Source organism: Eumetopias jubatus, unplaced genomic scaffold (genome assembly GCF_037043125.1).
Source record: "Eumetopias jubatus isolate StellerSeaLion01/CBP00866 unplaced genomic scaffold, mEumJub1_p1.0 scaffold_10, whole genome shotgun sequence".
Lineage (NCBI taxonomy): Eukaryota > Metazoa > Chordata > Mammalia > Carnivora > Otariidae > Eumetopias > Eumetopias jubatus.
Genome location: NW_028274816.1, coordinates 60,667,117 through 60,739,205, shown reverse-complemented (window position 1 = coordinate 60,739,205; position 72,089 = coordinate 60,667,117). Strand labels below are relative to the sequence as shown.

General features: G+C 43.0%; 1 protein-coding gene and 2 pseudogenes across 1 annotated transcript; 1 reads left to right on the top strand and 2 right to left on the bottom strand.

Annotated features, from left to right (window-relative positions):
- Positions 1–26,628: 26,628 nt before the first annotated feature.
- On the bottom strand, positions 26,629–27,389 carry LOC114201819 (KRAB domain-containing protein 5 pseudogene; annotated as a pseudogene).
- Positions 27,390–32,245: 4,856 nt separating this feature from the next.
- LOC114201818 (nuclear transcription factor Y subunit beta pseudogene) lies at positions 32,246–32,756 on the top strand (annotated as a pseudogene).
- An 8,597-nt stretch (positions 32,757–41,353) lies between these two features.
- On the bottom strand, positions 41,354–65,567 carry LOC114201816 (uncharacterized). Its single transcript, XM_088027020.1, has 4 exons — positions 65,438–65,567; positions 64,381–64,476; positions 42,796–43,680; positions 41,354–42,624 (listed from the first exon to the last, which is right to left on the bottom strand). Exons 1-4 carry the CDS (start codon positions 65,469–65,471, stop codon positions 41,354–41,356), a joined length of 2,286 nt encoding a protein of 761 aa, XP_087883146.1. The 5' UTR covers positions 65,472–65,567.
- Positions 65,568–72,089: the final 6,522 nt, after the last annotated feature.

Genomic DNA, 72,089 nt, shown 5'->3' with positions numbered 1-72,089 from the left:
GACAAAGTGCCAGAATCTGGGGATGGGACCCTGGAGGTGGTAGTTGTAAAATCTACACAGGGGATTCCAGCATGAAGCCAAAGCTGAGAATGATTTTTCTAAACATTGCTTGTCAAAATTTCATGTATATAAAAGGGTGCTTGGCTGGCTCAGTTGGTAAAATATGTGACTGTTGATTGTGGGGCCATGAGTTCGGGCCCCACATTGGGTATAGAGAATCCTGAAATAAGTAAACTTAAAAAAAATTTCATGTGTATACGAATCACTTGAGGTTTACATTAAAAACAGATTCTGGGGCCCCACACTCAGATATCATGACTCCCTAGGTGTGGATGAAGCCCATGAATTTGTATTTTTACAAACATTGTGGTTGCTGTCCCTAGAATTCATTTCCAATAACACTAAGCTAGAGAAAGCAGAAGAGCACACCTGAGTCCCTTGTATGCCACCACCCCTATCTCAACACAAAGACTGCCATTCCCAGGGAAGACTAACAGTTTCTGGAAAGATGACATTCTCTGCTCATCCCCTGTGAGTTGGGAAAGGACTAGATAAGGCAGACTGAGTCTGAACCTCAGTAAAGTGCCAACTTGGGCCACCCAGGAGATGGACCTGCCAGGAACCCTGTTCTCTGAGCTGTTCTGTGAAGGGAGGTGCAGGGACTGGCAGCAGAGCCAGGGAGGGCAACTTTGTGGTGTGAGCTCATTTTTGACAGAAGCTGAATTGAAAATTGTTAGGCTCTGCAAGCCACATTTGGGCAGAAAGGACTATTTTCAGTGGAAATTCTGGGGTACCTGAGCTCTGTGCCCACTGTGTGAGGCCCAAAGTATGAAACAGTAATCCAAGGCATCAGAAGGTCTGCTGGACATGATGGGTATCTTATGTGTTCATATTGCACCGGGTGATCCTCGATGACCTTCTCTAGTCCCCATCTGCTTTGGGGCCCTCTGCATTGTGGCAGGTGCTGGACTCAGGACTTTGAGGGTTTCACCTGCTCTTTGTGAGTATTGTGTGAAGTTTTGGCAAGAGGAAAGGCAGAAACGGGAGAAAACATCAGAAACTCTGGGTGTGATAACACCGTTGGTCAGAGGGAGGACTGATCTGTCCGTGGACTCTGGTTCTAGCTTGCCTGAACTGTGAACTCGTGTGTGAGCTTGGCTTAGATAGGATTCAGGTGTAGTGCTCTGGAGACCTGAGCTGGTGAAGGGAGGAGCACATCACTGCATGTCTTGGCCCTGAGAGGGGTGGTATGCACCATGAGTCCTCTGTGCGCATGTGTAGCACTTGCAGGTGCTATAGGGAGCCATTACCAAGAGAGAAGTCTGGGCAAGTGAAGGCAGAGTGCTGATGGTTTCTTGTGCACATGTGTGAAGCTGAGTGAGGGGAGGCAGGGAAAGATGTCACACTGAGTCCTGAGCCCACATTGCAATCAGGTGAGATATTTCGTTTAGATGAGAAAAGTGCTCAGACTGAAAGGTGGTACTGAGTGGTGGTGCAAGATGAATTGATGTACAAATTTTTAAGAGTTCCTTTGATCAGGGCGCCTGGGTGGCTCAGTTGGTTAAGCGACTGCCTTCGGCTCAGGTCATGATCCTGGAGTCCCGGGATCGAGTCCCTGGATCGAGTCCCGCATCGGGCTCCCTGCTCAGCAGGGAGTCTGCTTCACCCTCTGACCCTCCCCCCTCTCATGTGCTCTCACTCTCTCATTCTCTCAAAATCTTCCTTTGATCAGTTAGTCTATTCAGATGGTTAGGCATGCTCCACCTGTAGGAGATAGCAAGGAGGTTTTTATAGTAGGGGCGCCTGGGTGGCTCAGTCATTAAGTGTCTGCCTTCTGCTCAGGTCATGATCTCAGGGTCCTGGGATCGAGCCCCGCGTCGGGCTCCCTGCTCGGCGGGAAGCCTGCTTCTCCCTCTCCCACTCCCCCTGCCTGTGTTCCCTCTCTCGCTCGCTCTGTCAAATAAATAAAATCTTTAAAAAAAAAATTTTTTTTTTAGATTTATTTATTTATTTGAGAGAGAGAGAATGAGAGATAGAGAGCATGAGAGGGAAGAGGGTCAGAGGGAGAAGCAGACTCCCTGCTGAGCAGGGAGCTCGATATGGGACTCGATCCTGGGACCCTGGGATCATGACCTGAGCCGAAGGCAGTCGCTTAACCAACTGAGCCACCCAGGCGCCCAAAAAAAAATTTTATGGAGAGGATACGGAAGCAAAGCAAGGGGAGTGTTTCACTGGATATACCTTCAGCAGTTGCCTTTTTTGTTCCTAAGTTCATTTTCTTCCATTCCAGTGCATTGGCTGTGAATTAAAATGTGGTTTACTTATAGAGGCTACTGAAACATTAGAGCCATGTCAGTCTATGGCTTCCCGGTTTAATTTCTTTAACAGTGGAAACACACTATTATGTGTTTGATTTTCTTTTAATCAATTTGCAAGTGTAGTTCAGCAATTGTCCACTCATTTTAAGAATGCAGTCATGACGGTACAACAATCTCATGTCCCAGAACCCCCCCAGTTAAGTCACATGTGTACAATCAGATTCACATTTCATAATGTGTGTGATAGCAGGAGACAGGTACATTTAATTTTAAGTGTATAAACAAGGGGGTGTTTCCCCAAGGGTGCTGTATTTACAATTACCATGGGGTACGTTGCATTTTAGGAATGCAGTAGATTCATTACTATTGGTATGAAAACACCTTCATGTAGCATTAGTTAAGGAAAGGGATTTGACTGTATAAGACAATACTTAATCACTGAACAAGGTGCAAAATATTTGTGCCTCTCATATAATTTCAAATGGCACCACACATGCACGTTGAAATTGCACAAAGAGGATACCCTTCAAACTGATGAGCTGTTATGGCTGAAGATGAAACTCTTACTGGGGGCAATTAATGGGTATATTTTATTTTCTAAGTTTGTATCGTATAATTATTTTCCAATTAAAGTTATGCCTATGTGTAGATGTTTTCTATCTCTACTGTAACCTTTTTAGGAGCTAAAAAAGAACACTGCTGTTTATATGCCTGAATCTCAGCAGCCTTTACGGGGATCTACTCCAGTACTGATGTGGTTTTGGAACATAGGTGAGGGTTTGTGGGGTGAGGGCCGGAGCCAACGACCCAGAAAGCATTATTGAGATGTCTTTGGTACAAAAGGTGGTTTTATTAAAATACAGGGACAGGGCCCGTGGGCAGAAAGAGCTGCTGCACCAGGGTTGGGGGGGGGTGGCCAATTACATACTTGGAAGTTGGGGGAGGTAAGGGAAAAGGGAGGTTTTCAAAAGGATTTTCATATGTTAAAGACGACTGGCCAGAAACCGGAGGTTTTGCCAAGTTAAGGTTGTTTTTCCTTCTAGGAAGGCATTAACATTAAGACCATTGGGAGCTTCCTGGAAGATTATCACCATATCCCACCCAGGAATGTGGGGGGCGGGGGGAGAATAGGTTGCAGGGTGTCAGCCTGTGCTTTGTCCTGAAGTAGCCTTCTGCTCCTTCATTTTCCTCCCGAAATCTTTAAGGTTGTTGAAGGTGGAAGGTCTCATCCTCTGTAACGTCTTCCTGCTGAATGGGGCATAGAGATGTCCCTACCTCTGGGTCAATACTGGTCACTTGGGGGAAGATACAGGGAAGTTAGTTAGGAAAGGAGAAGCAGCTGAATCCAACGTGGACAATATACATGAACCTCCTTGAGTAGAAAGGATCATCTGTCAGCTGAAAGTGACGGCAGTGAAGGAATCTTGACAGTAGGCAGGGAGACACCGGAAAGGTCAAAATAAGGTTAATACTGTAATGAGAAAGAAGGCTGAATAAAGGACCTTTTGAATTTAACCTTTGATAAGTCTCCTCCAGTCCAGGAGTTTAAAGCAATTACTAAAGGAAAGAGATCATTTAAACCACCAATTTGAGTATTCATGTCAATTAGAATCCCAGGAATATTTTGTGGTAATCTGGAATGTATACACAGCATTCTATTTTTATGCACAAATTAGAACCTGCACTAACAGTTAAAACATCTGATTTTATTTTGTAAAACTGCTTTACATATTTGTATTACTTTGGTATTTAATAGAGAAATGTTTGAGTATCATTTGGGGCTTTGACCGTGTACTTTTTTTTTTAGCTTTTTCTTTAGTTAAGATTTTGAGAGAGAGAGTGAACAACAGCATGAGAGGGGAGAGGGCCAGAGGGAGAAGCCGGCTGAGCAGGGAACACGATGCAGGACTCGATCCCAGGACTCCAGGATCATGACCTGAGCCGAAGGCAGTTGCTCATCCGAGCCACCCATTAAGAGCATTCATATACCAAACATTCTCCAGTCTCACAGAGGGAACAAAGATGGATGCTAGGTGGTCATACCAATGAGACACAGAACATGTCCATCGTTGTTTTAAATTTGGAAGGTTGGCTGGGTTGGTAACGGTTTTAATAATGTGTCCGTGATTCCGGGCAAAACCCAGAGTACAGCCTATCCAGCCTGGGGGAAGCCATGGCCACAAGTTAGAGTCACATAGCCATTGGGTCCCAGCCAGGAGCCAGCCATTTAATACTGGGCCTCCTTGAAGTGTAGTCAGGATTAACAAGGGCTATTCGGTTTTGAAGGGCCGTCCTTTGAATTTGTGTAATGATTTCAGGCCCATATTTGGGGAGTTATGGCTTGATGATAATCCCCTTTTTCTTCAAATTGCTCCATGGGCATAGAGGACTAGGAAGGCATCTTTAGAGTCAATATAAATATTAAGGCTTTTGCCAGTTGCAAAGCATGAGGGGTGGGCGTTAACTCTGCTTTTGGGGAAACATATTTGCTGACAGGGCTTTGTCCTCAATGGTCTAAGACTGACTATAGCATCCCAGTTTTTTTTTTTACCCTTTTCCATGAAACTGCCATTAGTAAACCAGCTGTTATTTGCATTTTTTTTTAAAGATTTTCTTTCTTTGAGAGAGAGAATGAGGTAGAGAGAACATGAGACGGGGGAGGGTCAGAGGGAGAAGCAGACTCCCTGCTGAGCAGGGAGCCCGATGCGGGACTCGATCCCAGGACTCCAGGATCATGACCTGAGCCGAAGGCAGTCGCTCAACCAGCTGAGCCACCCAGGCGCCCTGTTATTTGCATTTTTAATAGAGGCATCTTTTAAATCTGGTTGACTAAAGTAAACGAGATCAATAACCTCTGAACAGTTATGCTCTATAGAAGTTATGATGGTCAGGTCCGGGCATAAGGGTAGGTGGGTTTAAAGTTTGACAGGTTTACGTATTATTTCAGGCATATCTATAAGCATTACCTGGTGTTTGATAAGTCAGCTTCCCATCATCCTTTGGTAGCTTTTGGCTGTGAAGTCATTCCAGTCAGGGATTGTCCTAGTGAGCTTTGAGACTTCTTTTACCAGGAGGGCTGTTGTATGCTTGGCTAAATGCTTTGTTTGAACCTGTACCTCAATAGAGGTGGCTTCTAAGATAGGACGATGAGGGATGAAACCATTAAGAAGCCCCTTTTTGTTTGGGCACCTGCGTGGCTCAGTTGGTTGAGTGACTGCCTTTGGCTCTGGTCACGATCCTGGAGTCCCGGGATCAAGTCCCGCATCAGGCTCCCTGCTTAGCGAGGAGACTGCTTCTCCCTCTAACTCTCTCGCCTCTCATGTTCTCTCTCTCTCTCTCTCTCATTCTCACTCTAAATAAATCAATCAATCTTAAAAAATAAAAGCTACTTATAAAAAAAACCCTTTTTGTTTGAGGTCCAACCTTAACAATATCCTAATTACAAGGAATCACTGGCAAGTGGAAGAAAACTTGTAAGAGATAAGGGCATACCCAAGTACATTATCCAATCATAAAGTGGGGTCATCCATTATCTCCGTAAGTCCATAGTTAACCCATAGAGTAGGGTATGTGCTGGCTTTTAAGGAGGGATTTTGTCATCCCAGCCACACAAAATTGGTAAAGATGCTGGTTATACAGTTGTTGGGGGATTAATCCCCTTTTCCCATTGTTTAAATACTTATATACCCCTGGGGTCCTGTTGTTATTCCCACAGAATAAAAAGCATGAAGATTATCTATATATGAGCTATGGTGTAGAAATAGAAAAGCTATTTCTCTGAAGTTTACCTCGAGTTGTCTAGCGTAGGCAAACAACATTTAAGGACAATCAAAACTCGGATTTAACATCCATAAAGGTGGGTTATTAAAACTTTTTTTTTCTAAAATAACCCTCATTTCCAGAGGTAGCCAAATCAAGACTAATTTCTTTGCAAAAGCCATCCAGTTTTAACAAACTTGGCCTAATTATTTACATAAGCTCAGTAAGAATAATGATCAGATGGATCTTTTAAAATTTGTTTTGCTGCAAGTTTTTCCAAGGAATCTCTAGGTTGAACTCTCAGTAGCCTCTCCAGGCCAGAAGCCAAGCCCAGTACTTGTCATCAGACATGGCTGAAATACCTGCAGACTTGGGTGACTTCTTCTCGAGGTCCCTCAAAGTATCCTGAGGTTCCTGTACCTGCCAGGAAGTGACATTTCTTTACTCACCTGGTGAGGCTGTTGGGAACTCTCAGCAAGAAAGGCATCAGGCCAACCTTTTCAAGGGGCTTTATGGCTCCAGGTTTCATAAAGTCAACCTTAGTTCTTTAAAGCTCTTTGGTCATATCTGAGTCTATGCATGTCTCTCTCAAATGTGACAGTCCAGGCAAAGCCTTGGTAAAATAACCAACATTTCCATTGGTGTCCATTACAAGGAGAACAGATTCTTATTGAACTTATGCAAATGACTGATTGCCATGGAAGAAAGAATACTTACATACTGAGACCTTTCTTCATTTTGCAAGACAATAAGAACAATTAGAAATGACAAAAACTCAGAATGGACATGGTTAAAGATCTGATGAGAGAAGAGTTTACAATATAGCTGGCAAGGAAATCTGGTTATTTCTGTGACAAATAACACTTCAATAATCAATATCAAGTGATCTTATATTAAAACATTAAAACTTTATGAGTTGCATATCCTCTCTAGAATAATTATAGCATTTTTCCAAATGTAACCTAAGGCTCATCATTTGTTTAACAGTGCTTCCAGAGGAACTTAACATGCCAAATAGAAAGGCCTAATTAGTTAGACTTCCTTTACAATTTAAATCTGGGGAAATTTGCTAAAATCTTAGTTTTAAAGCACATGCCTAAATAGGATTAGGGATCCTCAAAGACCTGATAAAGGCAAAACAAAAACTGTTTTTTTCTGAGCAGACAAAAGAGAAAAAAATTTTTTTTAAAATCAAGAGCAGACTGACAATTCAAGAAACTTTTGTCTTTTGAACGACGAATTTCAATCTTATACCACTGTACTTTTAAAATCCTTTTAATCTCAGTCCATCCTGACCACACCTAAGATTTCTTTCTAAAGATTTCCCTTCACAAACCTTCTGCAACTCTCTTCTGCATTAAGATTTTAACCCAAGCCATTTCTTTCCAAGTAACCATCTTATTTAGGACAATATTTTTTTTAACCTTTGACAAAAATGCATTCCCATTCCTTTTATCTTTCTTACTCATCTACTTTTCTACAGAGTGGCTTCCCTTGTTTCCATCAGTTTTAGTTATACTTAGCAACTTTTGCACTCCTAGAAACCTTAGTCTCTAGTGAAAACTAAGTAGTAAACAGTTGTCAACTGTCATACCAGAATTCTTTAGATGGCAAATTTGCGAATCAATTAAGCACAAAGCATGTTACCAACAGGCTCCGAAATCCTCAGGTTTTTGCAGTAAGCAGTCAAGCACAAACCTACGTCCAGTGCTCAATGCTTTAACACTTTATCCTATTTGGATAAGACCTAGATGTCCAAGGAATTCAATCCCATTTATCATCCAAGCAAAACTCTAAAGTTTCAAGTTACCAAAGACTTTGATGAAAGCTATTTTAACAATTTCGTATGAAAAGTTTGAGACAGACAAAATGAGCCATCATTTTATTTTATTTATTGCTAACAAATGGCAACAGATAACATGAGCTTATTTGACCTTCAGACCTTGATAGAATTTTCATGTTTACTGCTGATAACTTAAAAGGTCTATCTTAATTAAACCAAGAAACTTAACTTAGTTTAAATACTGAATTATGTTCAGTATAGGCCCACCCCATTTTCAATTTTTACCTGAGACTGGTGAGGAAATCTGGAGTGGGAGGTGTTAAGTCCAGGGGGTGCTCTTCTTTGCTCCTTGATGGCCGGATAGGAGGAGCCGCCAATGGTGCAGGAGGCACTGAGGACGGTACGGTAAGCCAGTTATACAGGCTGCACCCAGGGTGGTGCAGAAACAGGAAGAGGGACAGGGGGAGACAGAGGACGCAAAGTGCTGCCAGAAGGCAGAGAAAGGGTTTCCAGTTCTAGAGCTCATCAACTCCTACAATAGAAGAGCAGACTCCATGTTTTCCCACAAGCAAGGGGGGAATAGGCAGTCCATGTCAGGCCAGAGAAGACCGGGAATAACCCCAAAGCAAAGAGTTTCAGCAGCTGCTCAGGAGTATTCCTTAAAGTCCATGTCCCGAGGTAGAGAAACATTTGGCTCCAGTTATAGCCATTAACGCAGGAAATGAGTGAGGGAGAAGCTCCCACGTCTATTAAGAGGAACAGTGAGAGAGAGAGAGTCAGAGTCCCCTTTGTCTGGGACAGCCTGTGTTTCCTCCAACCTAGGTTTACTCAGAGGAGGCCTAGTTAGATAATTATTATCCAGTATGGCAGGAGTTTAGTAGCTGACACATTCTGCAAGAGGCCCTTAGGTTGGGGTCCTGGTGTAGAGCAATGAAGGTCCAGGTATGAGCAATGAAGGTACACTAATTTCATTTGCCCTGTTACAGGAGCTCAGTCCTTTCCTAAACTTTGCAATCAGAATTGTTTCCAGTGGGTTAAAAGGCATCCCAAAGGAGAATCCTTCGGGACTGAATAAGTCCCCTGAGGCCATGCTAGGGAGGTTCCATTACGAAAGAAAATCTCCCCACCCCAGCTTCCGGGTGGTGTCCCACTCACAGGATAGGTCAGAGGTTCCTGGTGTCAAAGCAACCTGAGGCCTCCCCCAGACAAAATCAGTATGATCACAACCGCCATTGAAGACCCCAGTAGGAGGGAGGCCTGCCCTCCCCCCACTTCCGTATTGCATTCTAGACTATTACGGGTGCCGGTGTATGGACCAAAATAAACCGCCATTTTAAACCCATGGAAAACACTAGAAAAGCTTAACAAGGGGAAATTACCCAATTTTATAGCTTACGTAGTTAGTAAAGGACACTGATAGAAAACAGTAAAGATAGAAATCCATCATGGTTCTAAGCAACATTCCAACAAATGTAGTCTTTACAGCCAACTTCCCTAGGAAACGGTCCCTGGTTGGTTTTAATTCCACTGGGGACTGGTGTTGGCTGGCTCCCAGTGGAGGTCCCATGGCTAGAAGTGGCTAGACCAGGGAGGTGAAGGGCATCACATTAGATCAAGAGGAAACCTCACACGGGAGTCTGAAGATTGGCAGCTGTGCTAGTCACTTAGGTGGCTGTCCCATGCCCAAGACAGACAAGTTTGTATAAGGACAGGAATAAAGAGAAGGCACCAAGTTTCTGAGTCTTAGTACCATCCCAGCCAGGGTACTAACTCCTAGCCAGAAGGCAGACTTTCTCCTCCCGATAGAGTAGCTAGAGGATTGCAGCCTGAGCAACCAACATGAGAGTGGTCCAATAAGACCATACTCCCTGAAGGGCCCCTGAAATGAGAGTAAAGGAAGAGGAAAGTACTCAAGTTTGCACCAAAACGGAGTCCAGATCTAGAGCCTCAAAGCCCCACGTTCAGAGCAGGGGGAGTGGGAGAGGGAGAAGCAGGCTTCCCATCTAGCAGTGAGCCTGATGCGGGGCTTGATCCCAGGACCCTGAGATCATGACCAGAGCTGAAGGCAGACACCCAACGACTGAGCCACCCAGGTGCCCCAGAATGGTGGTTTTATTAAAGCACGGAGGTAGGACCCATAGGCAGAAAGAGCTGCTGCCCTGGGTTTGTGAGATGTGGCTGATTTTATACTTGGGTGTTGGGGGAAGTAAGGAGAAAGGGAGGTTTCAAAAGGATTTCTGTACGTTAAGCACGACTCACAGGATACCAGAGGCCTTGCCATTTCAAGTATCTGAAAAGATGAGGGCCAAGTAGGTCCTGGATACAGTGGAATCATGGCTCATTACAATAACAGAGCTGAGAACTGGGAACCGCATAAGAAAGAGGGCAGAGGTAGTTACCACCCATCAATGGGGAATATGAAAAAAAGCAACATCCACATAAAAGATGGAGGAGATGGTGTAAAATCAAACATCGGTGGTCACAAGGACGAAAGGTCTTTGAGTACCTGCCCTGAGCTCAGGTAGAGCTATGGAGGAGATGCTGATCCTGTGAATGCACTTGACCCACTCCTTGTGCCTGGACTGGATGAAAATCAAGGAAATGTTGGTCCAGATCATGAGGCCAAAACATGATTTCAAAGAACAACAACAACACTATATACAGCAAAGACCCCAGTAGGTCTTTGGTTCTGATATCCACAACAGTACCAATACATTTTTCTGCTCATTTCACAGTGACATGCAGAGGAAAAAGAAAAAATGTACATGCAAGCTTTTGCTTTACGAGCCTTCCAACCCTCATCCATAGGGCCAATGTTAATGGTCTAGAAGACACCCAAGATGCACATTGTACCTCAACAGACACATCCCTGGCCACTCTGTAAACATACCAAAGAAGTGTGCATCCAAAATCATGGCAGAAATCTTTTCACCCAAAAGCTGTCAGTGTGGGACTCCTTTAGAGACAACGTCCAATGGGTTGCCTATACTCCTGTTTGGCAATAAAATCTGTAGAACTTAACCTACCTCCAATGAAGTAAAGAAAAACAATAAAAGACCTATCAGGTTGCCATGATTCCAGGTACAACCTGTAACAGGAAGATTATTGCTATTGCCAAGCCCCTGGAAGGAATAAAGGAATAATCATTCCTCTAAGCAGAGAAACCCATGGAAAGCTTATGACATCAAAACTGACATTGCTTGTTTGACCCAGTGTGATTGCTAAACATCACTAGAGGCAGGAAAAGATGGAGACAAATCACAGGAGAACTCTGTTCCAAGACTGTGGTGATGTGCATGCATATAAAGACATGACTTGTGTAAGCACATGAAAGCACAATACATTTTTAGAATACATTTCAATTTGTTAGCCATGTTGGGGGGGGTTTAAAAAGGATTGGAAACCTCAGTCACTTAAGACACCACAAAAACATTGATTTTTGGGGCGCCTGGGTGGCTTGGTCGCTAAGTGTCTGCCTTCGGCTCAGGTCATGATCCCAGGGTCCTGGGATCGAGCCCCACATCGGGCTCCCTGCTCAGCGGGAGGCCTGCTTCTCCCTCTCCCACTCCCCCTGCTTGTGTTCCCTCTCTCGCTGTGTCTCTCTGTCAAATCTTTAAAAAAATGATTTTTAATACATTTCTAATTGAAATTTTAAAGATAATGATGGATTTAGAGAAACACAAGATTCTAACTGTGTGGTCTTGGTATAAGTAAAAACTTCTAAAAGCAATGAAAAACTAACCATGAAGGGTGAAGTGGCAAATTAGTTTACAAGAATATTAAGAACTTCTTTGCATCACAAGCTCAAGAAAAAGAAATAGAAGTAGGGGAGAGGAGACAAAGGACTCAGTATATATAGAACTACAAAGACTCAAAAAGATGTCACAACAGAAAAAAGGGGCACAATAACTAACTAGACACTTTGACAAAGAGATTATCCAAAGGGTAATGACCAACTCCATAGCAGAGAGAGTAACAAAACCAACAACAAAGCAACTAAAACCACAGCTTAGTAACACTGCATATCAACCAGGAGCCCAACATCAAAATCACATAAATTACCAAGTTTTGGATTGTATGTGATAAACTAGAAATCTGATACACTGCTGGCAGTTGTGAAAATTGGTACAAGGTTTTGGGGAAGGGCTTAGTAGTATCTATTATAAGCTGAACATACCTGGGTGGCTCAGGTCATGATCCTAGAGTCCCAGGATCGAGTCCCGCATCGGGCTCCCTGCTCAGCAGGGTGTCTGCTTCTCTGACCCTCTTCCTTCTCATGCTATCACTCTCTCTCTCAATAAATAAATAAAAATCTTTAAAAAAAATAAAGCTGAACATACCTAACCACATTTACCAACAATTCAGTCCCACATATATCGCCAACAGATATGTGTGCATGTTCCACTAAAAGATAAATTATAGATGTTACATGCCAGTACTATTCATGACACTCCTACATGGAGAACCACCCCCGTCCCATTAACAGGAGAATGATGCAATCACTTGATATTCACACAATGGAATCAGATTGATTTTTTTTTTTTTAAGATTTTATTCATTTGACAGGGACAAAGCGAGAGCAGGAACACAAGCAGGGGGAGGGGGAGAGGGAGAAGCAGGCCTCCTGCCGAGCAGGGAGCCCGATGTGGGGCTTGATCCCAGGACCCTGAGATCATGATCTGAGCTGAAGGCAGACGTCCAACAACTGAGCCACCCAGGCGCCCTGGAATGATCTAGTCTAATGAACGATGCACAGTAACATGCAGGAATACACATCATTTCACAAAGAGAAAGAAAGCCAAATACCAAAGAGGCCCCATTGCCTGACTACATTTATATAAAGTACAAAAGTGAGCACGGCAGCTTCTTACGTTACATGGTAAAAGAGTGCTGACAGGGAAAAGTTACTGAGGAGCTCAAGGGGAATTTTATTTTTTTTTAAGATTTTATTTGACAGAGACACAGCGAGAGAGAGAACACAAGCAGGGGAGTGGGAGAGGGAGAAGCAGGCTTCCCGCGGAGCAGGGAGGTCGACTCCAGGACCCTGGGATCATGACCTGAGCCGAAGGCAGACGCTTAACCATCTGAGCCACCCAGGTGCCCCACACTGACTAGATTTTAAAAGCAATCTTTAATTTCTAGCTAAAGCAATATGTTACTGAATGCACAATCATCACAAAGAATAAAACATAGAATTACTTTCTATGAACACAGGAAAGAAAAGATAGTAAAAAAAATAAGGTTGTTAGGAAAAACATTAAAGAACTTGGAAAATCCAAACCCCGATATCTCCATTGGAATATCAAATATAAATAAACCATGTTGCTGATAACATTAAACTTTGCTTGAGGGGCGCTTGGGTGGCTCAGTCAGTTAAGTGTCTGTGTCTCAGGTCATGATCCCCAGATCCTGGGATCAAGCCCCACAACCAGTTCTGGCCTCAGTGGTGAGCCTGCTTCTCCCTCTCCACCCTGCTCATGCTCTCTTTCAAATTAACAAAACAAAACAAAAACATTGCTTGAATATATTTGACTGGAATTATCCTATAGCTATAATTAAAACAGGATAAAATCAACAAAACAAAAGCCCATGTAGTGATAGCCAAATAACCAGCATGACAATACAAATACCATACAGAATAATTTTTAACATGAAAGGAGCTTGTCACTGTTATTAATAGTGTTATTTTTCAATATCAAAAGTTACACTATTTAAATATTCTACTTCATGGATAACATCTGTGCATATATATATACACATGTATAAAGACACACAAATACTTATATACAGGGAAACATTCATTTTTACTCATGCAATATAAATCCATTCATCACAGAGGGATGACATCATCGAGATGGTGAAATAGGTAATTCCCACTTCAGTACTTTGAAAATAAGCTCAGGGGCGCCTGGGTGGCTCAGTCGTTGAGCGTCTGCCTTCAGCTCAGGTCAGGATCCCAGGGTCCTGGGATCGAGCCCCGCATCGGGCTCCCTGCTCGGCGGGAAGCCTGCTTCTCCCTCTCCCACTCCCCTGCTTGTGTTCCCTCTCTCGCTGTCTCTCTCTGTCAAATAAAATCTTAAAAAAAAAAAAAAAAAAAAACTCAGCTAGCAACTATTAACATAAGACATCAACGGGCAAACTCTCAGTATTCAGGGGTGAGGCTGAAGAACCCCCTGGACCGCAGAGACCAAGAAGGACAACATTAGAAGGTTAAGAGGAGCAATTTTACATTGATCACAATGCACCTTCCCAGAGCCAGCACAGTCCCACCATAAAGGACCAAAAGAAACTACAATTGCTCCACCAAGGAAAAAAGAGCCCATGGTGGGCATCCAGCATTCCCCAAATGGCAAGCCACTTCCTGAGTGGCCCATTGAGATCTCACCTCATGAGGATGCCTGGGGCAATCTGTGGTGCTGGACCAGTGGGGATCACACAGACATGGAGAAGGTGGGTAGGGCTTACAAAACCAGTGCTGAAATCTTGAAAGACTGCCAGACAAGACTGTGTTCCACCTTGCAGTGACACCCAATCAGAGATCGCAGTGACTCTGCTCATGTACAGAGTGGAAATGAACCCTTCTGGTTGAGGAGATTTATCAGCAGCTTTGTCTGACTTGGTTCTCCAATCAATAGGTTGAACTAGAAAATTAAGGCCATTCTGTGGCTCTTCATGAGTAGGTACAAAAGTTGGAAGTCACATCCCACTGCTGAGCATAGCCTCTACTCCTGCCCCTCCAGGAAGACTGAACAAAGACCCTAGGCAACCACAGAGCTTCTTATAGGCCTATGGGGAGAGAGCCAACCCAGCAGTGTTGCCGTAGGGTTGAGTATAACATCTGACTCTCTCTGACCAGGGAACTTGAACAGTGAATCCAGGCAGTCTCAGAGCCTAGCCAATGGTACTGCCCAGCAACAGAGAATGTCCTTCAGTCCTGCCAAATGCCAAATCCGAATATCACCTCTGGCCCCAGCTAACCGCGGAGTTGCCAGCATAGGTTTGGAAACACAGGGAACCACAGTGTCAATGGACATGTATCTGGTGGTCTGTAATCTTAGAGAATAAAATTACATCCAAAATGATTGTGGGGCACCTAGGTGGCTCAGTCGTTAGGCATCTGCCTTTGGCTCAGGTCACGATCCCAGGGTCCTGGGATCGAGCCCAGCATCAGGTTCCCTGCTCAGTGGGGAAGTATGCTTCTCCCTCTCCCTCTGCCCCTCCCCAAGCTGATGCTTGTGTGCGCGCTCTCTCTCTCTCTCGTGCTCACTTGCAAATAAAATAAAATCTTTAAAAAAAAATTGTAGGAGGTGCCTGGGTGGCTCAGTCATTAAGCGTCTGCCTTCGGCTCAGGTCATGATCCCAGAGTCCTGGGATCGAGCCCCGAATCGGGCTCCTTGCTCCACGGGAAGCCTGCTTCTCCCTCTCCCACTCCCCCTTCTTCTGTTCTCTCTCTTGCTGTGTCTCTCTCTCTCAAATAAAATCTTTAAAAAAGATTGCAAATATTTTAAACCAGAAGCTGCCATGTCCCTGGGGTAACTGTAGAAGAAATTACAGTTGGCCACCTTCAGATGACAGAATAAAACCTCTCAAACTTGCCTTCATTCCATTTCAGTAAAGGAAGAGGTACAGATACAAGAGTGAGAAATTCAGGGTGCCTGGGTGGCTCAGTTGGTTAAGCGACTGCCTTCGGCTCAGGTCATGATCCTGGAGTCCCAGGATCGAGTCCCGCATCGGGCTCCCCACTCAGCAGGGAGTCTGCTTCTCCCTCTGACCCTCCCCTGTCTCATGCTCTCTATATCATTCCCTCTCTCAAATAAATAAAATCTTTTAAAAAAAAAGTGAGAAATTTTGCAGAAGTCCAATGAAAAATGGACCAGACAGATCATTCCAGTTATCAAATTTTCCAAGGTTCAATATTCACATTCACGTAGAGAGGACTCGGCATGATTGTGGACTCTCTTTTTGTGAAAAATAAAATCCAACATATTCACTAGAGTCTGACATGTTCCTTTGCATAAAATGTACAATGTATGTTCCACAATTATTAATGCTTTATCCACTGTAATGTAGTTAATGTTCTTGATTCAACGTGCTGGTGCTAATACTATTGTCCTTTTATGGACAGAAAAGTTTTAGATAAAAGAGAGTTTAGTGAGCCTCTCAATATTGGTAGAGTCAGTATTTAAATATGGATACCCTAAAAGTCAACACGGGGCAGCCATGTCAAATGCCCTTCCAGAAGGTGACCTGTGTTTAGATTCTCTTTCCTCTTTAAAACTCAGTGATTCACCCAGAAGTCTTCACACAGAACAGATTCCATGAACTAAGACTTCTAACTGAAAATTCCAGGCCACATTACACATAGCCTGAGTGGCTTTCTGGTTGACTACTCTAAACACACAGGAAAGGCCCAGCAATGAGTCCACTTTCACACGTGGAGAACCAAGACTATATACCTGTGTATCTGACTACATTTTGATAAGGCTGATACCTTATGAAGAACACAACTATAAATGTGTCCTCAGATATTGGTTCTCAACATCCGCTCCCTAGACAGGCACCTGAGATTGGGTAAGAAAGGTTAGTTGGGGGGCTGTACCCCAGAACTACTGACATGGTAATGTGGGGATAGGCACAACAATCCAAGATTTACAGATCCTCCAGTTGACTCTGACTCAGGCTAAACTTGACAGCCTCTGCAGGAACTGTGTCACGGTCAATCCTGAGTTATCGAGACAGAACTCACTCTTAGAAACCCTCTAGGCTTGGGGGGGTGCCTGGGTGGCTCAGTCATTAAGCGTCTGCCTTCGGCTCAGGTCATGATCCCAGGGTTCTGGGATCGAGCCCCGCATCGGGCTCCCTGCTCGGCGGGAAGCCTGCTTCTCCTTCTCCCACTCCCCCTGCTTGTGTTCCGTCTCTCGCTGTCTCTGTCAAATAAAATCTTAAAAAAACCCTCTATGCTTGTGGCCATGTTACTGTTGTGGCATACAAACAACATACACAACACACATTTTCTTTATTCATAAATGAATCTAACAAAATCTGTCTTCCTCCTCTTCCTTCTCTCCTCTCTCTCTACCCTCTTTGAGCTCACAGAGATCACCCCAAATACACGTTAGGTCACAATCCTGAATGCAAGCAATCCAAATTTATGTTAATTAGAACAGGGGTGTGTGGGTGGCTCTGTTGGTTAAACAGCTCAAGTCATGATCTCGGGGTCCTGGGGTCAAGCCCTGATCTGGGCTCTCAGCTCAGCCAGTAGTATGCTTCAGGATATTCTCTTTCCCCCTGCCCCTGCACCTACTCACTTGCTCTGCTCTAAAATAAATCTTAAAAAATAAAGTGGGTCTCCTGGGTGCTCTATTGGTTAAGCATCCAACTATAAGTTTCTATTCAGGTCATGATCCAAGGGTTGTGAGTATAATCACAATGCCTGGGGGTGGACAATACCAGAGAATAGAAATAGAAAAATCAGGATACCCTAGGGTGTCTAACCTATTTTATAAGACCCGAGTGTGTACCTGCTCCTTGTGTACATAACAGAAAATATACATTGTCTTTTCTATATTTACACATCAACTTTTTCATTATATAGCTGACCACAAAGGGTACTGAGAAATGAATTCTCTTCAACTGATGCAATGTTAAATATGACTGTAACATGCTAACCAACTTAATTTCATCAGTTTCTACAACTGATGAAATCCTCTTTCCTCTCAGGAGTATAGGGACTGCATGGGCTGTTAAACAACATAGGGACAGCTAGCCCAAAAATTGGGTAGGCTGTTTAGAGCAGAAATGGTCCCTGTGGTGAGAGATGACCTGCTTCTCAACCACTGCCTTGCACATAGAGCACAGGACTAGACTCATCATGGAGCTGAGTGGAAGTGAGGGAGGGCCCTGCCAACCTCAGGTCAGCTTCCTTGGAAGGTCACCCATCCGTACTGGGACAGACCTAAGTTGGGGTTATATTCCTGGGATACCAATGCTTGCTGGTTCTGACTAGTAATGTCCAACAGCGTTCTTCATCTTCAACATCTACTCTGTCATGGGACATCTTCAAGCTATGCACACAATATTTAAATCATCCAATACCCCCCTCTATACATCACTCCATGAATCTGGGCCTGGAAAAGTACAGTTATCTCTGTCATCGAACAGCAACTGGTCCTCAGGAGAACCAGAGAATTAATTAAACCATGAGAAAAGCATCTGACTTCCCAGAAAAGCACAATTCCCAAGAATGCATCTCTGTCACATTTGCTCATCACAAGTAGCTTCCTAAGGCCTTGCAGTGACCAAAGAACTTCCCCACATTTCAAGAGTTCTCCATATTTGGTTTTCGTAGGATTTATCTTCCTCTCGAACTGTGTCGTCATCATGTTTTATCTGTCCTCACAACTCTCAAAGTGCCAAGTACCTAAATTAATCCTGGGGCCCATTGATGGAGTTTGCCTATGCTTCCAATGAAGCGGTGACAATATTGTATTTAAATCTCAATTATGGCCTCAAATGATCCTGTTACCAACCATTTACCATTGAATTTGAAAATTCCAAGCTACTCCTAAGGCTCTACAAGGGCCTATAAGGCTTAGACGGGAGGGGGAGAGCAGTGACAATGGGGTCTCCAAAACACAGGAAGGAAGGTCAGTTTTGATACCTACATCACGGCAGTGGAGATGAAGAGACAGAAGAACTGGAGAGGATTTTGAAAAACAGATAAAATTTATCTTTCTAGATTCAGAGTCAATAGTGTAGCCTTGGACAGGGGTCCTCTCCCCAGTGAAGAATTCATGCCAATGCTTCGGCTTAGACATGTTTCATCTCTTACCTCGTGCTGCATCATCACTCCTAATAGAGTATTGATTTCTTCCTGAGGTATAACATCTACTCAGCAGCAGAATACACATTCTTCTTGAGTATACATGGAACATTCTCCAGAATAGTTTACATACAGGGTCAAAAATTGGGTCTTGAATGGTACAGAAAGTTTGAGATTATTCCATTTTTCAGACCACATTGCTTTAAATTTAAACTCAATCACAAGAGAAAATTTGGAAGGAAAACAAACAAATGGAGGTTAAGGAGAATCCTACTCAAGAATGAATGGGTCAGGGGCGCCTGGGTGGCTCAGTCGTTAAGCGTCTGCCTCTGGCTCAGGTCATGACCCCTGGGTCCTGGGATCGAGCCCCGCATCAGGCTCCCTGCTCGGCAGGAAGCCTGCTTCTCCCTCTCCCACTCCCCCTGCTTGTGTTCCTGCTCTCACTATCTGTCAAATAAATAAAATCTTAAAAAAAAAAAAAAAAGAGGGTGCCTGGGTGGCTCAGTTGGTTGAGCGACTGCCTTCGGCTCGGGTCATGATCCTGGAATCCCGGGATCGAGTCCCGCATCGGGCTCCCTGCTCGGCAGGGAGTCTGCTTCTCCCTCTGACCCTCTTCCCTCTCGTGCTCTCTGTCTCTCATTCTCTCTCTCAAATAAATAAATAAAATCTTTAAAAAAAAAAAAAAAGAATGGGTCAAACAGGAAATTAAATTAGAATTTAAAATATATATGGAAACAAATGAAAATGAAAACACGACTGTTCAGGACATTTGGGATGCAGCAAAGGCAGTCTTAAGAGGGAAGTATATAGCAATACAGGCCTTTCTCAAGAAAAAGACAAATCTCAAATACATAATCTAACCTTCCATCTAAAGGAGCTGAAAAAAACAAAACAAAACAAAACAGCAAATAAAGCCTAAATCCAGCAGAAAAGAAATAAAGATTAGAGCAGAAATCAATGATATAGAAATAAAAAACCAACCAACAGAACAGATCAACAAATCTAAGAGCTGGATCTTTGAAGGAATTAATAAATAAGGATTAATAAACCAAACCCCTAGCAGGAATTTATAAGACTGATAAAGCAAACCCCTAGCAGACTTACCAGAAAGAGCAGACAGGACCCAAATAAAATCATGAATGAAAAATGAGAGATCACAACCAATACTGAAGAAATACAAACAGTTGTAACAAAATATTGTGAGTAATCATACACCAACAAATTAGGAAATCTGGAAGAAAGATGGATGCATTCCTCGAAAAATCTAACCTACCCAAACTGAAGCAGGAAGAAATAGAAACTTGAGTAGACACATAATCAGCAAAGAAATTGAAGCAGTAGTCAACAATCTCCCAACAAACAAGAATCCAGGGCTGGATGACCTCACAGTAGAATTCTATCAAACAATTCAAGGAGAATTAATACCTATTCTCCTGAAACTGTTTCAAAAAGTAGTTGTGGAAAGAAAAACTTACAAACTCATTCTATGAGGTATTATCCTGTTTCCAAAACCAGACAAAGACCCCAAAGGAGAATTACAGACCAATATCCCTGATGAACACAGATGCAAAAACCTCTCACCCAGATACTGACAATAGGATCCAAAAGTGCATTGAAAGGATTATTCAGGGCGCCTGGGTGGCTCAGTTGGTTAAGCCGCTGCCTTCGGCTCAGGTCATGATCCCAGGGTCCTGGGATCGAGCCCCACATCGGGCTCCCTGCTCATGCAGGAAGCCTGCTTCTCCCTCTGCCTGCCGCTCCCCCTGCTTGTGCTCTCTCCCTCTATCTCTGTGTGTCAAATAAATAAATAAAATCTTAAAAAAAAAAAAGATTATTCACCAGGACCAAGTGGGATTTATTCCTGGGCTGTAAGGGTGGTTCAACATCCACAAATCAATGTGATAAGCCACATCAATAAAAGGACAAGAAACATATGATCCTATCAATAAAGAAAAAGCATGTGACAAAATACAGCATCTTTTCTTGATAACTCTCTGCAGTGTAAGGATAGAAGGAACATAACTTGACATCCTAAAGGACATATATGAAAAACCCACAGCTAATATCATTCTCAATGCAGAAAAATTGAGAGCCTTTCCCCTAAGGTGGGGATGTCCACCCTCACCACTGATGTTCAGTATAGTCCTGGAAGTCCTAACCTGAGCAATCAGACAGTAAAAAATAAAATGTATCCAAATCAGCAAAGAAGTAGTTAAACTCTCACTCTTCACGGACGACATGATACTCTATATAGAAACCTCAAAAGACTCCACACAGGGGTGCCTGGGTGGCTCAGTCGGTTAAGCGTCTCCCTTCAGCTCGGGTCATGATCCCGGGGTCCTGGGATCAAGCCCCACACTGGGTTCCCTGCTGGGCAGGAAGCCTGCTTCTCCCTCTCCCACTCCCCCTGCTTCTGTTCCCTCCCTCGCTGTGTCTCTGTCAAATAAATAAATAAAATCTTAAAAAAAAAAAAAAGACTCCACCCAAAAATTGACAGAAGTGATACAGTATTCAGCAAAGTTGCTGGATATAAAAATCAATGCATAAGTCGGTTGCATTGCTATACACTAACAAGGCAAAGGAAAGAGAAATCAAGGAATTGATCTCATTTATAATTGCACCAAAAACCATAAGATACCTAGGAATAAACCTAACCAAAGAGGGAAAGGATCTGTACTCTGAAAACTATAGAACACTTAGGAAAGAAATTGAGAAGGACGGACACACACACACACACACGCACGCGATAAATGGAAAAACATTTCATGCTCATAGGTTGGGAGCACAATATTGTTAAAATATCTATGCTACCCAAAGCAATCTACACATTGAGTGCAATCCCTATCAAACTGCCATCAGCATTTTTCACACTGGAAGAAATAATCCTAAAATATGTATGGAAACAGACTCCAAATATCCAAAGTAATGATGAAAAGGAAAACCAAAGCTGGAAGCATCAAAATTTCTGACTTCAAGTTGTATCACAAAGCTATAATCATCAAGACAGTATGGTACTGTCACAAAAACAGATCCATAGATCAATCGAACAGAATAGAGAGCTCAGAAATGGACCCTCAACTCTATGGTCAACTAATCTTCAACAAAGCAGGAAAGAACATCTAATGGAAATCGGACAACGTCCTCAAAAAAAATGGTGTTGGGAAAATTGGACAGCCACATCTAGAAGAATGAAACCAAGCCATTTTCTTACACCATACAAAAAGATAAACTCAAAATGGATCAAAGACCTAAATGTGAGACAAGAATCCATCAAAATCCTAGAGGAGAACACAGGCAGTAAACTCTGTGACCTTGGCCACAGCAACTTCTTGCTAGACATGTCTCCAAAAGCAAAGGAAACCAAAGCAAAAATGAACTATTAGGACTTCATCAAGATAAAAAACCTTTTGGGGCGCCTGGGTGGCTCAGTCATTAAGTGTATGCCTTCAGCTCAGGTCATGATCCCAGGGATAGAGCCTCGCATCGGGCTCCCTGCTCAGTGGGGAGCCTGCTTCTCCCTCTCCCACTCCCCCTGCTTGTGTTCCCTCTCTCACTCGCTCTGTCAAATAAATAAATAAAATCTTAAAAAAAAAAAAAACGACAAAAACCTTTTGCAAAGGAAACAGTCAACAAAACCAAAGACCAGATGTCCATCGACAGATGAATGGATAAAGATGTGGTGTTTGTGTGTGTATATTTGGATATATACATATTTAATGGAATATATATACACATCAGGGAGACAAAGTTTGTGACACTCCCTCCCTGACACTCCATGGCAACACTGTGAGAAAACTCTTACCTCTCCTCAAAAGAGAAACAAATGAGTGACCTGTATGTTCAGTGATCTCACTACTTTGCTGCTGCCTGAGGACATGTTTCTGTCATGCAGGACATGGAAGGAGGAAGGAATGACAGCACCCTCTGGATGCAGTGCGGTGGCTGCTCAGACCAAAGGTGAGCATTTGTTCGACCAACGGAGAGACTACTACAGAGATGAAGACAAACAGAGAGAGGAAGGTGTCATGGACTCTAAAAAGTAACTACACTTTGAAAACTGGGAAATCACAAATTTTCAGACATGACAAATGCCCAGAACATGTGGGGGAGGTCCCCGAATTGCTATTTGTGTTGATCTGTACAAAGCGAGTCCATAATCCTGGGCCCAGAGGCTGCTTTTTTTTAAATTCCCAAGTGTCAACAAAAGATAATAAGGCGGGCGCCTGGGTGGCTCAGTTGGTTAAGCAACTGCCTTCGGCTCAGGTCATGATCCTGGAGTCCCAGGATCGAGTCCCACATCGGGCTCCCTGCTCGGCGGGGAGTCTGCTTCTCCCTCTGACCCTCTTCCCTCTCATGCTATCTCTCATTCTCTCTCTCAAATAAATAAATAATCTTTAAAAAAAAAAAAGATAATAAGGCATGCAAAGAACCAGGAAAACATGTTCTAGTCAGAGGAATGAAATAAATGTCCAATACTGGCTCTAAATTAATTAAGAACTACTGATTGCCTGATGAAGAATTCAAATAACCATCATAAAGGTGCTTATGGAGGAAGAAGAAAAACAGGTAACAATGTTATCAGGAAAAGTATGCAGGACCCAAATGTAAATCCCAAGAAACAGACAATAAAACAAACCATCAACCAGAAATTGGGAGCTGAAGAGTACAATTACTGAAGTTAAAAACACACCAATGGGTCACCCACAGACTTGATCAAGCAGAAGAAATATTCAGACAACTTAAAGACCTATTTTTTTGTTATTGTTTTGTTTTGTTTTTAAAGACCCCTTGTTTTAAATTATCTGCTGAGAGGACCAAAGAAAAATGTGGAACAGGAGAGAGTCTAGGAACTCCTGGGACACCAAGTGGTCCCATATGTACATTAAGGGGACCCCAAAAGGAGAGGAAAGTGAAATGGGGCAGAGGGCTTACATGAAGATCTAAGGGCTTGTATTTCCCACGAATGTGGAAAGAACAAATTCAACAAGCTCAGGAAATTCAGGGTGGGGTAAATGTCTAGACATCAACACAGTGACACCTTATAATTAACCTATGAAAAATCAAAGGTGAAAAGAGAATTTTGAGACCAGATGACAAAAGCAACTCATCTTATACAAGAGAGCTCCTATAAGATTAGTAGTGGGATTCACGGCAGACCTGATCGGAAGAACTGCATGGGACAGTGTATTCAAACACTGAAAGATCAAAATATCCACCACGAGTACTCTATCTGGGAAAACTGTTTTCCGTGAAGGTAGAAATGAAGATCTTCCCACATAGAAACCCCTCTAAGTTTATCAGGAGACTTGTCTTACACAAAATGTTAAAGGAAGCACTTCTAGTTGAAATAAAAGGATTCTAAACAGAAACTAAAACCACAGGACAACATAAAGCTCTCTGGTAAATATAAATATTTCCACAATTATAGAAACCCGTAGTGTTGTAATGAGGTAGCACAGGTTGCTCATATTTCTACCTCAAGACAAATTAAAAATCAAAGCATAAAAAATCATAAATGTAGATAATAAAGTACACAACATAAAAGAATTTGTGATATCAGAAACAAGGTATGTGCAGGAATGGAGATAAGTGGACTAAGTTTGGATGCAATTGAGACCATCAAAGTGTTTTTTTTATACCTTTCAGTTTCATTTTGAAAGCACAATGAAAATATGTACAGAAGACACAAAAGTGCCTGAGAATGGTATCAAAACATGTCAGGGGTATAACACCACAACTAAGGATAAACTGTACCTGAACTTGATACACAGGTAGGAAGTGTTTCAAAATTACTTGCAATTCAAAAGTGTCTTTCATGCAAGGAGAATAAAAATCCACCAGTAAATAGATGATGAAATTATTTCTATTATTATGACAACACATGTAGGCATGATACAACATACACTGACCACTAACCAATGAAAGAAATACACAAGATGAGTCACAAAGTATGTATGGGTAATAATGATACAAATACATAATGTTCTTGGCAAAGGGCATAAAGCTGATTCATATTTGAGGTAAACTCGCATTGTCTTAAAATCTGCTGAGTTAAAAATTGTCATCCTATACCAAAATACACAGTATATAAGGAAACCAGAAGTAACTACTGTTGTGGAGAGTCCCAGACAAAAGGAAGCACATGATTATGGGATTGCAAAACCAGAGTAAGACCAAATTTAACCCAAATTTCTACATAAAAAAAAAAAAACATGAATTATTTAGTAAGAGAACTACTATGTAACTATAATTTTAAACTGTGACTATGTATGCAAGAAAAACAAGCATTTGAATTACTGGCATGTCTTCACTGACAAATTTTAAATTATATTCATTAAAATCCACCAGAAGAAGGTCTAATGATAATCTTACAAATAAGTGCTTAAGAGTGCCTGGGTGGCTCAGTTGGTTAAGCGACTGCCTTCGGCTCAGGTCCTGATCCTGGAGTCCCGGGATCGAGTTCCGCATCGGGCTCCCTGCTCAGCAGCGAGTCTGCTCCTCCCTCTGACCCTCCCCCCTCTTGTGCTCTCTCTCTCTCAAATAAATAAAAAATAAAATCTTTAAAAAAACAAACAGGCGCTTAAAAGACTTGAAAAATGTATCATGTCATTAATATATTCCTCCTCTTACCCAGAATGCAAGGTATAATTCATTCCTTAGAGCCAAGCAAACAAATCCTTTCATTTCTATTTTTTTAAATATTTCATTTTTTTGACAGAGCACACAAGCAGGGGGAGTGGCAGAGGGAGTGGGAGAAGCAGGCTCCCCAGTGAGCAGGAATCAGACTTGGGGCTCAATCTGAGAACCCTTAGATCAAGACCTGAGGGTGAAGGCAGATGCTTAACTGAGCCACCCAGGCACCCCAATCTGTTTATTTCTAAATAAACACCAACAATGTAAATATACTGACAACTTTATAAAAAGTAAGTATTTGGGATGACACTCAGATACATTCTGAGGAAAGCAGAAGAAAAAATGCATGATTACTTTTTAGTGAAGTAAAATTTATGAACAAATTTTTTCCTTAAATATGGGGGTTTAACTAATTACCTCACTTCTTATAAAGCACAGGCCCACCATGTTCTATCAGAACTTTTGAGCTAAAAGAAAAAAAAGATGAGAGGACTCTCGCGTACAACTATTTAGAAAATGAAAACACATAGTAAAAAGTCACAGGAACTTCACACAAGACAGAATTATGAACTGATGCAATTTTAGTAAGGTAACAATTGAGACTTTATTAAAGGCTACAAATTCTGAGGTCTAAATGTTCTAGCTCCCCAATGGCATTCATTTAGGTAGGAATTCTATGTTATTTCAACATTGAGGAATGGAACACAGAGTGGAAATTTCTATATTAGCTAATATGAAAAAAAAAAACTTTTGAAGGGAAATAAAGCATTCGATTTTCTCATTTTAGGGAGGTGCTTTGTTATCTGATGAGGTTACTGAGTCTCAGTTATGCTCAGTTAAGATTAAAGTCTCCAAAACATTGGAAAGCATAAACCAGAAAACATGTAATATCTGTCTCCAGTGTTCCCGGATTTCTACACCAAACCTCAATATGTCCACCACAACCCTGACACATTTCTCAGATGAGGGGAAACACAACTTGCAAAGGGCTAAACAGAAAGATCCTCAGAAATAAGGAGATTTCTGCAGGGCCCTCAAAGCAATGGAAAAGCTCTCGGATTATGGAGGCCCTCCCACAACAGGGGGAGTCCCCTGGCCCTCCCTGTGGTTGTGATGGACCACCAGTGAAGCTGAAGCAGAATCCTTAGAGGATGTAAGAGCGTGATAATGTTGGATAGCAGGTGTCCCTCGGTGAGAGGGAGAGGTAACACTAGGCTTCTAAACTAATTTCCATTCAGAGAGCTACTCAAACCACAGTTTAAGGTCTATCATTTTCCTTTGCATTTGGACCTTGCCTCTGTCATCTGCCTCATTCATTCCCGCCTACCTGGATGGAGGGATATGGTCTCCTTTCTCATCACATCCCAAGGCTCCCTCTTTGGTTCTGAAAAGGAGACCAAGTCTGGCTTTTACATAATGAGACCGATTTGTCTCAAATTTCCTCAAAAAGGAAAAGAGTACTGCTGGGGATTCTAACTTTTAATTACGATTTTGCTCAGGAGAGAAGAGAGGACACTGTAAAATCGAGAACATGTTTTCCCAAATGCTGTTGAAAGCAGCCCCTTTACAATAAGGGGGGATTTCCAATGTTCACATCCCGAGCTCCACTTCCAAGTATTAGACACAATAATAAGGAGTGCAAGTTGGAGAAGATGTGGGCAGTACCACTTTATGCCCCTTAGTGTTTAGAACTGCCAGTAATCTACAGAAGTGATGCTGTTACCTTAAGGAAGGGAAACTAAAGCAGAAAAGGAAACATCACAAAGTTTTTTCTCTACATCTGCAAACCCCTACTTATTTCCCTTTCTGCCTGGATCTGAATTCCAACCATTCAAAGAGGAATCTTGCAAGAGACAGTCTTCACAGGAAGGAAGAAAACCCAGAGTGGTGTTTAGGAAGTCTGGAAGGAGTCGCCCAAGAAGAGAAGGTTTCCATAGTTCTCTAACATCACATCCCTGTACAGTTCCCGCTGAGTGTGGGTCAGGCATCCCCACTCCTCCTGGGAGAACTCCATGGCCACATCCCTGAATGTCAGCAGTGCCTGCAATAAACACCACAGTGACCAAGTGGCCATTGATAGAGTTCATAATGGTCCCTAAGGTGAAAGGAGGAGTTAATGTCACCAGCTAGACCCATGACCTTGACCTTCCCTGGTTACCTGCTTGTACCCTCAGACCTTTGTCCCACATCTTACTTAACATCTTCTTTCCACCTTATCTTTTGCTTCTGGCAAAGCACCTCATGGGCAGTCTCCTGTCAGGAAAACAAAAACTATCCAACAAAAGTAATGACTGTCATGAGGAAGAGCTTGGCCTTTCCCAGTTTGAGCTTAACCCCCGACTCAAACCTAAGCAGATGGACCAGGGAGTAAGTTACCCATGGAGTGATTTACAGGTCCCTTTATCTCATTATAGTTTAAAATCTCCACCTGAGGAGCAGCACAAACCTCATTTAGGTAAAACACAAAGCATGTAGAGGAGGGTTTTCTTGAGGTACTTGTGACACCTTATGCCCAGCTCTACATAAGATGACAAGGATCCATTTTCTAAATATCTACCCTAGAGGCGCCTGGGTGGCTCAGTCATTAAGCGTCTGCCTTCGGCTCAGGTCATGATCCTGGGGTCCTGGGATCGAGCCCCGCATCGGGCTCCCTGCTCGACGGGAAGCCTGCTTCTCCCTCTCCCACTCCCCCTGCTTGTGTTCCCTCTCTCGCTGTGTACCTATCACATAAATAAATAAAATCTTAAAAATAAAAATCTACCCTAACCCCAAATAAAAAGAAATCATTCTCCCTTGCTCTGCGTCTCTACTTTGGAAGTTATTTCCTGTTATCTCCTTATTTGCTGCAAATCCAATTTCTGTTGTGTGACAACCCCTACCCAGTATAGTTCTGTAACTCACCAAGCAGTGAACTCATGTTAGTTCAGTTATACCAGGACAACTAGTTCTGGCTTAGGTGAATTTCCTACTTTACACAGTAAGATAATTTTTAACACAGTAATATGCTCTAATGTATTCCCTAAACTTGAGGTGAGAGAGTGTCATATGATCCACAAAACCAGGATAAATACTGTGTGTTTATTCAAAATAACTTGTCAAATGAAGAAATCAACTCATGCATACACATTTTTGACTACTGTGTTTACATCATACAGAAGTTGTGTCTACTTCTTAGGTGGAATGTTTTAGTGGGTTACAAATGTATTCATCAAAAAAATTTTTTTAAAGATTTATTCATGTGAGGGCGCCTGGGTGGCTCAGTTGGTTAAGCGACTGCCTTCGGCTCAGGTCATGATCCTGGAGTCCCGGGATCAAGTCCTGCATCGGGCTCCCTGCTCGGCAGGGTGTCTGCTTCTCCCTCTGACCCTCCCCCCCCTCATGCGCTTTCTCTCTCTCTCATTCTCTCTCAAAAATAAATAAATAAATCTTTAAAAAAAAGATTTATGCATTTGAGACAGATACTGAGAAAGAGAGAGCATGAGCAATGGAGAGGCAGAGGGAGAAGCAGGCTCCCCACCAAGCCAGGAGCCAGACATGGGGCTCAATCCCAGGACCCTGGGGCCATGACCCAAGCCAAAGGCAGACGCCTAACCGACTGAGCCATCCAGGCGCCCCTGTACTCATCAAATTCTGATATGAATTAGAATTTCAAAACAGTGCATTGGCATCTTGTGAAAATGCAGATTCGGTTCAGGAGTACTGCCATGGGATCAGAGTCTGCATTTCTAACAAGGCAGTAGCCTATGGGCCAAGGGTTTTGAATAAGAAAGTTTTGAATAAGAAAGAGGTAGGACTCCAAGGCAAGAATTCTTGGAGGATTTGGGACAGGCAAAAAATGCTTTCATTTTTATATCGGTTTTTATCTTTTGAGAGAGAGAGAGAGAGCTTGAGGGGGACAGTGGTTACAGAGGGAGCGGGATAAGCAGACTCCCCCCTGAGCAGGGAGCCCAACACAGGGCTCTAGCCCAGGACCCTGGGACCATGACCAAGCTGAAGGCAGACACTTAACCGACTAAAACACCCAGGTGCTCCCTGAATGGGTTTTATAGCCATTATAGATTCTACCGGAATAGCAAGAAAGCCAACAACAATCCTTTCTCACCATTTCCTAGTTACCCAAGACCATCTAACAGTTGTTCATAAATTAATGGGTATGAATAATAAAAATCTTAGAACACACACATTCTTCTTCTATTTTTATGGGAATATTTTGTCAAACATCCAGTAACATGGAAGGGATCAGGTTTTCCCCCAGGTTGTGTGAGCTAGAGTCGATCTAAAATGACACACAGGTCAATATAGAGAGGACTCTAAAGCAGTGTTCATAGCAGGTGTCAAACCTGAGAAGAGTGTTGGAAACAAGAAGGGATCCACGCAACACTCATCTACCTTTTTACATTCATGCGCACATCCATACATTCAGAAAGTAGTTAATATACACATTAAAAGTGATGGGGCAGAAAATTGTCATGGTAACTACTAGGCAACATTTTCAATGCCATGACCCTAATAAATCTCTTTGTGGATGATAATGCTTCTGTCTTTTATTCACACGATCAACACACATAGAATGACAGAAATGAAACAGCTTATTTCTGAGTCTACTATGATGAGGGCTAGAAGCAAAAAAATGTTCACCTGCAACCCAGAAGGCTGACCTATAGTCTCCATAGTTCTAGAACCATTAATTAAGGGCAAACTGCTACATTCTCAATGGATCCCTTGACTGCCTGTACATCTCACCAATAGTTAATATTGAACTAAGTGCCTGAGAAATCTTGCAAATGTAGTTTTACAAGTACAAATTCCAGGAGATACTTAAGATCTTATACTCCTTGCACACCCCCTCCCCAGTGAACACTAAGTATCGAACCAGGAGCTTCATGCAGCCCAAGTGCAGCAATTTCTACCCATGGATCCTGTGCTACTCAAATGAACGAACTTTTACCAGACAAGCTTTCAAGAATTCTTTCTTGGCTATTTTAATCCATGATCCCTCAACATAGTATTTCGCTGAAAAGTTTTGTTTCAATTATCATTCCCGCTCTATTATATCTCGGGATTTTAAAACACTCGCAATGTTAATTATGTGATTGTTTTCTTTTTCTGAAAACACAAAGAAGTAAATAGAAGTGTATGTCCGTGACATGAGCATGGAGAAAAGAAAAACCTAATGGGCCAGAGGGCTGACTGACAGAACCACCACTCCCAGAAGTCAAATATATCAACCACACAAAGGTGAGAGCTCTCCTCGTCCGGTGCAAACTGATGGGATGTAGGACAGGAGCCAATGGTCAAGAAAGAATTCCTGAGATGTTTTTGATGTGAAATGTTGGGGTTCAGGAGTGAATGATGAAGAAAGAATCATTGAGATGTCTCTGGTGCAGAAAACATGGTATTATTAAACACAGGGATAGGACCTGTGGGAAGAAAGAGCTGTACCGGGTTTGTGAGCAGTGAGGGATGATATGCTTTCAAGTGGGGAGGGGGTGAGGGAAAAACTGAAGTCTCTAATGAATTTGGAAGCAATGTTTCCAGGATCTTGAAGGACTAACTACTGCCTAGTAAAACCTTAGTCATGGAACCTTCAGATCTCTCTCAGTGGGCCATATGCTTAGGGGATGATTACCAACATATATTTGGGGGGTAGAGAAAAAGAAAGTTTCCCAAGGGGTTATCCTATGTTAAAGAGAGTTTACAGGATCCTGGAGGTCTGGCTAATCTCAAACTAAGGTTGCTTTTTGCCTCCAGCAAAACATTAACATTGCCACCGTTGTGGATTCCTCGAGGAATGTCACACTGTGCCTGTCTCAAGAATTTATCAATGGGCTGCAAGTAAAAGGAAATTTAAATTTTATCCATACTTCTTGATTTTGTTCTCCTCCTCAGAAACAAGAAAGGGGCGTCTGGGTGGCTCAGTCAGTTAACTGTCTGCCTTCGGCTCAGATCATGATCCCAGGGCTCTGGGATGGAGCCCCACATCTGACTCCCTGGTCACCCTCCACCACTGAGCATTTGCTCTCTTTATCAAATAATAAATGTAATCTTTAAAAAAGGAAAAGAGCCCCGGGGGGTGGGGGGATGGGTTAGCCTGGTGATGGATACTAAAGAGGGCACGTTCTGCGTGGAGCACTGGGTGTTATGCACAAACAATGAATCATGGAACACTACCTCAAAAACTAATGATGTATGGTGATTAACAACAATAAAAAATTTTAAAAAAAAAGGAAAAGAGCCTGGCGCCCGCCCCCTCCCCAGTGCTGCCATGGCCGGGGCCACTACCCGCTCTCCTGCGGCAGGGACGGCCGGGGAGCCGGCGCGGGGCCATTTTGTGCGGCCCAGCCGAGGGGTGGCGGGACGCGGGCGAGGCCCCCTCCTGCTCGCCTGAGGCCGAGGAGGGGGCGACGGGACACCGTAGGGCCCCCTCTCGGCGGTGCCCCAGCCTGCTCCATTTTGTGCGGAGAGCCGGGCGGGGGACACTGGCCCAGACCCAGTCCCGACCCTGCGCCCTTAGCCGGGGTGCTGCGCAGAGCTCCCCCTCCCCGGGGGGGGGGGCAGCCCCATCCTGACCGCTGGCAGGGGGCGTGGCAGGACCGGGCAGCTCTGTCTGCGCGGGTGGCCCGGGAGGGTGGGTGGCTGGCAGGAGTTGGGCGTGGGCCCGGGGCCTGGGCAGGCGAGTCGGGGGATGCACGCCAGGGTTGGCCGGCCGCCCATCCGGGCGGTGGGGCCAGGGGCCAGCCCGCGTACCTGCAGCGGGAGGAACGAGCGGATTTGTTTTCCCGGCGGTCTGGCTTACACGTAAAGAATGCATCCATCTGGCGGCTTGCGGTCCCTGGACTTGCCTCAAAAGTTGAAGTTGGGCGAAGATTAGACCCCCTTTTAGAAAGGTGTTCCTGAACACCACTGACAACACGGTTCTGACAGTATTTCATGACAATGGATGGCGACAGTGCTCCAACTAGGCATCTCTGCAGACCACATCGGAGGAAGCCACCATGTGATGCAGCCTCGTGATGATACCGAGGACGGCATGAATGATCATGAAGACATTTACAAATGGTTCAAAAAGAAAGAGGCTGTGTTCAACAACGTGTGAGTTCATCAGCTTTCTAACATCTGAAGCAAGTGAAAAATGCCATCAAGAGGAACGGAGGACAAAGAAGATACTCTCTTTGCCGTGCTGACCTTAGGCTTTGACAGCTATGTCGAACCTCTAAAATCATGCCTTCAGAATTTGAGAGAGGCTCTGAAAGGAGAGAAAGGAATTCGGGGAAGAGTCACAACTACAGATGGACTAAGTGAAGAGCTTAGAGGAGGCATTTACTAACCGGTTACCAGCTGGCTTAATAACTGCAGAGGGTCAACAACAAAGTGTTATGGTTCATACAAGGTCATATCAACAGACTTCTGGTGTTTAACAGATTCAATTTTCAGGATCTGAAGAAACGGTGGCATGGGGAGTGGAGAGAAGCAAAGGAGTCTGTACGATTCTGGAAACAGACATTAGAAAGTGACTGGGAGGGGCGCCTGGGGGCTCAGTCGTTAAGGGTCCGCCTTCGGCTCAGGTCATGATCCCGGGGTCCTGGGATCGAGCCCCGATCGGGCTCCCTGCTCCGCGGGAAGCCTGCTTCTCCCTCTCCCACTCCCCCTGCTTGTGTTCCCTCTCCCGCTGTTAAAAAAATAAATAAAATCTTTAAAAAAAAAAGTGACTAGGGAAATGATGTTTCTTTGTATATTAAACAGATGTAGCATTCCTAATGCTTGACTAACTGAGGTGTTAATTCTGACCTGAGAATCTTTTTTCATGAATGATTTTAAAGAAAAATTTGGATTTTAAATATTTTATTTATTTGACAGAGACATAGCGAGAGCAGGAACCCAAGCAGGGGGAGTGGGAGAAGAAGCAGGCTTCCTGCTGAGCAGGGAGCCCGATGTGGGACTCGATCCCAGGACCCTGGGATCGTGACCTGAGCCGAAGGCAGACACTTAACGACTGAGCCACCCAGGCACCCCAGAAAAATTTGGATTTTAAAGGTATTAAAATATTTGTTTTGTACGAGTTGCTCTGTAGGACTTCTGTATTCATTGTATATTGTAATTTATTACTGTCAGAGATTTGTACAGTTTATTTTCATGTTGAATCATGTTACTTTTGTAATTCAAGTAAACTGCTGTAATTCATGGTATTTGCCTTTTTAATAAAATATAAGGGTAGAGGGGCACCTGGGTGGCTGAGTCATTAAGGGTCCCTGCTCAGCGGGAAGCCTGCTTCTCCCTCTCCCACTCCCCCTGCTTGTGTTCCCTTTCTCACTGTGTCTCTGGCCAAATAAAATCTTTAAAAAAAATATATAAGGATAGAGTTCGGGGAGAGAGAAAATGAGTAAGAAACAGAGAAAGAGGGAAAGAGAAGAAAAGGAAAAAACTCCAAGCAAAAGAAACTCAGGAGTAAGAACTTTCCATTTGAAATGTGATAGTTTCTGCATATTGCTCAGTACATCTAAGGTCCATACAAATGTAAGAGGGAAAATATGAACACTACAGGGGAGGAATCTTGCAGAGAGAACCAAGGCAATGAAAGAAATTCACATCAGGTGTATGGAAACAAATGTTATCAGTGTTTACAGCACACCGAAGGACAAACTATCACTGGCATTTTCTTGTGGTCTGAAAACAGTAATTCAGAATAGAAATGTAATTATGAAAATACAGCAGATATAAACACAGTTCAATGACATGTAGTTTCTGTGGAAAGTAATGGAGAAAGGGCCCACAGAGACCCCTTGGCTGAGTCCAGACAGGCCCATCAGGGGACCCACCTCACAATGGCCCTAGGCCCTAACCAATGGGCTACTGACAACCAGGGACAGTGACCAAAAAAGGGAAAATTCCCTAAGTCCCCATAACTCACCTTCCCCCTTCACACACAGCCCCCTCCCCTCCCCTGCTACTGTCTCCTTGCAGACAGCCTCTCTGCTGTCCTGCATGCTGCTCTCTTGGAGCAATCAACTTCTAAGAACTGTGTTCTGCCTCAGGTGAATTCTTTCCAGTGCCCACTTAACTGGCTTCCACCCAATCATCGACCCACATTTGGGGTCCCCATCTGACTCTCAAGAGACACCATATTTAGACACCAGTTTCCATGTACTGTTAATACCTAGTATCTATTTTTACTTAAATTTCTATTTTTATTTAAAGAATTATTTATATTTTAGAAGGAGGGCGGGAGGGGCAGAAGTAGAGGGAGAGAATCTCAGAATCCCCTCTGAGCAGGGAACCAAAAGTGGGGCTCCCTCTAGGACCCTGAGATCATGACCTGAGCTGAAATCAAAGGTCCAATGTTTAACCGACTGAGCCACCCAGGCGAAACTCTAGTGTATTTTACATAGAACATCTTTTTCACATTATAAAGAGCAAGACTCCAACCCCCTCCCTCTTTTTTTAATCTGAGAAACTTCTGAGTTACTCTGGATGTTATATCCATCATTTTTATTTGTGCGTTTTCTTACTCCTGGGCTACACAGACCTGATAAAGCATCCAGACGCGCCCTAAATTAGAAATGTTCCCCTCACCACCCCCATCCCAGATATCCTAGGACCAGATCCCATCAGCAAAAGGAATCTTGGACTCAATACCTTCCCCTCTGGATCTGTCACCAAAGGAATATTTTCAATACATGCCGTACTTCAATTCAAAGTGACAACTGCTGATGGCCTTTTGGAACCAAGGATGCAAAGAAGGGAGAGAACACTCTGGGATATAGAAGTGTTCTAAAGACCTAGCCTGTAGTATCACTTCTGAAAATGAATACTACAATCATGAAAACATGTGCCAGAAACTTCAGAACCAGAGGAATCAACATTTGCAATTTCTAAATGCAAGTAATTTCAGGAGAAAAACATGACACAGCCTCTGACGTAGGACACCAGGCTTACCTGAGAGCTGGCTATTTCTTCTTATACTTTGTCCTCTGGATTTCTTTCTCACAAGATATTTGTCGAGAAATCACAGCTCCATCAGGAAAAAAAATGCCCCTAAAGCCACCAACAGAATCTCTTCAACTGTAAACTGTTCACCTGAAGGCAGGACCCTGAAATTCAGATAGACCCAAAATCCCAGTCCTTTGCATCAGGAGCTTTTCAGAAACTGTGAGTTCCTACTTGAAGACCAGTCCCTGACTTTTCCTTCCCTACTTTCGGTGGGGGGCTCCCCTCCCAAAACACCCACAAATTCAGGTACAGCATAGGCACCGTGTGCTACACGGACCTGACCCTCCCAGACTCACGTAGCAGAGACCCTATTACCTCTCCTTGAGGCAAAACCTGCTCTCAACTCTCATAAAATAACCTGAAGCACTCCTGCTTAACCCTGGCCTCACTTAGAATCACCTGGAGCCCTTAATGAACACACTTGTTTTAACCCAAACCAATGGAAAGAATCTGAGGGGGAGGGTAGCAGATGTGATCCTTTCTGAAACTCCACACGTGATCCTATTGAGAAGCATCTGGGGAGGTGACCAGGCAAAGCACGGTAACCAGGGCTGTGGTTGTGAGCAGATTTAGATCCATGCCTTCTCCACTTACCAGAGTTTCTGGGATGACACATTCTCCCTCTCTGCTACACAGAGGGAGATAGCTTACAAGTGGAGCTTTCCCTTATAAATGCAAATGTCTCTTTCAAAAGTAAACACAGGATTTCAGAGCTTTTCCTTTATCTGGTGTTTCTTTAAAACACCAGCCTGAAATAATCCTTAGACCAAAGAGACACATTTTAGGGTGACAAAAAGCTCCCCTTCTATAGGTAAATGTTTCTATCTGCCACACATTTTTTCCAAACTGTACTTTTTACATTCCCATCAGAGATATGAGAATTTTTTTTAAAGACTTTATTTGATAGATACACACAGCGAGAGAGGGAACACAAGCAGGGGGAGGGGGAGAGGGAGAAGCAGGCTTCCCGCGGAGCAGGGAGCCCGATGCGGGGCTCGATCCCAGGACCCTGGGATCATGACCTGAGCCGAAGGCAGACGCTTAACGACTGAGCCACCCAGGCGCCCCCGATATGAGAATTCTAATTCCTCAACATTCTCACTGGAAACTGGTGTTATCCTTTTTATTTTAGTCATTCCAGAAAATATTGAGTGGTTTCTCATTGTAAAATATGAAGTGGTCTTCCTATACTTGTCCTGGTGACTGAAATGGAAACCACTTAAAAGAGTCAAGTGGAGGCGCGCCTGGGTGGCTCAGTCCTTAAGCGTCTGCCTTCGGCTCAGGTCATGATCCCGGGGTCCTGGGATCGAGCCCCACATCAGGCTCCCTGCTCAGCGGGAGGCCTGCTTCTCCCTCTCCCACTCCCCCTGCTTGTGTTCCCTCTCTCACTGTGTCTGTGTCAAATAAATAAATAAAATCTTAAAAAAAAAAAATCAAGTGGAACAAAAGTCAAATGGCTGCATTAATCCTTCAGTGAGACTCCATTTCAAAGATTAAGGAGTGCACATACCTACCTGATGAGTACTGAGTGAGGTATAGAACTGTGGAATCACTATATTCTACACCTGAAGCCAAAAACACTTTGTGTTAACTACAATGAAAATAAATCATTAAAAAGTCGGAGAACCTGGGGGGCAGGGTTAGATTGGCAGCTGACTCCTGATGGGGCTGAGGTCAAGATCTCAGGGTTGTTAGGGGCCCCGGGATCGGCTCTGGCCCCAGTGTGGGGTCTGCCTAAAACTGCCGCTCCCCTCCCCGAGCACTACCAGTAACAGGTGCACTTTCTCTCATAACAATTTTCAAAAGGCAATTGTTCTATTTTAAGGGTACGAAATCTAGAATTAAACGGTCATAAACCAAAAAGAAAAAATTAAAAACTTTGTTTCAGGGACTATATATATCAAAAAGTTAGCATGGAGAACACTAGGAGGGAAAAAGTGAAATAACTCAAGTATGGTGCCTTCAGTTTGCAGGGGGAGAAATAAGGCATCTGATTGGGAAGACCTCTCGGTAAAAACCTCGGCATGTGAAGACACCAGAGAAATGTCTTGTTACTTGGTTTGAGTTTCATCATAAACTCCTTTTGGTGAGGACTGGTCTTCTTCTGGTGTTAATGGGTCACACAATCTGAGCAGCTTTGTGGTTCTCCTGTGCCTGTGTAGTTCCAGTTGTTTTTTGGCTGGCAATGGCAATGGATGTTTCTGATCTACCTCCCAATTTGCAGCCCAACTACCTGCATGTTAAAAAAAAATCACTTGAGATTCAGTTATGACTCTACTAAAAGGTGATTTTCTTTTGGAATACTGCAAGGCCACAATACATTTTAGTATCAGAAGCACAGATTGCAGGCCTGTGGCACAGACGCATCTGCCTCTTAGAATTTTCAAACTCTTCACAATGCGGTCCATTTAAATGCTTGATGCATTCTTGCAATGAGATTCTAAATGAATCCAAACACAAAAAGGACATTAGCTCCTCTCACTAGAGGGTGGCAGAGTCAACGTCAGCACCCAGCAGCCATCTCACAGGAATTCCCATTCGGGACACACATAATTTGGGCGTTCCATCAGGGGAAGCAGAGAATAATCAGCCACATAGCATGCTGAACACTTTGAATTTAGCCAGGCTAACTCCAGAGAAAACCAAGACAGGAAATACAGTAAGATGACTCTAATTAGCACGTTCATGCAGAGTTGAAACATATGATGGCATAAACATTACAAATAGTCACTGAGAGTTTCTCAGTTTGGGAGGAATCAGGAAGGGAAGAAAAGATAAATATTTCTATTTGTTTGCAAAGGTATATTTTGTGCAACTGCTGCCAGTCAGTCCACCAAAAAGTTTCAATCTGTAAAACACAAAATACTTTTTAAGGTTTTTCTTTACATTCCACTTAATTAACAAAGTAATATTTGATTTAGGTGTACAATAGTGATTGTACAATTCCATATAACATTCCATGCTCATCACAGAGGCAGTCCTTAACACCCACTTATTTAATGCCTCCACCTACCCATGTTCACTCCGGCAACGATCAGGTTCTCTAAAGTTAAAGAGTCTGTTTCTTGGTTTGCTTCTCCATTTCTTTTTTCTTTCCCGTTGGTCACTTTTTTGGTTTTTGAATTCCAAACATGAGTGAAATCATACAATACTTCTCTTTCTCTGATTTATTTTACTTGGCAGAATACTCTCTAGCTCCATCTATGTTGTGGCATGTTGTGGCAAATGGAAAGATTTCATTCCTTTTAGGGTGTTAAATATTCCTTTTTAGATAGAGAGATGATAGATTTCTTTATTCATTGAGGAGTCAATGAACACTTGGGCTAGACTGTTTGAAGCAGTGTACTTCAAGTGTATACTTCATAGACACATCGAAACACCACCTCAATGCATAAAGTGGGGCACATACTTTAATTTGGGGCCACAGTGCAATGCTTTAGAGTCCCAAGGCTAAGTCCAGAATATACCATTCCAGCTAAAACAGGTTTAGGGAAGTTCTGTGGGAGTCTTCTCTAAGGGACACAGAGGGAAAGCATTGGGAGAAAGGAGAGATGGTGGCTCACAAGGACAGATTGCCGATGTGATACCAGAAGTTCCATTAACTCGTGACTCTGCAGCGTGTTGTCTCGGGAATGCACTAGTCAGAAGGGCTCCTGTCAGTGCAAGGCCCCTGCAAAACTACTGGCTACACAAAATGGATGCCAAGTAGCAGTATCATGGAGTATGTGAGCTAGAACATCAACAATACCTCTTATATGGAAGAGGTATATACCAAAATCTCCATATACCACATACCTCTGTAATATACCCGTAATAATATCATAGTATTCACGAAGAGGAGAAAATCGTATGATGGACTAGGGGAAAAATAATCACACGTCATTTAAACGTTCAGACCACCAAGGAAATGGATTCCTAGGTATATTATTCTACTCCATTACCAAACAGGTGATTGATTCCATCCGCCACCCTCAACCCTCAACGAGACAGGTTAACACTGGAAGTAGGATAACATGTCATTCATTACACACCCATGTCAGTATGTTAAAAACCAGTATCTCTTCTTTTTTAAGATTTTATTTATTTATTTAACAGAGAGAGAGAGATTTTAGGGGCAGGAACACAAGCAGTGGGAGCAGGAGAGGGAGAAGCAGGACTCCTGCCAAGAAGGGAGCCCCATGTGGAGCTCGATCCCAGGGCCGTGACCCGAGCCGAAGGCAGACGCCCAATGACTGAGCCACCCAAGCGCCCCAAAACCAGTATGTTTATTATTGTTCCCTCTCTCTGTGTCAATGTCAAATAAATTCAAACAAAAACAAAAACAAAACCAGTTATGTTTTCTTAATGAAAATATATTAATTTCACACATAGACTAAGTTATGCATTTCAAATCCACTCTATTATCACCAATACAAAAACACACTTGAAAAAGCAGTCAAGTGCTGTTAGAAAAATGTGGGAGTACCTATTTCCAAAAATTTCAACACTGAGGTAAATTCTTAAGAAAGCTGTAGGTACAACAGTTTGGCATTGTAGGGAAGAGTTAACTCTCCTCTTGGGGTTTCCGTCAGGATTTCTTCATTTCAACCACATCAGCTCATACTCTCTAACGATTGCACTTAATGAATAAAGACTGGGAGTTTACTGGACTGACACCTCTTTTTCCTGAAAGAACAATTAGTAAAACCGTGTATTTCTAATCCTGAGGAAGTTCCTTAGTTTTAATATATAGAGAAGTATTCTGAACACCTATTTCCTGGTATCTTACGTCAATGTTATAACCGTAAGCATCTCCATTGAGATATACTTCGTATGTTGTATATTAATTACCCCGTCCTTCATCTGCCATGGAAAATTAGGTATGCATGAGTCCCACCTAATGCAGCAGGGCATCTATTATCTTTGATGTAGCAACAATCAGCCACGTGGCCGTACACACCCAATGGAATAAAAGAATTTTCTGAAGTGATTTCAGAGTAAAATACATTAATATTGTTAGTCACAAATCTCAAATAGGGTTGATGAAAAAATAAACATATATTGAAATTATACATATGTAAAAGTCCATCCACTAAATCTTTCAAAACATAAAAGCATATACATTTTCTAAGTGTTTGATTTTTTTCCTTATAACCATTTTCATACAGAGTAATGTCTGAGTAGAATGACTAATGTATTCCTTTTACTTGATTTCTGTGACATTTATTGGCATTTGATGTTCAATTAAATATTTTTCTAAACATTGATATCTTTCAATTTACTTTCTCTAATTTACTCTCTGGTATTTCCTCCAGTATATATTAAAATGAAGGTCTTTCCACATTTCTAATGTTCCAAGGGCTTGTATCTATGATGCATTTTGTGATAATTAAGAACTGACCTCCAGAAAAGGCTTGTCCATTTTCTTTACATTTTACAGTTTTGCTCCTCTGTGATAACTATGATGTTAGGTAAGTTGGGAGGTCCAGTGAAAGGTTGGATTTTATATTTGTATAGTTACTCTCCCATATAAAATCTCTGATATGGAATAAGGGAGGAGCAGTCCTCGACCATTTTCTCACATTCCTTATATTTGTAGATTCCTCTCCAGTATGAATTCTGTGATGTCCAGTAAGGGTTGTTTGCCTGCTAAAGGCTTTGGCACATTCTATTCATTTCTCGGGTACCTTTCTTTCCAGTATGAATTCTATATTTAGTAAGGTGTGCATGCTGGTCAAAGGCCTTGCCACATCTGTTCTATTTCTAACGTTATTGTCCAATATGAATTCTCTGATGTGTGGGAAGTGGTGAGCACTCCTTAACCGTTTTTTCACATTCTTTCCATTGGTAAGGTTTCTACCTACTATAAATTTTATTTTATTTTTTTTTTAAGATTTTTTTTTCTTTTTTTTAAAGATTTTATTTATTTATTTGAGAGAGAGAGAATGAGAGATAGAGAGCACGAGAAGGAAGAGGGTCAGAGGGAGAAGCAGACTTCCCGCTGAGCAGGGAGCCCGATGTGGGACTCGATCCCGGGACTCCAGGATCATGACCTGAGCCGAAGGCAGTCGCTTAACCAACTGAGCCACCCAGGCGCCCCCTACTATGAATTTTATGATGTTTAGTAAGGACTGAGTGTCTGTAAAAGGCCTTGCCACATTCTGGACATTTGTAAGGTCTCTTTCCAGTATGAAGTCTGTGATGTCGAGTGCGGTTTGAGTGCCAATTAAAGGCCTTTCCACAATCTTGACATTTGTAAGGTTTCTCTCCAGTATGACTTCTGTGATGTTGAGTAAGCCTTGAGCTCTGGTTAAAGGCCTTGCCACATTCTTGACATTTGTAAGGTTTCTCTCCAGAATGAATTCTGTGATGTCGAACAAGGTCTGAGAGACTGTTAAAGGCCTTGCCACATTCTTGACATTTATAAGGTTTCTCTCCAGTATGAATTCTGTGATGTTGAGTGAGGTATGATTGACTTTTAAAGGTCTTTCCACATTCTTGACATTTATAAGGTTTCTCTCCACCCTGAATTCTGTGCTGTTGAGTGAGCCTTGAGCTCTGGTTCAAGGCCTTGCCACATTCTTTCCAAGGTTTCTCTCTACTATGAATTCTGTGATGTCGAGTGAGGTTTGAGTGCCAGTTAAAGGCCTTTCCACATTCTTGACATTTATAAGGTTTTTCTCCACTATGAATTCTGTGATGTTGAGTACGCCTTGAGCTCTGGTTAAAGGTCTTGCCACATTGGTAAGGTTGCTCTGCAGTATGAATTCTGTGATGTTGACTAAGGGCTGAATCTGAGTTAAAGGCCTTTCCACAATCTTGACATTTGTAAGGTTTCTCTACAGTATGAGTTAGGTGATGTCGAGTAAGGGTTGAGAGCCTGTTAAAGGACTTGCCACATTGTTTACATTGGTAAGGTTTCTCTCCAGTATGAATTTGGTGATGCTGAGTAAGGTATGAAGGACAATTAAAGGCCTTGCCACATTCTTTACATCGGTAAGGTTTCTCTCCAGTATGAATTCGGTGATGTCGAGTAAGCTGTGAGGGCCAGTTAAAGGCCTTGCCACATTCTTTACATCGGTAAGGTTTCTCTCCAGTATGAATTCGTTGATGTTGAGTAAGTTCTGAGCATGACCGAAAGGCTTTGGAACATTCTTTACATTTGTAAGGTTTCTCTCCAGTATGAATTCGGTGATGTCTATTAAGACTTGAGTGATGGTTAAAGGCCTTGCCACAATCTTGACATTTATACGGTTTCTCCCCAGTACAAATTTGGTGATGTCCAGGAAGGGTTGAGCACAATGTAGAGGCTTTCCCACATTCTTTACATTTGTAAAGTTTCTCTCCGGTATGAATTTGCCTATGTCCATTTATTGATGAACAGTCTTTAAGGGTTGTACCACATTCTTCACATTTGTGTATTTTCTCTCCAGTATGCATTTGCTGATGTTGAGATGGTTTTGAGCGGCAGTCAACGGATTTACCACATTCCTTAAAAATGTAAGTTTTCTCACCCTCAGGGATTATCTTATTTATATTTAGCCTTGATGACTGACTAAACATGGTCTCTGGTTTATTGCATCTGAATGGGTTTTTTGCCTCATGAATTCTCTGATGATCACCAACACTGGAGGACTGGTTAAGAGCTTTCCCACATTTATTATATTTATGAGGATTATCTCCCAAAGGGAGACTCTTATGTATAATATGGTTAGAGCTCTGATTAAAGCCTTCCCCACATTTATGACATTCATAATGGTTCTCTGGAGACGAAGTCCTCACACATCTATGAACACTGGAACCCTGGTTAAATGTTTTCTCAGATTCACTGCATTGAGCAATTCTGTCTCCATTGAAAAGGCTCTGGTAATTCTGTAGGGTCGACTCCTCAGTGACGCACCTCTCATATGGATCTGACTTAGCACTTTGTTCTTCATTTCTAAATCTCTGAACATCAGAAATATTTGACTGAAAGGTCAAGCCAATCCTATCTTCAAAATGGTTCAAATCATTATTTTCAGCATGGACTAGATAACTTTCCAGATTTTCCAAATGGTCTGTCCACAAAGATGTATGTTTGAATATTTGATTGGAGCTTTTGCTTACAGAAACACACTGCTTTGCAGAAACAGTTGACTTAAAAAGGGAGGTTTTCCACAATGTTTTATATCCTTCACCATTTGGGGCAGTGAGATTCTTATTAAGGGCAATTGCCTTGGTTTGGGTATAGCCTCCAGGAAATCTTTGATGCCCTTCACTCTCCCCATCATTGTCCCAGTCTGTACTTAAGTGTAAAATCTCAACAGCACTCTTTTGATATCTATGCATTGATACTTTTTGGAAAGAACCTTCTATGCTTGGCTTTAGCAGGAAACTCTGGATGTCATGTGAAGATACAGCTGAAAGATAAAATATAAGTAAAATCACTGCATTTACTACTTTCAGATGCATATACTGAGGACTTCTAAGATAGAAGCTTCAAGTCAATCAGACAATGTCAGAAAGATGGCTGAGAAGGAATCATCAATACTTCATTTCTACATGGACACGTAACTTTTCACACAATGTACTGGTCACATATCCTAATAGATAATTCTGTGGTATTGTCATGGTGTAGCATAACTTTCCTATATCTCTAATGATCAGGCAAAGTATCACATGAGTACAAAATTAGTACAATGATGGATATTAAGAGAAAGGTGAAATGAACAAAACAGGATATAGTAAAAATAGGACTATAACAATAGGAAGATTTGTCAGAAAAGATCAACATTGACAGCCCATTAACTATTAATTAAGAATAAAAGAGAAAAAAATGACTAAAATGTGAGATGAAGTGAAAGCAGACAGAGTGTAACTGACCATAGGAATAAAAGTAATTGTAAGAGGTGATGATGGATAATCAGTGCCCAAGAAACGATACCAAAGGAGGAGTATAAATTTCAAAAAAGTTATAACCAATTTACAAATCCATCATTCAGAAATCTAAATAAATCACAAATAATCTACAACCATGAAGCAGAATGAAAGAGGAATACAAAGAAAAAATTCCCAGGCGCCTGGGTGGCTCAGTCGTTGAGCGTCTGCCTTCAGCTCGGGTCACGATCTTGGGGTCCTGGGATCGAGGCCCGCGTCAGGCTCCCTGCTTGATGGGAGGCCTCCTTCTCCCTCTCCCACTCCCCCTGCTTGTGTTCCCTCTCTTGCTCTCTCTCTGTCAAATAAATAAATACAATCTTAAAAAAAAAAAAATTCCCAACACCTTAGAAAAATCAGGTCCCAGATGAATTCACTGGATATTCAAACAGACCCTTAAGGAGGAAGTACTTCAAATCTCCTCAAACATTTTCAAGGAGTGAAAATAAGAAAAATCAGCAAAACACTCTCACAGTGGTAGCAGCATTTCTAGGTTATCCAAGCCAGAAGAAGACCTACGAGTAAAGAAGGTGACAAAGGACTACCTGTGTGAAATACTCAAAGTCCACAATAAAAGAGAGCAAAGTGGATCAAAAGCACATTTTCCCATTTCACAAGATAATCAAGTGGGAAATCACCTGGAATTGAAGGTGTTTCCAACATATGGAAAACCATAAATTGAAGACTCCACATTAACAGAGTGAAGATCAAAAATTACACGATCATATTAAATAAGATGGAATACAAATATGGGCATATTGGACAACATGTCATGTTTTTTTTTTTTTTAAAGATTTTATTTATTTATTTCAGAGAGAGAGAATGAGAGACAGAGAGCACGAGAGGGAAGAGGGTCAGAGGGAGAAGCAGACTCCCTGCTGAGCAGGGAGCCTGATGTGGGACTCGATCCCGGGACTCCAGGATCATGACCTGAGCCGAAGGCAGTCGCCCAACCAACTGAGCCACCCAGGCACCCGACAACATGTCATGTTAAAAACACTCAAAGTAGAGAGAGAAGGGAACTCCATTAATCTAACAAATGGCATAGATGTATGAAAAGCTGAATTCTTACCTATTCAATAGCAAAAGACTGCAAGCTTCTCCTTTGTGATCAGAAACAAGATAAAGAAATGACCACACCACTGCCTTTGAATATAGTACTGGACATTCTAGTCAGAACAATTATGCAATCAAAAATACATAAAAAGAATCCAAACTGAAAAAGAAACAGTAAAATCATCTCTGGTCACAGATGACATGATTACAGAAATCCTTAAACAACCCTAATTTTAATTTTTTTTACTGTTTTGTCATTGTATGTATTGTTTAGGTCTGCCATTTTTTCCCTACTAGACTTACCATTTTCGATATTGTTTATCTTACACAATACAGAGTTAAGAAAAATGTTGGAATAAACAACTTAACCTCCACCAGAAAAGCTAGAAAAGGAAGAAACTTGGATGAAATTTACTAGAGGAATGAAATAACAAAAACAGAAATAAATAAAATATACATCAGATTAACACTAAAACAACACTGAAAGTCATGCCCATTTTAACCAACAAAATAAACAGAGCTGGCAATGGTTTAACTACATAAACCATTATATACGAACAAATCGGGTAATTTAGAAGAAAAACAGAGATACTTCCTAAAAATACAAGTTTTTAAGAGTAAATTAAGAACCTTGAACCAAAGAAATGGGAAATCTCCTTCAACCAAAAACAAGAATGAGAGGTAAATTTGGAATCAATACTGTCCCAGCAGAGAAAAGCCCATGACCTAGGAATCTTACTACATTTGATGGAGTCAGTGAGTTCCCTAAATCAAATGCTGTGTTGCATGATTCTTCTCCTTCCCTTTGTTCAGATTCAGTATTTTCCTTTATTTTGCTTTTCTTTCTTAGATTTTTATTTATTTGACAGAGACACAGCGAGAGGGGAAACACAAGCAGGGGGAGTGGGGAAGGGAGAAGCAGGCTCCCCGCGGGGCAGGACCCTGGGATCATGACCTGAGCAAAAGGCAGACTCTTCACAACTGAGCCACCCAGGTGCCCCTTGATTTCGCCTTCTATATAAAATCATTCTTCTGGGCGCCTGGGTGGCTCAGTTGGTTAAGCAACTGCCTTCGGCTCAGGTCATGATCCTGGAGTCCCGGGATCGAGTCCCACGTCGGGCTCCCTGCTCAGCAGGGGGTCTGCTTCTCCCTCTGACCCTATTCCCTCTCGTGCTCTCTGTCTCTCATTCTCTCTCTCTCAAATAAATAAATAAAATCTTTAAAAAAATAAATAAATAAAATAAAATCATTCTTCTGCTTCTCCCAGCCTACTCTTTACATCCTGTTTCTAATCTTGCTTCTTGCATTGTTCACCTCTATTTGATTTTTTTGAAAAATATATTTGAGAGGAAGATCTCAGGAGTAGGAATGGGAGCTCCAGAGGGAGAGGGAGAAGGGAATCGCAAGCAGTCATCACGCGGAGTGCAGAGCCTGACTGGGAGGCGGATCGCAGGACCCTGAGACCAAGACCTGAGCAGGAACCAGTGAGTCACCCAAGCACCCCAACTATTTCTGAACCCTTACCTCTGTGGTAAAGATCTCACTCTTCTCTTCTCAACCCTTTGAGTGTCCTTATGATCGTTGCCCTAATTCTCCATCAAGCACGTTACTCCCGTCTGTTTCCCTTATACCTCGGGCCTTGGCCTTATCTGCTTTTTTGTTTGGGATAAACTCTTTCATCTTGGCATTTTGTCTAAGTCTCTACCTTCCTCTCTGTGTTAGAAAAGCCAGTGATGTGTCCTGCTATGGGCAGTGTTTGGTGCCTGGCCTGAATGTGGCCAGTTTTAACTGGGTGAGCTCTGGCCTGCTTGTGCAAGGACACCTGACATCAACCCTACCAGAGCTCAGGCCCGACAGAACTCCCTGCTCAGGAGATGGGACGTGGGCAGGGGCCCACGTTGCTGAGCCTGGGGCAAGCCTCACTGAGATGGGTGGTCCCATCAGATCACAGGGGGGTGAGGCTTGCTGCAAGCAAGGCAGACAGCCAGTGTCCTCACTGAGTGGGGCTCTGTGTTTATCCTACAGGGCAGGAGAGGGAATGGTGCCATCCAACTCCCGTGTTCTTCGAGACACATCTCACTAAATGTTTCCTCTCAGGAAAGTGCTCCTAGACTACTGAATATTCTCCCAACCGTGTGCCCCAGGTGTTCTTTGGATGGCTGTTTCCACGTTGTCTGCCTCCAGGTTGTTTGCCTGCCTTCTCTCCAGGAGCACAGTGACCTCTTGACTCTATCTCATCCAAACCTGCTGACCGTTAAAACTTCAGGCTTTAAGACATGCGAGTTCCAAGAACTCGTGAAATTCATCCCCTCTCCCTTTCCAAGCCAATGGCTTTGGGGAAACCTTCTCCTTATGCGTTCCCCTGTGAGCTCCTCTGTCATGCTACTTTCTCTCCAACCACAATTCCCTGCCCTCCACAGTGCTATACACCTTACTCCCTAAACCACCTCTCCAAACTATCTGCCATCTTCAATGTTGCCTCTTTCCTTTTCTCGGGGAGTTTGTCCTGTCAGTCTTCAGCCCAATTTCTGGGGTATTTAGGATGATCTGATAGTTATCTCGTGGTGGTCAGGGTATGTGGTGAGTCTAGAATCCTCCTCCTCCACTGCCATTTCTTCTCCTGGGGAATCCTTATTGTTATAATCCTGTTAAAACTCATATGGATTTTACAAAGTTGGTACACAAACCCAACACATAAAAATTAGTTCTGTTTCTATACAACAAAGAACAATTCCCAAAACAGAGACATCATCCATTTAGAGCAACATCACCCCCCCCCAAAAAATGCTTCCGATTAAACATAATGGTAGAAGTCAAACCTGAAATGATGAAAAGTATAAAATATTGTGCAGGAATCGAAAGAAGGAATAAGTTGGAAACACATCCAAGTTCTTTCACTGGAATACCTGAAACACAATAAAACTTGCCGAGATCTACAGAATAATGAAATCACTACCAAAATTCCAATGCCATTTTTGAAGAAAGATCAAAATCCACCCTAATTTTACATGGATGTCACGGGATAAACCATACCCAAAATAATCTGGGAAATGAAGAGCACATTTCCTGATTTAAGGCATACAACAAGGCACAGTTATCAAAATAATGTTCTATACACATGAAGACAGGAGTAGAATAATGGAAAAGTGTAGGTGAGCTACAGGTGTACGTCAATGTTAATGTGTATGACAACGAACTGAAGATCTTGGTAAAATTCATATTCTGACATGGATATTTGGGTGGGGTCTGAGTTTCCACATTTCACACGTGTGCAACTGATGTCAAACGTTAACACTGTATGCTCCAAACAGAATTCCAGGCCTGAATCACAGATGAAGGGTTTCACAAGGTTCCTACTCAGGGGGAAGAAGATAGAGGTGAGCCTCGAGGGCTTCCCTCCCTTCACCCTTCTTTCAAGCCAACTCCACCCCTGCATGACAAACTTGACCAGTCACTCTTCTCTGGACCTCCTTTTATTTATCTTTCTTCAAATCACCATGCCAACATATTCATGGAAAGAGCTCCCTCTTTGACAAGTAATGCAGGTGCAATCTGCCTCTGGTTGCAAGGCTGGATTTCTTAGCTTGAACCCCACTGATTCCGTGGCCTTTATAAATATTAAGTTTTCCCTACATTTTTACTAATTCCCATGGCTTCAGGCTACAGGATCGCTTGTGTTTCAACATAGGCTTCCTACTAAAAACTGACGTTGCCTAAAATGAGCATAGATTTTAGGCACTTTGTGGTATTCCCAGAAGAATCCACTTATAGGGGCACCTGGGTGGCTCAGTCATTAAGCATCTCCCTTCAGCTCAGATCATGATCCCAGGGTCCTGGGATCGAGCCCTGCGTTGGGCTCTCTGCTACGTGGGAAGCCTGCTTCTCCCTCTCCCACTCCCCCTGCTTGTGTTCCCGCTCTCGCTGTGTCTCTGTCAAATAAATAAAATCTTAAAAAAAAAAAAAAAAAGAAAGAAAGAAATCTTTCACCGAAAAGCTGTCAGTGCAGATGGGACTCCTTTAGAGAAAATGTCCAATGAGTTGTCTATACTCCTGTGTTTGGCAATAAAATCAGTAGACCTTAACCTACCTCCAGTGATATAAAGAGAGACAACAGTAAAATATCTACCATATTGCCACGATTGCAGGTAAAGCCTGTAACACAAAGATTATTGTTATTGTCAAGCCCCTGGAGGCAAGCCTGTTACGGGAATAGAGGAATAATCATTCACCTGAGGACAGAGTCCCAAGGAAATTTTATGACATCAAAACTGACATTGTGTGTGTGTTTCAGGGAGATTATACTAAATGTCACTAGAGGCAGGAAAACAGAGATAAATCAAAGGAGAAGTTGACTCCAAGATCTTGGCAATGTGAATCCCTATCAAGAAATGACTTGTGTAGGGGCGCCTCGGTGGCTCGGTCTTTAAGCATCTGCCTTCAGCTCAGGTCATGATCCCAGGGTCCTGGGATCAAGCCCCACATTAAGCTCCCTGCTCAGCGGGGAGGCTGCTTCTCCCCTGCTTGATGTTACCCCTGCTTGTGCCCTCTCTCTCCCTCTCCTTCTCTCTGTGTCAAATAAATAAAATCTTTAAAAAAAAAAAGGTAAGAGGAGCAATTTCACATTGATCACAATGCCCATTCCCTGGGCCACCACAGTGCCCAACTGGGAGGGACCAGCAGGAACTACAATTGTTCTACCATGAAGAAGAGCCCACAGGGGACACCCAGCTTTCCCCAAATGGCAAGCCACTTCCTGGGTGGCCCAATGAGATCTCACCTCGTGGGGATCCCTGGGGGAATCTGTGGTGCTGGACACCTGGGGATCACACAGACATGGAGAAAGTGGGTAGGGCTTAGAGCAACCGCTGCTCAGATCTCAGAACTGCTGGACCAGACAGCATTCCACCTTCCGGTCACACTGAATCAGAGATCCCCGGGAATCTGCCCACTTGCAGAGCTGAGATGAACCTGCCTGGTTAAGGAGATTTGTCAGCAGCGGTGACTGACTTGGGTGTCCAGCCAATAGTTTGAACTAGAAAATTCTATGTTCTCTGTCTGGGTAGGTATGCAAGGTCTAAGTCACTTCCCATTGCTGAGCATAGCCTCCACTTCTGCCCCCCTAGGAAGCCTCAACAAAGACCCTGGACAACCACAGAGCCTCTCTTATAGGCCTATGGGGAGAAAACCAAGCCAGTAGCACTGACCAAGTACTGAGCATAACCTCTTGCTCTGCATGAGCAGGGAGCCTGAACAGTGAATCTGGACAGTCTCAGAGCCTTGCCTATGGTACTGCCCAGCAACAGAGAATGGCCTTCAGTCCCGCCAAATTTTGAATATCACCTCTGGCCCCGGCTAACCGTGGAGTTGCCAGCATAGGTTTGGAAAGCACTCAGGAGTCCACAGTTGTCAATGGACATAGGTCTAGCCCTCTGTGCTCATATGAGAATAAGTTTACATCCAAAATGATCACAAATGTTTTAAACCGGAAGCTACCAAGGTCCCTGGGATACCTCTAGAAGGAATGCCAAACAGTTGGCTACATTCTGATGACTGAGAATAAAACCACTCAAACTTGCCGACATTCCATTTCAGTAAAGGAGAAGGTACAGAAACAAGAGTGAGCAATTCTGCAGGATTCCAATGAAAATTAGGATCAGACAGATACTTCCAATTTTCAAATGCATACAGGCTATTTTTAAAGAAGTTTCAATATTCACAGAGAGGATTCAGCATGAAACATGACTTGTGGGCTGCTTCTTATCATGAGAAAGAAAATCCAAAATATTCACTAGTGTCTGACACGTTCCTCTGCATGGTGCATACAGTGTGTGTCCCATAGTTGTTGTTGTTTTTTTTTAAGATTTTATTTATTTGAGAGAGAGAATGAGATAGAGAGCACGAGAGGGGGGAAGGTCAGAGGGAGAAGCAGACTCCCCGCTGAGCAGGGAGCCCGATGTGGGACTCGATCCTGGGACTCCAGGATCATGACCTGAACTGAAGGCAGTCGCTTAACCAACTGAGCCACCCGGGCGCCCCAGCGTGTGTCCCAGAGTTGTTAATGCTTTATCTACTGTTAATGTATTCAATGTTCTAGATTCTATGTGTTAGGGCTAACACCATCGTCCTTTTACTGACAGAAATGATTTAGATAAAGGAAGGTATAATGAGCCTCTCACTATTGGTAGAGTCAGGGTTTGAATCTGGGTACCCTACCCGTGAACACAAGGCACACAGGACAAATGCCCTTCTATAGAAGGTGACCTGTGCTTGGATTCTCTTTCCTCTTTGACACCCAATGGCTCACCCAGCAGTCCTCATACAGAACAGCTTCCATGAACTGAGACTTCAAAGAGAAAGTTCCAGCGCACACCACACATATATAGCCTGAGTGGCTTTCTGGTTGACTACTCAGAACTAGACACAAAGGACAGGCATCCAAGGTAAAATACAGGAAAGGCCCAACACACACATGGGTCCACAGTCACACCTGGAGAACCAAGACTACACACCTGCGTATCCGACTACATTACATATAGGCTAAAACCTTTCCTGAAGAACACAATTATACATGTGTCCCCAAGCATAGGTTCTCAAGGTCTATTCCCTAGACAGGCACCTGAGATGGGGTAAGAAAGGAAAGGTGGGGGGCTGTTTCCCGGAACTAGTGACAAGGTAATGTGGGGCTAGGCACAGCAATCCAAGATTTACAAGTGCTTCTGGTGATTCTGACCCAGGCAAAATTTGACAACCTCTGCAGGAACTAAGTCACAGGTCAACCCTGTGTTATCCACCAGAAGTCAGTCTTAGTAACCCGCTAGGCTTGTGGTCATGTTAGTGTTGTGACACACAAATACCACACCCACACCCACACCATACACAACACACATTTCCTTTATTCATTAATAAATCTGACTCTGTCTCAGCTTCCGCCTCCTCCATCTCTCTCTTCTCTCCAACCTCCTTGAGCTGGCTGAGATCACCCCAAATATACTTTAGTTCACATTCCTGAATGAAAGCAATCTAAATTTAAGTGAACTGGAACAGGGGTTCCTAGGTGGCTCTGTTGGTTACAGCTCAGGTCAGTATCTCAGGGTCCTGGGTTTGATCACCGCATCAGGTTCTTCACTCAGCTGGGAGGCCGCTTCAGGATTCTTTCTCTTGCCACTCCGTCTACTCGATCTCTCTCTCTCTCTCTCTAACATACACAAATCTTAAAAAAAAAAAAAAAAAAAAAAAATGAGCCTCCTGGGTGCTTAGTCGGTTAAACTTCCAACTCTTGCTTTTAGATCAGGTCATAGTCTCAGGGTCGTGAGATTGAGCCCTGTGTCACACTTCGAGCACTGTAGGGAGTCACCTTGAGATTTTCTCTCCCCTTCCCTCTGCCCCTCCCCCGCCTCTCACTTGAGCTCTCCGCAAAATAGATAAATCTTTTTAAAAAAGTGAACTTGAATTTATATAAATATTTTTTCAAATAAGTTAAGAAATGCATGCAAGACATTAATACATGTTAGGGATTATAAAGAACTGAATATACCATTCTCCCTATAAATCTGTATTTGATGATTTTTACTATAAGACCAAAAATACTTGCAAGGCTTAAGCAGCTCTTCATCAGCACGCCATTTGCATGCAGCATAAAATCCCTATGCACTAAGATTAAGGATACTGTCAATATTAGGGCCTTTTTGAAACAGGTAGTTTCAGGGCAAAGTGCCAGTGCCTTTGTGCCAGACCATGTGAAAGAGTTCAAAGAAGAAGAGACATTCACAAACATCTTCTGTGTCCACCTCTGCTACAGTTCTGTACATGTATATATACAAAACTGTATATATACATATATATGTATATATACAAAAACTGTGTATATATATATAGTTCTGGTCAATGGCATAGAGGGAGTAGTGCCTTAGGGAGGATGGCTTTCCCTGAATGAGAAGATCAGTGGTTCAAATCAAATTCCCTAAGTCCTATCAGATTGACACTACAAGGAACATGGATTGATGCCTGGTGGTGGGGCAGGTATCCCGGGGCCAAGAATAAGCAAGTATAAGCACAATGGCTAAGGGTGGACAATATCAGAAAGAAGAAATGGAAAAATCAGATTATACTCCAGGGTGTGTACACTATTTTATAAGACCTGAGCATCTACCAACTCACTGGATACATAACACAAAATATACACCTTCTTTTCTGGATGTACATATCAGACTTTTCATGGTATTGCTGACCACAATAGAACAGCTACTGAAAAATGAATTTTTATCCTTCAATTGATCCAATGTTCAATGTGAGTGTACATGCTACCCAACTTAATCTTATCTGTTTTTACAACTCATAAAAATCCTCTTTCCACTCAGGTCAGGAGGAGTGTAGAGACAGAACGTGCTCTCAGACACAGGGACATCTAGCCCAAACGTTGGGAAGGCTGCTTGAAGCAGAAATGGTTACTGCTGGTAATTGGTGACTTGCTTCTCAATGAATCAGTGCCTTGCACATTGATCAGAGCACAGGACTAGACTCATCACAAGGCTGAGTAGAAGTGAGGGAGGGAACTGCCAACCTCAGGTCAGCATCCTTGGAAGGTCACCCATCTGTACTGGAACAGACCTCTGTTGGGGTTCTACTCCTGGGATACCAGTGCTTTGTGGAACCACAACACAAACTTGGCTGGTTCTCACCAGTACTTTCCAGCAACCTTCTTCATCTTCAACATCTACTCTGTCATGTGACATCTTTAAGCTATGCCCACCATGTTTAAATCATCCAATACCCCCTTTACATTCACTGCCATGTATCTGGGCCTGGGAAAGTACAGTTATCTCTGTCATCCAACAGCAACTGGTCCTCAGGACCACTAGGGAATGCATTAAATCATGACAAAAGCATCTGACTTCCCAGAAAACCAGCACATTTCCCAAGAACACATCTGTCACATTTCGTCATCACAAGTAGCTTCCTAAGGCCTTGCAGTGACCAAAGGGAGCTCTCTACCAGATCTTCCTTCACATTTCAAGAGTTCACCATATTTCATTTTCGTAGGACTTATCTTCCTCTTGAACTGTGTCAACATCATGTTTTATCTGTCCTCACAACTCTTTCAGTGCCAAATGCCTAAATTAACCTGTGGCCCACTGATGGCTTTTGGGTGTTCTTCCAGTGAAGTGTGACAACACTTATTTAATTCTCAGATATGGCCTCAAGTGATCCTGTTACCACCCATTTACCATTGAATTAGAAAGTTCCAAGCTACTCCTAAGGCCCTGCCAAGGCCCTGCCTGGCTTAGGTGGGGATGGGGAGAGCAGTGACAATGGGGTCTCCTAACACAGGAGGAAAGGTCAGCTGTGAAGCCTACATCCCTGGAATGGAGATGAGGAGTCAGAAGAACTGGAGAGGATTTGGAAAGAAAACAAGTACAATTTATCTTTCTAGATTCAGAGTCAGGAGTGTAGTCTTGGACAGGGGTCCTCTCCGCACATGAAGAATTCATGCCCATGCTTAAACCTAGACAGGTTCCATCTCTTACGTTGGGATGCACCATCACTCCTAATAGAAGATTGCTTTCTTCCTAAGCTAGAACATCTACCCAGCACCTGTCCCATCTTTGTTTCCTTCAAATAAATGTTAAAAAAAAAAAAACACTCATGAAGTCTCCAGGTTTATATCTAAACAAATGGTTACAGTAAAGGGAGCAACTTGGATGATGTCACTTCCAAGAAGGGAAAAGAACAGTAAGTAAAGAAATTTTAATACTCCAATCGCAAAGGAAGGAGTGAAGTGTATCAAACTACATGGAATTTAATATGCTCCCTGGAGAATTACTCCCATATTTAAATTTTGAAAACCATGTCATTCCATGGAAACTATTCTTAAAATCTCTGACCAAGGTAGGTAAGCAACAGTTCATGAACACTGGAATAAGGAAATCACAGTGGATCGTACAGGAGTAATACCAGGTATACAAGAGACGATTTGATTGGGGAGAGTCTCAAACCAAGATACAGGACATGTAGGAAACATAAATTCAATACAATAGGGCGCCTGGGTGGCTCAGATGGTTAAGCGTCTGCCTTCGGCTCAGGTCATAAACCCAGGGTCCTGGGATCGAGTCCCGCGTCGAGCTCCCTGCTCCTTGGGAGCCTGCTTCTCCCTCTGCCTCTCTCTCTCTCTCTCTCTCTCTCTCTCTCTCTCTCCGTCTTTCATGAATAAATAAATAAAATCTTTAAAAAAAAAAAATTCAGGGGCGCCTGGGTGGCTCAGCTGGTTAAGCGACTGCCTTCGGCTCAGGTCATGATCCTGGAGTCCCGGGATCGAGTCCCACATCGGGCTCCCTGCTCAGCAGGGAGTCTGCTTCTCCCTCTGACCCTCTTCCCTCTCGTGCTCTCTATCTCTCAAATAAATAAAATCTTTAAAAATAAATAAATAAAAAAAAATAAAAATAAAAAAACAAAACAAAATTCAGGGCACCTGGGTGGCTCAGTTGGTTAAGCGACTGCCTTCGGCTCAGGTCATCATCCTGGAGTCCCTGGATCGAGTCCCGCATGGGGCTCCCTGCTCGGCGGGGAGTCTGCTTCTCCCTCTGACCCTTCCCCCCCTCATGTGCTTTCTCTCTCTCTCATTCTCTCTCTCTCAAATAAATAAATAAAATCTTAAAAAAAATAAAAAAATTAAAAAATTAAAAAAAATTCAATACAATATAGGGAAACTATTCCTATTATGAATCTATATTTTTGTTTGCTAGGAAATCATCAATTTTCAAACGTGGAAATGACCTCGTTTCAATCAATATTCCTTTCCCTTCTGAAGGAAGATATAGGTACGCACACATATACATACACGTGCTTCCTCCTAGTTAGTTCTGTTACTCCAAAATCTATCTTTAGCTTCATATAACACATTGCATTCTGCGCATATACAAACCACGAAACTGTGTTCTCTATGCACACAAAAACAACAGGAGAAACATATAGGGTAAAATTTTATAAATTTTATACTAATAGGGGGGCCTGGGTGGCTCAGTCGTTAGGTGTCTGCCTTCGGCTCAGGTCATGATCCCAGGGTCCTGGGATCGAGTCCCGCATCGGGCTCCCTGCTCAGCGGGAAGCCTGCTTCTCCCTCTCCCACTCCCCCTGCTTGTGTTCCCTCTCTCTCTGTGTCTCTGTCAAATAAATAAATAAAATCTTTAAAACAAACAAACAAACAAAAAAAGAATCATGTCTGAGGGGTGCCCGGGTAGCCCAGTTGGTCAAGTGCCTGCCTTCAGCTCAGGTCATAATCTTAGGGTCCTGGGATCAGGCCCAGCTATGCAGTGGGCTCCCTGCTCAGTAGGAGGGGAAGGGTCTGCTTTTCCCTCTCCCTCTGCCCCTCCCCCTGCTCATGGGCTGTCTCTCAAACAAATAAAATCTTAAAAAAAAAAAAATGTGGGGCGCCTGGGTGGCTCAGTTGTTAAGCGTCTGCCTTCGGCTCAGGTCATGATCCTGGGTCCTGGGATCAAGGCCCGCATCGGGCTCCCTGCTCCGCGGGAAGCCTGCTTCTCCCTCTCCCTCTCCCCCTGCTTGTGTTCCCTCTCTCGCTGTGTCTCTCTGTCAAATAAATAAAATCTTTAAAAGAAAAAAAAGTAATGTCTGAAAAGGGGTTTTCACTTCTGTTGTGAATTCTCTGATATCATTTAGATTTGCTTTCCGTTACACATTTTACCAATTATTTACGTCCTTTATGTTTTAGCCTTTATAAAGACTGTTCGTTTCTGAAGTGTGTATTAAAAACAAAGGTCTTGCATCAATTTTACATTTCTAGGGTTTCTACCCTGTATGCTTCCTCTGATATTCAGAAAGGGTACAGTTCCAGGAAAAGACTGTGCACCACTCTTGACAACTGCAAGATATCTCAACAGGATGTATTATCTCATGTTGAATAGTTTTGATTAGGAGTTAAATGCCTTGCCACATTCTTTACATTTAAGGGCTTCTCTCCACTATGCACCCTCTGCTGTAAACAAGGGCGATCTTTCTGCTTAAAGGCTTTGTCACATTTTATTTTACATGTCTCAGCCTTCTCCCCACTATGTCTTACCTTACCTTGGTAAGTTTTGAGTGGTACTTACAGGTTTGGCCACATTCTAGACATTTGTAATGTTTCTTCCTACTATAAAGTCTCTGCTGTTGAGTGAGTTTTGAACTCAAGTTAAAAGCTTTGCCACACTTCCTCACACAGTTTCTACGTCTTCTCTCCAGTGCGGATACAATGATGTTCAATGAGATTTCGGCTTCATCAGACTCCCACACTTACTACTTTCACATCGGTTCTCTGAACACACTTCTCTGATGTCTACTGGAATTTTACCCTTGGTTAACATTTTTCACAGATTCATTGCATTGGTAAGTTCTCTCTGTAATTATGGAAGATAGAGTCCTCACTAAAGTACTCAACACATAAGAACTTGTTCCAAATTCAGTAGCATGTGACAACTATTCAATAGTGATCCTTCAATAAAGACCCTCCTGTGTTTATCAAAATTAGAGACTTTAGAACAAGAAGGGATTTTGTGTTGGTGGGAAAATAATGAACCTTCTGAACAGGACTTCCCAAATCAACCGCATTTAGGATTTTTGTCTTCATTTTCAAATATCTAACTTTCAGAAATATTTCCATGAATAATTAATCCAATCATATATTTAAAATGGTTTGAAGGGGCACCTGGGTGGCTCGGTGTCTAAGCCTCTGCCTTTGGCTCAGGTCATGATCCCAGGGTCCTGGGATCAAGCCCCGCATCAGGCTCCCTGCTCAGCGGGAAGTCTACTTCTCCTCTCACTCCCCCTGCTTGTGTTCCTTCTCTCACTGTGTCTCTCTCTGTCAATTAAATAAAAATAAATAAATTCTTTAAAGTGGTTTGAAGGATTACTTTCAGTATGGACTAGGTGACTCGCCACGATTTCCAAAGTCCTTCCAGAAAATTTATGTTTTAAAAAGTGGATTTGGGTCCTTGGGTTCAAAGACATCATTCTACAAATATAAGTGACTTAGGTGGGGTTTCCCTCCCAAATGATTTATATCCTTGATCTCTTCTGGCAGTAAGATTTCGTTATGGGTAGATGAATGGATAAAGAAGAAGTGGTATAGATACACAATGGAATACTATGCAGCCATCAAAAAAATCCCGAAATCTTGCCATTTGCCACGACGTGGATGGAACTAGAGGGTATTATGCTCAGTGAAATAAGTCAATCAGAGAAAGACATGTGTCATATGATCTCACTGATATAAGGAATTCTTTTTTTTAAGATTTTTATTTGTTTATTTGACAGAGACACAGCGAAAGCAGGAACACAAGCAGGGGGAGCTGGAGAGGGAGAAGCAGGCTTCCCGCTGAGCAGGCAGCCTGATGCGGGACTCGATCCCAGGACCCTGGGATCATGACCTGAGCCGAAGGCAGATGCTTAATGACTGAGGCACCCAGGCGCCCCAATATAAGGAATTCTTAATCTCCAGAAACAAACAGGTTTGCTGGAGTGGTGGGGGGGTGGGAGGGATGGGGTTGCTGGATGATAGACATTGGGGGGGGGTATGTGCTACGTTGAGCGCTGTGAATTGTTTAAGACAGATGAATCACAGACCTGTACCTCTGAAACAAATAATACATATGTCAAAAAAGGAAAAAAAAAGAAAAGAAAAAGAAGATAGTAGGAAGGAAAAAATGAAGGGGAGAAATCAGAGGGGGAGATGAACCATGAGAGACTATGGACTCTGAGTGAGAAACTGAGGGTTCTAGAGGGGAGGGGGTGGGGGGATGGGTTAGCCCGGTGATGGGTATTAAGGAGGGCACGTACTGCATGGAGCACTGGGTGTTATACGCAAACAACGTATCATGGAACACTACATCAAAAACTAATGATGTAATGTATGCTGAAAAACATAATAAAATTAAAAAAATAAAAATGTTAAAAAAATAGATTTTACTATGGGTAATTGTCCGTATTGGGTTATACCCCTCATAACATCCTGCCTGCCCGGGCGCCTGGGTGGCTCAGTTGGTTGGGCGACTGCCTTCGGCTCAGGTCATGATCCTGGAGTCCCGGGATCGAGTCCCACATCGGGCTTCCTGCTTAGCAGGGAGTCTGCTTCTCCCTCTGACCCTCTTCCCTCTCGTGCTTTCTATCTCTCATTCTCTCTCTCTCAAACAAATAAATAAAATCTTTAAAAAAAAAAACAAAACATCCTGCCTGCCCTTCACTACCCCCGTCACCTTCGCAGTCATTCATTAAGTATAAATACTCAGGGCCACTGCTTCCACCTCTTCCCACATCTCTCTGTGCAAAGAATCTTCTTTGCCTGTTTTTGCCAACAAACCTAGGGTATGATTGAAAGACACAACTAAAAGATGTAGGGTGCGTGGGTGGCTCAGTCATTAAGCATCTGCCTTCAGCTCATGTCATGGTCCTAAGGTCCTGGGTTCGAGCCCCGCATCGGGCTCCCTGCCGGGAAGGAAGCCTGCTTCTCCCTCTCCCACTCCCCCAGCTTTGTTCCCTCTCTCACTGTCTCTCTCTGTCAAATAAATAAAATCTTAAAAACAACAAAAAAACCCCTAAAAGATGTAAAATAAGGCATCCCACTTTCTATACTCACACACATACCAAATTTATACCCATCCTGGGACAGCAACAAAATGGAGAAATAAGAACCCCCCAGTACTTTGCACCCCCATGGAGCCAAAAATGGACCAAATTACCTTTTAGATGGCTCCAGAAGCCAGTTAGGAGAACACAGGACCCTCAGGCAAGTACAAATGAACAAGAGACATCGAAGAGACACGGAAAGTTTGTGACACTTGCCCACAACCCTGTTCACCCTCTCTGACACTCCACAGCAACACAGAGAAAAGTCCTACCTCTCCTCAGGAGAGAAAGAAATGAGCGACCTGTAGCTTCAGTGACCTCGCCAGGTCCTTTTCACCTGCCTGACATGGAAAAGAGGGAATGAGAGCACCCTCTGGATGCAGTGTGCTGGCTGCTCAGACAGAAGGTTAAGCACTTGCTCAACAATGAAGAGACTACAGAGCTGAAGGCAAAGAGAGAGGAAGGTATCATGCGTTCTAAAGTAGTAGTAACTGCTCTTTCTTAAACTGGGAAATTACACAAAGGCAGACATGACAAATGCCTAGAACATGTGTGGCAGAACCCAGAACTGCTCGTATTTGTGTACTCGTCAAGAATCCAAGTCCATAATCCTGGGCCCACAGGCCCGAAAAAACCACACAAAGACCAGAAGGCATATGAAGAAATAGGAAAATATGTTCCAATTAGAGAAACAAAATCAGTCTCCAAAACTGCCCTATGTTAATAAAGAGCCATACGTTGCCAAATATATATATATATATATTTTGTCTGTCAAAGAATTCAAATTACCATCATAAAGATGCTCAGGGAGGAAGAAGAGCAAACAGATACGTAACTACATGTTATCACGAAAACTATGCATGACCAAAACGTAAACCCAATGAGACAGAAAGTATAACATCCATGGACCAGAAACTGGGAGCTGAAGAGTACAATTACTGAATTTAAAAATACACTAAGGGATCAGCAACAGACTTGATGAAGCAGAACAAAGAATCAGATCTCTTAAAGTCACCTTTTCTAAATTCTCTACTGAGAGAAGCCAAGAAATATGTGAAAAGGTTGGAGTCTAAGGGGCTCATGGGACCCCGACAAGTGGTCCAATATGCACATTAAGGGGACCTCATAGGGAGAGGAGAGTGACCTATGTGGGAAAAAGAGACAAATTCAAGCTCAGTAAATTCTAAGTAGGATAAATGTCAAGACATGAACCCAGTGACACGTTGTAATTAACCTAGCAAATACAGGTGGAGAGAGACTTTTGAAACAGCATGACAAATGCAACTTATCTTGTACAAGAGAGCTCCTAGGAAATTCAGTAGTGGGATTCTCAGCAAACCCAATATGAAGAGGGGCATGGCATAATGTACTCAGGTACTGAAGGATCAAAAAATAGCCACCAAGAATACTTTACCTGGCAAAACTGCTTTCCACAGATGTAGAAATGAAGACTTTCCCAAGTAAAATCCCCTCTAAGTTTACCAGCAGGCCTGTCCTACAAGAAACGTTAAAGGAACACTCTCTAGATGAAATAAAAGGATTCTACAAAGTAACTGAAACGACATGAGAACATAAAGCTCTCTGCTAAACATACTTAGACACTTATACAAACCTGTAGTGTTGTAATTCGATACCACTCATGTTTATTTCTGCTATGGAATAATGCTTTAAAAAAAGTATAAAAATCTCAGGGTGGGAAATAAAGTACGCAACATAAAAGAATTTGTGATATCGGTAACAAAGTGGGTGCAGGGGTGGACATAGGAAGAAGAGTTTTGTATGCAAGTGACAATATGAGTTTTAAATGTTTTTTTTTTTTTAACTCTAAGTTGTGTTAAGGAATTGCCAAGGTAACCACAATGAAAATACTCACAGAAGACACAAAAGTTAATGAGAAAGGTACCAAGGCATATCATGGGCATAACACAAGTAAGGATAAAATGGAATACCAAAACCTGATAAGAGATATAAATGTTTCAAAATTACTTTGAATTCAAAAAAGTCTTTCTCTCATGCAAAGAGAATAAAAATTCACCAACAAGGGCGCCTGGCTGGCTCAGTTGGTTAGGCGACTGCCTTCGACTCAGGTCATGATCCTGGAGTCCCCGGATCGCGTCCCGCATCAGGCTCCCTGCTCAGCAGGGGGTCTGCTTCTCCCTCTGACCCTCTTCCCTCTCGAGCTCTCTCTCTTTCTCTCTCAAATAAATAAATAAAATCTTAAAAAAAAAATTCACCAACAAATACATGATGAAATTAATTCTGTTTGTGACAGCTCACCTAGACACAATAAACATTCACTGACCACACACCAAGGAGACAAACAGTAGGAGTCATAAACAGAGTATGTATGTGTGATATACAAATACAAGACAAATACACACAATTTTATAGCAAAAAGCAGAAAGCTCATTCTTTTGAGTTATACTCACATGGTCTTGAAATGTACTGCGTTGAGAATTCTCCTAAAACAAAATACACAGGTAAAACCCAATCCACAACTAACTAATGTTGTGCAATGTCCCAGACAAAAGGGCACATTACTATGGAATTACTGAACCAGAATAAGATAAAATTTAACCCAAGAAATTCTAAATAAAAAATTGATGTATTACATAAAAGAAAAACATCTATATAACTATAATTTAAACTGTGTTCATATCATGAAAAATAAGCATTTGATTGGCATGTCTTCATTGGTCATAAAATTGTAATTATTCATTAAAATCATTAAAAGCTGTAAATGAAAATTTTATCAACACTTAAAAAGCTTGAAAGAAATGTATTTCGTTATTAATATATTCCTCCTCCTACACAGAATGTAAGGCTATAATCCACTCTTTAAGACAGAGGACACAAACCACATCTTCATTTCTAAATAAACAAACATCACAAAAGTTGTAAAATATGCTGACAAGACACTGTATCTGAAATTAATACTTGGGATTAAATTCTGATACATTCTTTTTTTTTTTTAAAGATTTTATTTACTTATTCATAAGAGACAGAGAGAGAGAGAGGCAGAGGGAGAAGCAGGCTCTCTGCTGAGCAGGGAGTCCATGCGGGACTCGATCCCAGGACCCTGGAATCATGACCTGAGCAGAAGGCAGACGCTTAACCATCTGAGCCACCCAGGCACCCTAAATCCTGATACATTTTGAGGAAAGTAGAAGAAAAACCTAATCATTAAATTCCCATGAAGTAAAATTACATTACTGAACAAAACAATTTTTGAAATATGGGGGTTTGGGGTGCCTGGGTGGCTCAGTCAGTTAAGTGTCTGCTTTCTGCTCAGGTCAGGAACTCAGGGTCCTGGGATCCAGCTGCACATCGGGCTCCCTGCTCAGCAGGGAGTCTGCTTCTCCCTCTCCTTTTGCCCTTCCCCTGCTCATTCTCTCTCTCTCTCTCTCTCTGTCTCACACAAATAAATAAAATCTTTTAAAAATCTCATATTAGGGCGCCTGGGTGGCTCAGTTGGTTAAGTAACTGCCTTCGGCTCAGGTCATGATCCTGGAGTCCTGGGATCGAGTCCCGCATCGGGGTCCCTGCTCGGCAGGGAGTCTGCTTCTCCCTCTGACCCTACCCCCTCTTGGGCTCTCTCTCTCTCTCTCTCTCAAAAAAATAAATAAAATCTTTAAAAAAAAATAAATAAAAATAAAAATCTCATATTAACTAATTAGAAATTGAAAACATGACAAAGTCACAAGAACTTCATATAACACAGAATTATAAAATGATGTGATTATTAAAAAATAAGGTAATCATTGAAACTTTATTAAAGGCTACAAGTTCTGAGTTCTAAATGTGCTAGTTCCCCAATAGCTTTATTTATGTAGGAATTCTAGGAAACAAATAGAGACATTACATTATTTCACCATTGAGGAATGGAACTCATAGAGTGGAAACCTCTACATTAGTTAAAATGAAAAAGAATGAACTTTTGAAGGGAAATAAAAGAGTACATTTTCTCATTTTAGGGAGGTGCTTTGTTATCTGATGAAGTTACTGAGTCTCAATTTTACAAGATTAAGATTAAAGCCTCCGTAACATCGGAAAGCGTAAACCAGAAAACGTTAGAAATCTGCCTCCAGTGTTCCAGGAATTTCTCCACCAAACCCCAATGTGCATACAACTACCCTGGCTTACTCCTCCCATGAGGAAAAATAGAGTTTACCAAGGGCTTAGCATAGAGTTCCTCCGAAATAGGATGATTTTCCCAGGGCCCTCACAGCTGTGGAGAAGCTCGCAGACTATGGAGGCCCTCCCACTCCCAGGAGAGTCCCCTGGCCCTCCCTGCGGATGTGACGGACCATCACTGGAGCGGAAGGAGAATCCCTAGAGAATGTAAGAGCATAATAATGTTGTCTAGCAGATATCTCTTTGTGAGAGAGAGAGAAATAAAACTGGGCGTCTCCAATTGATTTTCATTCAAGGACAGCTACTCGAACCATAGCTTAAGGTCTACCTTCCTCCTTCGGACTTGGACCTCCCCCTTGTCATCTGCCTCATTCATTCCCACCTACCTGGATGAAAGGCTACTGTCTCCTTTCTCTTCACATCCCAGAGCTGCTTCTCTTGCTCCAAAAACATCATCAGGTCTGGCTTTGACAGAACGAGACCTGTTTATGAGGAAAAAGGAAAATGAGTATTGCTGTAGATTCTAACTTTCCATCAGGATTGTGTTCAGTACAGAAGAGAGGACATTGCTGGGGCGCCTGGGTGGCTCAGTCGTTAAGCATCTGCCTTCGGCTCGGGTCATGATCCCAGGGTCCTGGGATCGAGCCCCGCATCAGGCTCCCTGCTCAGCGGGAAGCCTGCTTCTCCCTCTCTCTCTGCCCCTGCTTGTGTTCCCTCTCTCGATGTCTCTCTCTGTCAAATAAATACATATTAAAAAAAAAAGAAAAGAGGACATTGTAGAATTCTAGAAAATGGTTTCCCAAAAGCTGTTGCCCAACAGTCCCTTTAGAACACACAGGAGGGGCGCCTGGGTGGCTCATTCGTTAAGCATCTGCCTTCGGCGCAAGTCATGATCCCAGGGCCCTGGGATCGAGCCCTGCATCGGGCTCCCTGCTCAGCGGGAAACCTGTTTCTCCCTCTCCCTCTCCCCCTGCTTGTGTTCCTGTTCTCGCTGTGTCTGTCTCTGTCAAATAAATAAGTAAAATCTTAAAAAAAAAATGTATGCTGATTAACATAATAAAAAATTTAAAGAAAAAAATTTTAAAAAAACAATACACAGGAGAAATTTCCAATGTTCACATCCTAATCTCCACTTCCAAGTCGAAGACATAAGAACTGGAAATGTCAGTTTAAGATGTGAGCAGTATCATTCTATGCCACTAAGTGTTTAGAACTGCCACTCATCTACAGAAGTGATGATGTTACCTTGAGGAAGGGGAAGCTAAGACTGAAAAGGACACATCGTGAAGGTGTTTCTCTACATCTATAAACCCCTACTTATTTCCCTTTCTGCCTCGATCTGAATTCCAGTCATTCAAAGAGGAATCATCCAAGAGACAGTCTTCAAAGGAAGGAACAAAACCCTGAGTGTGGTTTGGGAAATCTGGAAGGAGTCATCCTCACCCAGGAAGAGGAGGTGTCCGTAGTTCTCTAACATCACATCCCTGTACAGTTGCCGCTGAGTGTGGTTCAGGCATCTCCACTCCTCCTGGGAGAACTCTATGGCCACATCCCTGAATGTCAGCAGTGCCTGCAATAAATACCACAGTGACCGAGTGCCCATTGGTAGGGTTCACAATGGTCCCTAAGATGAAAGAGGGAGTTAGTGTCACCACCTAGAACCAGACCTGACCTTTCCTGCTCTGTGACGTGAGTGCGGAGTAAAAGAAAAACCTGTGGGATGGAGCGCTGACTGATTGGAAAGTTTCGCTCCCAGAAGTCAACCGTATCAACTACACAGAGGTGAGCGCCCTCCTCGTCAGTGCAAACTGTTGGGATGTGGGAACGGAGCCAAAGGTGAAGAAAGAATTCTTGAGATGTTTCTGATGGAAATGTTGGGGTTCAGGAATGAATGATGAAGAAAGAATTGTGGAGATAGCTGTGGTGCAAAAAACGTAGTCTTAAAGTTCGGGGAGAGGACCTGTGGGTAGAAAGAGCCGAAGTGAAGTTGTGAGCAGTGACTGATTATATGCTTTCAAGTGCAGAGGGGGTGAGGGATAGCCCAAGGCTCTCAGGAATTTGGAAGCAAGTCTCCAGGACCATGAGGGCCTAGCTGGTGTTATGAGGAGGTCACCTACTGTCTAGTAACACTTTAGTCATGAGACCCTTCAGATACTTTTCAGTGGGCCATATGCTTGAAGGATGATGGCCAACATCTATTTGGTGGTAAAGATAGAGGACATTTCCAAAGGGATTTTCCTATGTTAAAGAGAAATGACAGGATCCTGGAGGTCTGGCTATTGTCAAGCTAAGGCTGTTTTTTGCTTCCAACAAAACATTAACACTGAGGCAGTTGTGAATTCCTGAGAAATGTCATCCTCTGCCTATCTCTGGTATTTATCAACGGATTGGAAGTTGAAGGAAATTTAATTTTGTCCACACTTCTTTTGACTTTGTTCTCCTCATCAGAAACTACAAGGAAGGGGCACCTGGACGGCTCAGCTGACTAAGGGTCTCTCTTCAGCTCGGGTCATGATCCCAGGCTCCTGGGATTGAGCCCTGAGTTCGGCTCCCCACTCAGTGCGGAATCTGCTTCTCCCTCTTCCCCCTTTCCTCATCCATGTGCTCTCTCGCTCTCTCTCTCAAAATGAAAATGTTTTCTAGCGAGAAAAACAGAAGTTTACATCTGAAATGTAATAGTTTTATGCATGTTGCTCAGTATATTATGTTCCTTACAAATGACAAGAGGGAAAATATGAACATTACAGGGGAGGAATCTGGCAGAGACCACCAAGCCAGTAAAAGAAGTTAACAGCAGCTGCATAGAAAGAAATTGGTATCGGTCCCTAAGGCACATCAAGGACACACCATCAGTGGTATTTTCTTGTGGTCTGAAAACAGTAATTCAGAATATCAATCTAATTATGAAAATATAATGGAGATATATATATACACACACACACAATCCAATCACCTATAGTTTCTGTACAGGCTGCTTTTAGGCAAGCGGGCTTGAGCAAAGGAATGGAGAAAGGGCCCACAGCGACCCCTTGGCTGAGTCCAGACGGGCCCAACAGGGGACCCACCTCACAACAGCCACAGGCCCTAACTAACCAATGGGCTTCTGACAACCGGCAACATAGACCAAAAAAGGGGAAAGTTCCAAATGTCGCCATAACTCCTCACCTTCCCCCTTTAAGAAAACCCCCCACCCACTGCTCCTTGCAGACAGCCTATCCTCTGCTCTCCTGCCTGGTGCTCTTTTGCAGTGTATTCAATAAACTTCTATAGCCTTTATTCGGCCTCAGGTGACTTCTTTTCAGTGCCCTTGACTGGCTTCCACCCAATCATTGACCCACGTTTGGGGCTCCCATCTGACTGACTGAGACACCACAGAGTCCATGTGCTGTAATAGCTAGTTTATTTCATTTTCTGATTTTAATTTTTAAAGATTTATTTATATTTTATTTTTTTTTAAGACTGTATTTATTGAAACACCTGGGTGACTCAGTTGGGCATCAGCCTTTGGCTCAGGCCATGACCCCAATGTCCTGGGATCCCATCCTGCATGGGGATCCTTGCTCAGCAGGGAGCCTGCTTCTCCCTCTGCCTGCAGTTCCCCCTGCTTGTGCTCGCTCTCACTTTTTCTGACAAAGAAATTAAATTAAAAAAAAAAAAGACTGTATTTTTTTATGTGAAAGAGAGAGAAAACACAAGGAGGCAGAGCGGCAGGCGGAAGGAGAGGGAGAAGCAGGCTCCCCACCCATCGGGGAGCCGATGTGGGGCTCGATCCCAGAATCCTGGGATCATGACCTGAGCTCAAGGCAGAAGGCGGACTCTTAAGCGATCGAGCCACCCTGGGGCCCAAGACTTTCTTTCTATTTTAGAGGAGATGGGGAGGGGCAGGAGAGGGAGAAAGAATCTCAAGCGGACTCCCCTCTGAGCACAGCGCCAGAAGCGGGATACCGTTCTAGGACCCTGCGATCCCGACCTGAGCTGAAATCAACAGTCCAAGCTTAGCCAACTGAGACAGCGGGGGAACCTCTAGTGCATTTGAACAGAATACCTTTTTCACATTCTCAAGACCAAGACTCTCCCACCCCCTTTTTTAGAATGAGAACTTTCCAAGTTATTCTGGACCTCATACCCATCTGGTATGGTATATTGGTGCATTTTCTTATTGCTGGGCTACAGAGAGCTGATCAAGCATCCAGACGGGACCTAAATGAGAAACGTTTTCCCTCCCTGATAGCCCAGGACCAGACCTCATCAACAACGGGAATCTTGGACTCAAAGCCGTCCCCTCTGGGTCTGCCACCAAGGGAATATTTTCAATACTCGCAGGACTTTAATCCAAGGTGACAACTGTTGATGCCCTCCTGGAAGCCAGGTTGGAGACACAGGAGAGAAGGCTCTGGGATATAGAGTATTCTAAAGACCTAACCTTGAGTATCACTTCTGAAAAGATCTTAAAAATAGGTGAAAACATAAGGGAGAAACATCAAACTAGAGGAATCAACATTTGCCATTTCTCTTTTTTTAGTAACACATAATGTATTATTTGTTTCAGGGGTACAGGTCTGTGATTCATCAGTCTTACACAATTCATAGCGCTCACCATAGCACATACCCTCCCCAGTGTCCATCACTCAGCCACCCCATACCATTTGGAAATTTCTAAATGCAAGGAATCTAAGGAGAAAAAGATGACACAGCCTCTCCTGGGACGCCAGGCTTACCTGAGAACTGGTCATTTCTTCTTTCACCTCGACCTCTAGATTTCTTTCTCACAAGATGTTTGTGGAGAAATCACAGCCGCATCAGGAGAAAAAATCCCCTTAAAACCCGCCTAAAGAGCTTCCTCACCTGAAACTGCTAACCTGCAGACAGGACTTTGAAATGCAGAAAAGGCCTAACTTCCTAGTCCTTTGTGTCAGGAGCTATTCAGAAACTGTGAGCACCTACTTGGGAACCAATCCCTGATTTTCCTTAACGGCTTTCCGGGGGCGGGGTGGGGAGGGAGCATTCCCTCCCACAGCCCCCACAAATTCAGCTACCGCCTAGGAACCTTGTACTGCATGAGCCTAAGCCTCCCTGGCTCACGTAGCAGAGACCCTGTTAACCTCTCCTTGAGCCAAAGCCTGCTCTCAATGCTCATAAAATAACCTGAAGCCCTCGTGTTTAACCCTGGCCTCACTTAGAATCACCTGGAGCCCTTAATGAATACAACACAGGTGTTTTCGCCCAAAGCAATGGACAGAATCTGAGCTGAGGCCACTAGCGATGATCCCTTTTTGAAACTCCACAGGTGATTCTACTGGGAAGTAGCTGGGGAGGTGACCACGCATAGCACAGCCATGCCTTCCCCCCTGATCAGACTTTCTGGAGATTAACACATTCTCCCTCTTTCTGCTACACAAAGGGAGACTCCTTACAAATGGAGCTTTGCCTTATAAACGCAAATATCTCTTTCGAAAGTAAACACGATTTCAGAGTTTTTCCTTTATCTGCCTTTTACTTAAAATAACCAGCCTAAAATAATGCTTAGGCCAAAGAGACATATTTTAGGTTTTCCAAAATGATTGTACTCTTTACCGTCTCATCAGCGATATATGAGAATTCTAATTCTCAACATTCCCAGGAAAATGTGGTTTTATCCTTTTTCTTTATTTCACCCATTCTAGAAAACATTGAGTGGTTTCTCACCATAAAATATGAAGTGTTCTTAAAAGAGTTGTCCTGGTGACTGAAATGAAAACCACTTTAAAGCATCAAGTTTAACAAACAAAGAAAAAAGCGGCTAGATTAATGCTTCAGCAAGACGCCGTTTCAAATAAGTAACCTTTCTCTTCTCCTCCACAAACCTCTTCTCCTCACTTCTCAGCTCTTTGTTTCGGGAACCTGGTTCCACCCTGACAACGTGATGAACAGGGCTGGCAGCGACACAGTTCCTGTGGAAACGGGCTAGATCCTGCATTTCCCTACAAAACCCCAGCCCCTTCCTCTGGGTGGGCTTGCAGTTTCGGAAGACCCTGACCTGCTGCAGCCTCCTTTGGTGACAAAGCAATAAAACTATTGTTCCTCTTTATCCCCCGCTCTGTGTTCCTGTTATATTCTGGGTCTGAAGCAGGGAGGTCAGTTTATACAACAGAATGAATGTTAGGAGAGGAACACATGTTTTCCTCACTCCATTCTCAATTCTTTGGGCTGTCTAATAATTAAAATGATATAAAACAGATTCACAAGAGAAAAAAAAATAATTTCTTAATTATGGGAACCTGAAAGACCTGAGGCTCAAAGACAGGCGATTGAAGCTTCCATGCCACCGTGACTTAAGATGACGTAGGGATTTGCAATTTGAAAACAGGGGCCATATATTCATAGGAGAATGGAAAGAGGAAATCTAATCAAACAATGCTTTGCCCCTCCAGGCAGGCAACTCTTGATATAAAAAGTTAATCTCTGGGGGCGCCCGGGTGGCTCAGATGGTTAAGCGTCTGCCTTCGGCTCAGATCATGATCCCAGGGTCCTGGGATCGAGTCCCGCATCGGGCTCCCTGCTCCTTGGGAGCCTGCTTCTCCCTCTGCCTCTCTCTCTCTCTCTCTCTCTGTCTCTCATGAATAAATAAATAAAATCTTTAAAAAAAAAAAAGTTAATCTCTGGTATCAGCTCTCTCCCTGATATAGGTCCCCCATCTAATTAATTCTTGGTGTATATATCATCCTGAAAACAGAAGGCAATAATTCCATTGCAGCCACAGAACAAACCCAGGCGACATTTTTTTAAAGCCATATTGAAGCCCTGCCTGGGCCCCTCTGGCCATCTTTGTAGTCCTTAAATTTCAGAGTGCACATCTAGCCTGTGTGAGTGATGAACGATACCGTCCTTTGTACATTTATACATCATGAATTGTTTCCTAGAAGGACTGGTAATCACACCTTCTGGCACCACCTATCCCTGAAGCACCCGTGACCAACCTCCAAGCACCTCCATGACGTCTGTAGGTGGCACCAGTGAGTCTGCAGGCAATCAAGAAGTGTTTCAGACTGGCCTGCTCTCCTCCTACTGATTAACTGCCCTCAAGTTCCTTAAAACGCTCAGGGCCAAGCTGAAACCTTGGTGTTGGTTCTTGGACATGAGTCCTTCTTCTTCCCAAGTGGCTGCCCTCCTGAATAAACCTGATATTCCTTTCCGATCAAAACTCATGACTTGGGGTGCCTGGGTGGCTCAGTCGTTAAGCGACTGCCTTTGGCTCAGGTCGTGATCCCAGGTCCTGGGATCGAGCCCCACATCGGGCTCCCTGCTCGGCGGGAGGCCTGCTTCCCCCTCGCCCGCTCCCACTGCTTGTGTTCCCGCTCTCGCTGTGTGTGTCTCTCTCTCTGTCCGTTAAATAAATAAAAAATAAAATCTAAAAAAAAAACAAAACAAAACTCATGCCTTGTGCATTAGTTTTTCAAAGGAATTTCGGTCAGCTTGGGTTTTTTGCTAACAAAATCATGGGATCCTTCACACAACAGTAAGAAAGAATTCTTGCCATGTTTTATGGTGTAACTTAGAAAGTTTATTGAAGTAGCACATGGACGGGACTCATCCTCAGAGAGCTATACTTTTTTTGTTTTTTAAGGTTTTGTTTATATGTGGGGGGTGTGTGTGTGTGTGTATGTGTGTGATTGAGAGAGAGAGAGAGATCAAGCATGAGTTGGGGGGAGAGGCAGAGGGAGATGAAGAAGACTCCCCCCCGAGCAAGAAGCCCACCCCAGGGCTCTATCACAGGAACCTGAAATCATGATCCAAGCCAAAGTCAGACCGTTAACTGACTGAGCCCTCCAGGCCTTCTAAGAGCTACACTTCTAGTGTTTGAAGCAGTGGTTATATGTTCAGTGCTCAGGGGGGTCGGCTCCGCTCCACAGGGCTTGATTCTACGACCTGAGATCATAACCTGAACCAAAATCATGAGTCAAGGGCTTAACCAACTGAGCAACCCAGGCACCCCTTCTCAAAATTCTACTCCTAAAACTACTTTTTGAAAATTTTCTACGGTGCTTATCATCCAGTTCGATATTAACTATTGGTGAGATATACAGGAAGTTATGAGACTCTTTAAGAATATCCCAAC

Coding starts and splice junctions, on each gene's coding strand:
- LOC114201816 (XM_088027020.1), bottom strand. CDS start 65,471: ATGTTAGAGAACTACGGACACCTCCTCTTCCTGG. Junction 64,477..65,437: donor CGGACACCTCCTCTTCCTGG/GTGAGGATGACT, acceptor CCTCATAAACAG/GTCTCGTTCTGTCAAAGCCA. Junction 42,625..42,795: donor AAATAAGATAATCCCTGAGG/GTGAGAAAACTT, acceptor TTCATACCGGAG/AGAAACTTTACAAATGTAAA.